At 43.1% G+C, this 72,089-nt stretch overlaps 4 protein-coding genes across 6 annotated transcripts in view; 2 read left to right on the top strand and 2 right to left on the bottom strand.

The window, feature by feature from the left end:
• Nucleotides 1-466, top strand: part of LOC310804503 (claudin-23-like) — a 1,966-nt gene extending 1,500 nt beyond the window's left edge. The window contains exon 2 of the mRNA XM_083669769.1: nucleotides 1-466. This exon is cut by the window's left edge and continues 348 nt beyond it. The gene's annotated coding sequence lies outside the window, so the exon portion shown is untranslated.
• Nucleotides 467-1,231: 765 nt separating this feature from the next.
• LOC310804528 (uncharacterized protein) lies at nucleotides 1,232-4,939 on the bottom strand. Of its 2 annotated transcripts, none has more exons than XM_083669794.1 (4): nucleotides 4,701-4,939; nucleotides 3,348-3,677; nucleotides 2,997-3,075; nucleotides 1,232-2,529 (listed from the first exon to the last, which is right to left on the bottom strand). In XM_083669794.1, exons 2-3 carry the CDS (start codon nucleotides 3,611-3,613, stop codon nucleotides 3,024-3,026), a joined length of 318 nt encoding a protein of 105 aa, XP_083525920.1. In that variant the 5' UTR covers nucleotides 3,614-3,677; nucleotides 4,701-4,939; the 3' UTR covers nucleotides 1,232-2,529; nucleotides 2,997-3,023. The 2 variants fall into 2 exon arrangements, with proteins under 2 accessions (XP_083525920.1, XP_083525921.1); XM_083669795.1 differs by lacking the exon at nucleotides 4,701-4,939 and adding an exon at nucleotides 4,392-4,465.
• A 36,269-nt stretch (nucleotides 4,940-41,208) lies between these two features.
• Nucleotides 41,209-57,072, top strand: smad2 (SMAD family member 2). 2 transcript variants are annotated; one of them, XM_083670644.1, is made up of 11 exons: nucleotides 41,209-41,338; nucleotides 42,612-43,061; nucleotides 50,242-50,331; nucleotides 50,756-50,949; nucleotides 51,252-51,386; nucleotides 51,641-51,703; nucleotides 52,128-52,181; nucleotides 52,644-52,856; nucleotides 53,306-53,443; nucleotides 54,053-54,197; nucleotides 54,729-57,072. In XM_083670644.1, the coding sequence occupies exons 2-11, from the start codon at nucleotides 42,823-42,825 to the stop codon at nucleotides 54,850-54,852; spliced, it is 1,395 nt and encodes a 464-aa protein (XP_083526770.1). In that variant the 5' UTR covers nucleotides 41,209-41,338; nucleotides 42,612-42,822; the 3' UTR covers nucleotides 54,853-57,072. The 2 variants fall into 2 exon arrangements, with proteins under 2 accessions (XP_083526770.1, XP_083526769.1); XM_083670643.1 differs by having other exon boundaries at nucleotides 51,641-51,715.
• A 291-nt stretch (nucleotides 57,073-57,363) lies between these two features.
• LOC310805201 (polyadenylate-binding protein 1A-like) lies at nucleotides 57,364-58,635 on the bottom strand (the record flags this gene model as incomplete). Its single annotated transcript, XM_083670783.1, has 2 exons — nucleotides 57,364-57,660; nucleotides 57,787-58,635. The coding sequence occupies 2 exons, from the start codon at nucleotides 58,633-58,635 to the stop codon at nucleotides 57,364-57,366; spliced, it is 1,146 nt and encodes a 381-aa protein (XP_083526909.1).
• Between the last annotated feature and the right edge of the window lie 13,454 nt (nucleotides 58,636-72,089).

Here is a 72,089-nt window from a genome sequence, read left to right as displayed (position 1 = left end):
ATCTTTCAATTCAGTGGGTTATTTTTTTTTTTTTGAATAATAGCATCATATGTGGTTTCGTCTTTTATCCCTATACACCTCACTGTGAAACAGCATTAGCTTGCATTGTGGTTGCTTCCTGTGTGACTGGCGGGGTTCCAACCCTGGTATTCCTGGTAGAAGAGTGGACAAGAGGACATCCTCAACATCAGAGGGTAGCTCAAGTCTATAGGTGCAACCCTTTTAGTTTTTTCAGCCCAAGGGCTTGCCTGTCACTTGTTTTGGCATAAAGTTAAGAGATGGGGTGGGGAAATGTGACCACATACACAGAGCTCTGGATGCAAGGACTAACCACTAGTCATGAGTGCTGTGTATGTATGCATGCATGTACTGTGTTGTATGTACTGTGTTGTTGTCTTGTGGCATTATGCTTTGATGAAGTCGCTTGCTCCGAAACGTGTCAGCAAATAAAACATAATTGAAGGGATCAAGTTGCCATCCAGGACCTGTTTTCTTCATACATCTATACTCACTCACTCGGCTGAGCACCCCTCCAGCCAGCACATATCAGCATTTCATATTTTAAAGCTAAATTGTTTATTTAGAAATGCATAGTTTGTAAATAAACAATGACCAACCATATACTTCTGTTATAAGGTAAGAAAGTTGTACCCAGTTTATTTAGCCTTCAAGAATTAATGTGTATGTGTCATGAACTAACTGAAATAACCATTGAACAATGGTTGTGCCAGATTGTGCCTTTAAAATCATACCCAAAACTGGTCTCCACAGCCCACTTGTTGGTATAGGCAATCTGAAGGTGGACCTACAATACGATATATGTTAAAGTTAGCATTCACCCCAAAATGTAGGTTTTGGTTTCAGACCTCAAGTAACCTAAAATAGAGATAAATCCACAGCCAAATCTTAAGTCCTTCCTGGATTCCTTGGATCCTCTTTCCTCACCGGCACTTCAACTCATTGGAGGAGAAGGTCCGTGGGAGGAACTTCTGATATTCTCCACCAATGCATTAAGTGGTGGTCTCGGGAGACAGGTCACGGAGAATCAAGGAATTAGTTTTGTAACTGATGGCAGCATCATTGGTTGTACACTTACAGTGCCTTCAGGAAGTATTCAGACCCCTTCACTTTTTCCACATTTTGTTGTGTTATAGACTCAATTTAAAATGGATTAAATTAAAAGAATTTGCAATCCACACACACAATACCCCAGAATGAACGCGAAAACAGGTTTAGAAATGTCAGTAAATGTATTAAAATTGAAATACAGAAATACGTCATGTACATCAGTATTCAGACCCTTTGCTATGACGCTCTTAAAATTAGCTAAAAAGCAAAAATGTCATCAACAAAATCACTCAATAAGTTGAATTGAGTCCATCTTAAAGCAAGGATAATAGTTCATGTAATTTTGGAATTAATATCTTTGTTTTTATAGGGTCTTTGATTTGCATAGGAATCAATTACACACTGGGCATGGATACAAACATCAAAACTGTCAAACTAATTTCAATGAAACATTAAACATCTTGACAACTAAATTACAATACTTGTGGGGCTACAGTTCTAAAACATGGAGCAGATTTTATTTCAGTAAACAAATAATTGCACAATTTAAAAATACATACAAATTCCAGAGGATAAACACAGAAGTATTTTTACAACACTACTTTCCAATGTGATCCTCAATGGAAGAGAAATCTGACTAAAAACAAGGGGGAGGTTGATCATACAAATTAGCGAAAGCAGCATTTCAGTCCATCACACCTGCAGTTTTACAAAAAGAGCCAAAGAGATGAAAATTAAGAAAACCTTCTTGTTCACAGTGTTTCTCTAAGGAATAATGCCATTGGTAATAAATCCCATGAATACCGCCATTAGAGTTTCACTTAAAATGTTTTGCATTGAACACTGAAGGTTTCCGCCACATACTAGCTAAGGAACTTGTCATGGTTTTTTTCTAAAGATGAGAGAAGTCTTGTGACTTTAATGACCAAAGTGACAAGAATCAAGAGAGATTGAGAGAATTTTGAGAAGCTTTGCATTCATATCAAAATCAATCTTTGTTTCACAATTAGTTGGCATCTTGTTTTCATACTTCACAGGAAAAATAAATATCAGTCTACAACAGCCATCGCTACAACTTTGCTTTTTTGATCTGGCATTGAGCTGCTAAACCACACTAGGCCAAAACATGTCATTTAAATACTATGAGGCCAAACCAGTTTTGCTACAGCCTAAATAAGCTAGTGTTTATTTTCAAACCTCATAAACCAGCAGCCAATGGTTTCAATGAGGAAAGAAAAGCACAGTTGAAATTCCTGTCATTTGTTAAGCAACTGAAGCAGAATGGCACAAACAAGTCTCAGAGAAAAACATATTGCTGGAAGATCTTCTTGATCTTCCAGAACGCAAACCGCACACATTCAGTCATGACATCAAAAACGCTGCATGATGTAACAGTTTATCCAATAAAGGGTAAAGGCATCTTCTGAGAATGATGAGATCCACGGACGGACGGATGTTGTTCTGAGGAGTAAAGTGTTTGTTTGTGTGTGTGTGTGGGGGGGGGGGGGGGAGAGAAAGAGACCAAATTACAGACCAGACAAGATACAACAAACCTTTTAAATGACTTCTACAACCTTTCCCAGTTTTGCACATTACAGGTAGACTATGACATTACCACTGGAAGTTGGATGACTTCAGAGATGTTTCAGATTCACCTCTAGCAAGCCTCTTCACTTGCTAGCAATTACATTAGCACATAAGCTTGGGAGTGCAGTGCGATTGCAGTGACAAAAAGTTCGCTGAGGGAAAGGTCTTGGTTTACGCTAGTCATCTCTGCTGGAAGTCACCCCTCTTCGGCATATTGACTGTCTACCTTTAAGGAAAATGTTTTGACTAGAATAACAGTCTAGTTCCTAGTGGCTTGTAAGCATGACATGCACATTTATGCGGTGTATCACATGACAATGTAACTGGATACAATGTCCTACCTGGAGTACGGTGGGGATCCATCTGCCCTAAACACAGGCTCCATCCAGGTTTGCCTCCTTTGCAGAAGCACATGCTTTCCTGTAAACAAATGGCCAAATGAAACATCAAGTCGGGGTCAATATTCTGTGCAGTGCGACTGTGATTTGGACCGACCTGGAAGACAAGATCTTGGGAAGGGTTGATTTTTGGCCCCTAACACATCACAATGACCTCATGTTTATTAAGTGAGGGTTTTTTTAAATGTCATGTGAAGCCAAAGGCAATTTTCCACACGACATGGACAATAAAGTTGTATTCTACAGAATATGAATTAAGAAATTGTCATGAATTCTAGATATTGTTAAGGTTACCTCCTCTGGGCATGTACTCTCTGTCTGATGAATGCGAAGACAAAGGCAGCGATGATGACACCGCAGATGAATCCCAGGACGCCCAGTGTGAGTGGCACGCTGACCGCCTCGTTGACGCTCTCGTGACAGGACTGGCCCCGGTAGCCCAGTATACACTCGCAGACCGTGTCTTTGCCCAACATCACACACAGCCCATGGCCACTACACTGTGTGTCACCGCAGGATGGCTGGTCCAGACTGCCAGGCAGAGTGGTGGTGAGGGCCATTACTTAGAGGATCTTAAGTTTACACCGGAGGGCGGGTGGATGACAGAGGGATGGGGCCCAAACACTGAAATACACATTAAAATGTCATTTTTGCATCAGTGATAACAATAAAGATTGCTCTCTTAGAACTTTATTTTGGCCCCATTTGATTTGCAGCTGGAGAAATGTTACCACAAAATTAAATACAGCGCTAGGGATGCAAGGAGATCAAAATTATAGTTAACCATGTTTTGAAACTATACAGTGTTTGTTTACAATTACATTGTTTACAAACAACGGAGTAAAACAAGCTTATATTTTAGGTTCTGATGGATAAGAAAATGTAACCAAGCTCGAGGCATTAATAAGTTGCATTCTTCAAGAATCAATGGCTATGTACTGTATCATTCATGTCCAAAAATTTATCTACCAATGTCCTTACCAACTGCCCCTTTAACTCTCCAAATTTTACAAAAAAGTTTACCATCTACCCTAACCAATCTAGTGCTCTTCACTGCAAACAGTAACCTTTAAAATCACCAGAGGAAGGATAGAGTGTAAGATCAGATTCAACTTTGTCATTGTGCAGAGTACAAGTACAGAGACAACGAAATGCAGTTAGCGTCTAACCAGAAGTGCAAAAAAGCAGAAAAGTGCAGTGTGAACAATATATACAGGTAGTGCAGTATAAGTAGTGCAGTGTAGCAGTATATGTATTAGCAGTAACATTATAAGCAGAATAAATAGAATGCAGTATGAACAGTATAAGCAGCATATGCCAGGGCTCAAGTATACAGACACTCATGAGGGGTTTCCACACAGAATGGGGTTTGTTTCAACTGCATCAGCTCCGATCAGTGAGCTCATCCAGTTTTCAAATCACTTCTCACCGATTACATTTCATTGCCACCAGTAGATAGTCAAGTCTTACAATTAGACCAGGCGTGATTAAAATAATATTCTGGCACGGCTTGGAGGCAGGCTAGCTATCTGGTCCAGCAGGTTTCACCTCTTTCAACAATTGATTCAGGTCAAAAACATACGCCCAGGTTGGGAAGGTAAACGTGGCTTTACATACCAACATACTCCCAAGCATGTACTTACTCACCAGTTTGTCGAATGTTGAGGCTGTTTTGAAGTGAATTCCGAGATTTTGTGTTTGGGTTACCTGTCCGTAAAATAGAAGCTGTTGAAGGTGTTGTGTGAGAAGGAGAGAAAAAAAGACTTCCCTTAAATCAGGAAACAAAAGATGGGAACAGGAAGGAGAGAAGCCAAGCCCTTTGAGTTTGAATACCTCCAAACAGGAAGAATCAGGTCAACACCCCTCCCTGTTCACCTACTTGAGTCACACACTCTCTCTGAGCAGGACTTTGATAACTGTACCGAGAATGAAACGAGGGGGAACTTTCAAAACAAGCACTACAGCAGCAAGGACAATACAAATAAAACTGTTTCTGTGAAAGAGAAAAAAGGTTAAATTGGGTGTAAATGGACAATTGAGAAAGGGTACCCCTCCCACCCACGTTCAGTGTTAAACTGCTGTGAACTGCTGTGCAATTAGCCACTCAGTCAGACTGGTGGGGGTGCGAATGAGGAAGGGGCTTTGGGGCATGTTGAAAACACAGCAATGCGACAAGACCAGACAAGACTTTTATGGAACAATGTACCTAGATGGTAGGCCCTGATAACCAAAGATCCTAAAGTAGGCCTGTGGCACAAACTGTGTGCATGTAAACAGAAACACACTGTAATACCCACTTCAGTAAAAGTGGAAAATAAGATAAAAACATCAGCTTTCCTCTAGTCTGGAACTTGATATTGCTTTACAATAGGGTATTGACTGACATGAGAACACAAGAGCCATTGGCTAATTCTGTTTGTTGAACACTACAGTATAAGACTGTCTGATGCAAATCTACGCATGATGTTTGTTTGAGAGAATAAACCACACCGGCAGGTTTCAGATAAGTCGTATTTATTTCAATGAAGAAAAGGAGGAGGGCTCTCCAGTAAGTGTTCAGGTCACAGACATTCTGTCAACAGTGGTCAGCAATTCCTAGGAGAGAAATCCGTAGATGGATTAGATTGGAGTAGATTTCTGAATGAATCAGACATTAATTATTACTATATTGGGAAAATCCAAAAGCACAAGATACTGGAGTAATAAACCAATTGTGTATAGACCAAAATGTTTATTTTGTCCCAGCCTGGTGTACACCATATGCTACATCCCATTTCTCCACCCTTTTCCTGAAGGATAAACTTGTGTACTTACAACATGGCTTTAACTGGGAATGGAGCCTGTGCATAGACCAATCCTATGATTTTAAATCCATGTGGGTAGGTGCACACTTTAAGCGGAAGGATGGAGAAATGGGAGTCATATTTAACAAATCAATTGAATTTTCAGAAGCTTGATTAGCTAGGCTGGGACAAAAGTCGCCAGCTCGACAGAACCAGAAATTAACAATCAAAAAAATCACTGAGTTAAACCGATAAGAGAAAAGGCTCCATGTACCTCGTCAGGGTCATACATCTCGTTAGCGAAGGACTCTGCATAGACTGTGCGTCCCTCCATGTTGGTCATCAGGGTCTCCTTTTCTGCATCATGGTCCCGAGCAGCTTTTGCCCTCCTGCAGACACATTTCACAGACAGACGCATCGGTTGACCCCTTTCACATCGGATTGCAGTGGAAATACCAGTTTGAGATATGGCCAATAACTCTACTGTCTTCCTCATGCTGGCCAACTGCCGGCACCGGTATAAAAAGGGTTTTGCGTGTGTGTGTGTGCGCGTGTGTAAGTAAGAGGGGCTAAACCAGTAAGGTCGTCTGGTTTAAGTATGTGTGTGGTTGGTTTCAGGGACACTGGGAAGAACAGTGAATGTGTTACTTTCACACAGATGTACTAAAGTACAGTACTACTTTATCAAAATACAACAATTAAGTGCTCCTCTAGTATATCCCCATGTCACTTGTGTATCAGCCCGCCAATTCCACATACCTCCTCCCGATGATGACTCCAGTGAGGATTACCCCAGCGATGAGGCTAAGGAGACCCAGGGTGAGGGGGGTGTTGTTACGGGCCCCCAGGCCCTCCCCATCCTGACAGAACTCCCCCTGGTATCCCAGCATGCACTGGCAGCGGGTCTCTCCACCCTGCGTCACGCATACTCCGTGGCCGCTACAGCGCTGGACGTCACATGACTGTGAGTCCTTACGCACCTCGGCCACCCCGTCTTGGGGTTTGGGGGAGGGGAGGGCCATCCCAACATTTCCCAAGGAGGGGGGTGCAGGTTTGGGCTCGAGTCCAGATGCTATATCGTTGTACGAACCTGAGGGTGGGACACATGGATGGACACACGTGTCTTTCAATACTCTCCAACTGATCCTTTGGCTAGACTCTAGCTTTCTTGCAGAAACCATAATTTGGTCAATCAAGCAGTATTTTTTCCCTTGGTGGAAAAGCTGCTGTAGCACAAAGTGAGAAACACAAAAACCACCACTTGCTTTGTGTAATCACTGCCTACCCGACCAAAGCTGTAATTTAAGACCAATAAGTTGCCATGCTGTGAGTGTAGTGTTCCCCATTCCTGCAGATACTGTACTAGATAAGAGGGGAAGAGAGAGCTCACCCACGCTCACGCACAAATAGACACAAAGCCTATTGAATGGATGCATTGTTGTAGGCAGCAGTAAGATAAACAGTGTCCAAATGTATCTGCTGAATCAAACCGGTTCATATGTCACCTGCGGAAGGTATATTGGCAACCAGACAGACAAACCAACCATTGCTTTAAAATGTTGAATGAACAACATGCTACCAACAACTCGCTGTCACTTACTTTGAAAATAAGATTGACATTAATGACTTTTACTCAACCTCTTGCTAATACGACTGCCACTTGTCCCAACACACTATATTACCCTCTGCCCGTTTTAACAATCTTTCCCCTCCCACCTGACAATGTTCTAAACCAACCACCTGCCCACTCAATCCCATCAGCCCTTCTCAAAACTCTCTAACGACCCCATTGCTTTCTATACCACCCTAATCAACACCTCCCTAAACACTGGCTCTGTGCTGGCTGCCTTTCGTACAACCAGTCACACCTCTTCTCAAAAAGCAAACACTTGACCCATTTCTTGCTTAAAACTACAGACTGGTATCCCTTCTCTCTTCATCTAAAACCCTATGACCAACTCTCTCTTTCAGACAATCTCCTTGACCCACATCAATCTGGCTTCAAGGCGGCCCACTTTACTGAGACTGCACTCCTTGCTGTCATGGAGGCCCTCTACACTGCCAGAGCTTCCTTACTCTCTTCTGTTCTCGTCCACTGTGTTTGACACAGTGAACCACCAGATCCTTCTCTCCATCCTCTTAAGAGCTGGGCATCTCACGGGGGAACTTACAATCCTGCTCGTCTGATTGGTCCAGGCAGTCAGGCTGGCGGTCACAGAACTTGGCATTGGGGAGGCACCTGCTGCCATCCCTGCAAGCTCTGCTGCCTGCCGGACACTGGGGGGAGGGGGCACAGGCCGTAGCATTGACAGGGTGCTGGTCCTGCCCACACCTGCAGCTACGCCCGCCCGGGTAGGGCAGGCAGAGCTGACTGCAGCCCCCGTTTCTGTCTGAGCAGCCATTGGTCCCTGGATCAGAATGAAGGGCAGAGGATCGGCTTAGAGGAATGTCATGTATGTAGCAATGCAAGACAAAAGAAAAATATTTACATTGTTTTTCAATGATTTAACCCTTCTCTATTCACCGACTGATAATGACTCATGCTATTCTGGATAAGAATGTCATGAGAACAGTCGGAACCGATACGACATGGATGACATGACAGAATTCCTGCACCATGACCTAAATAGCTAAGATGGCTTAACCATAAGATCACACACCCGCAAGATCATACGATAGATTTCATGCATTCATGCAAAGTATATTCACGTGCTTGTAAAACAGGCTATTTCCATTCTGAGCGCTGGAGAATAAAGGGCACTCAGTGTAGCGCCTGGGTGTCTAAGGTAGGGCCCTTCATAGCCTGCCAAGCTCAGTCTTTCACCAGATATCAGATCGCTCCACTCCTATTCACTTCTCTCAGGGGGGTAGGGAGCTTTTCACTGGGCCTATGTGAACACATGCATGCAGGCACACAGACACCCACACCTCACCTTTCTGGCTGGTCTTGCTGTAAGCCCTCAGAGCCACTACATTGGTCTTTACCTCAAACCATAACTGATTGGGTTGCAAACCATCACTGAACCATAGTCTAGTCACATCTGTAAAAGAGAAGACACAGTCTGAGAAGTGAGAAGACTGCAAATCACACATTCCTAATGTGATGGTTTTTAAATGAAAGGAATGCCAAGTTCTCTGAACTCCCCCCCCCCCCAAACCTAATCCAGTCAATACATCTATTTGCAAAAGTCACATGTCAGAAGCCAGAATTGTAGTGTGAACAATAACATGCATGCAATGGATTCGCGCAATTCATAACACAATCGTACATGGGAAGTTGCATAATACTAACCAATTGGTGAATAGCAAGAGAACATCGCATCTAAAACTTAATACTGCCATCATCTGGTGACTACAAGGGTTGCTAACTGGGTAGCAATACGAGCGGCAATTCATTGGGTAGGAGAAAGTGTACCCAAGCTAGTGACCATACCATTGTCAAGGGTGATCCAGAGGAGGATGTTGTCAGTGCGTGTGAAGGAGACTATGAAGCCAGGGCCTGCTTTATACTGTCTGTATCCAGACCCATCTATACCAATGGAGCTGATGACTCGAGCACCTGGAGAGAAGACAAGGAGAACATTTAGCAAAGCTTGGGACAGAAAACCAAAAGCAGACAAAAACAAAACCAGTCACAAAGTAGAGAAAACAAAAGCAAGCTCGGTGTTACAAAATGTACTAGATATATTTCTGTCTTAATACAAATTGCAATTAGTGTAAAACTGATGATTCATCATGATGGAAGCCATTCTCACACATTCATGACACCTAGCTTCGGAATTTCCTCGCCATTTAGCTGACCCACACAACAGAAAAGTGCAATAGCCCGTTACCCCACCAATTGCCAATGAGTTAAGAGTACAATTCTAATGCAAATATTATGTCGGATGCAGAGGCTGACGTGCGGACAGCACATTCATTTGCATTTGGTGCATGAACAGGTTTGGCAACATTAGTATTGCTTTGCACTGGAGGTATTCCGGTGGACAGGGTGGGGGGGACAGTGAAATATGCGAGGAAAATATTGCTTAAAAACAGTCTATTGTAGTGGTATTTCATTCCATAGATATTTAAAAACACTTCTCCCATTATTAAATCACATGTAGTTTTTATTTGCGATGGTGGCTGTTTTCTCTGCTCTCCAAGTGACAGTTTAGCCTATTAAAAGAGCACATTGTAGCACTTTACCCCATAGCTACTTCTACCCAGTTGAGGGGATACGCTTTTAAGTTTGGCTACAAACTTCAATTAGGCTACATGTCTAACTACACATAAAAAGTGCAATTTGTCTGGTGTTACTCCCCTTCTGTATCAACACTTGAAAGAACGAACAGGCAAGCAGTAGGATGACAGGGCTCATTTAAAATATCTGTTCAACAGTATGCCTGAATAGGGCATAATAACAATCGTTAATAGATGGACTCAATGTAGGCTACAAATACAAAGAGGAATTACTGGAAACAGTAGAGAAACATGTGCATGTTACATTCAGTCAAGGACGACCTGCAGCACTTCTATTCATGGAATTATCAATATGTTATTGAAGGTCACATTGCGAGCAAATAACAATATTTCTATGCTTCACCCATTGGTTCAGAATGGACATTAGACACCAAGTTATCCATAGTCAAGGAACTTGTATTGATATGCATGTTTCTTATGGTAATTTTAAAACTAATGGAAAAAAAAGTATGTTTAGTCTAGGGTTAAAGTTTGAGGTAGTGACAGTAATGCAAAGCCTTGGTGATTCACACCTGCCTGCCTGAGTCCATATTAGGTAAAGACAGGTGGGCCTCCCCTGCCTGTCTCCTCCCCACCCACACCCGCTGGCCTCACACGTGTGCTACAGATAGGATAGCTCAGAGCGTCTGCTCTTTTCCATCAGGCTCATTGACATGACCGTTGCCTCTTTCTTCGTGACGAAAGCTTCTGCACAGCACACCTCAGCATGTTGGGTGGTAAAGCCAACAAGGAAATTATTATTTCCACTTGCATGACAATGACTGAAATACACTGAAGAAACTACTAAAAACTATAGCCAACATGTACATCACATTCCATTTTGCTTCACAGGGACAGGTACTTGCTCCAGTTGTGCATGGGCAAAGAGGAACAGCCAAACAGAAGAAGCGTTCGGTTAATTTATAACACTTGTTTTATTCCGTTTTCTGATCTTTTATTTTTGTAACCCACGTATGTAGAATATTAGAACTGGCCTTTTTCTTTCTTATATACCTTATGGTCACCGTTTCATGTTTACAGTGTTCTACAAAGCCACCAGTTTCAAACAAAGCAGCATCATTGAAACAGCGTAGTATAGCAAAAAAGTGGTAAAGCTTAGAAGCTTTTAACCTGTTTTAATGCATGTGAAAAGCCTACATTGTCAGATGGAATTATTGGTGTTCAGTGTTCTTAGACTAAGTGCTTACTCTGTTTCCATTCCAGGCAGATGGATCAGACCTTCTGCCACATCACATCAAGCTCATGATGAGGCAGGTGAAGGACATGCAGAAAAAGGTCGAAGGATGTATGGCTTTAATGCAAGATATTTGTGACAATTGACGCAATGAGTGGCAGATTTCACCTGGACTTAATCATTTTGGAGTCGGGGCCAGAGCTTGACCATGCACTTTTCATACTGAGCAATGGACATCCCAAAGTTTATGGCATGCAACTGTTCATCATGCAAGTCCAATCCATGATGAAAAGATATCCTGGGTGGGCAATGAACACCAACTGGGATGGTTCCTTGAGCAAGGAGGGATTGCCAATCAATGCACGGAGATTCATAAAGGACAAAATCTTCCAGAGATTTCCTCTGCTGAGCAACACCAGACTGGAACAGTGTGATGGACATAATAAATGAGTTACCGTGGAAGATGATTTTCCTGACAATTGTTACATGTTGGTCTGAAAGGAGAATACAGACGAAGAATACCATGTGACCTATTCTCCTCGTGTCTCGTTGCAGTTTGTAAATACCTTGAATAAACACGTCTGCATATGCAAACAAAGCCCGGAGTTCCATTAACGGACTTGTTTTGCACTATAAAACATTCATATTTCAAAGTAACTCATCACTAATTTATATGTAAAACGGTTGTGTTTATAATGAGAACAAGCTTTTATAGGCCTAACAAATCTTGAAATGGTAACATAACCCAAAGCAACCAAATTCCCATATGCCCAGCAAGTCACAGAACATTGTCTTTAGCACTAATATAAGTCATATGATATGACACTCTACATGTAAATGTAATATTTGTAAATGCAGTCAACCTATTTAATACCAACCTCAAACACTGAACTGAAATATTTTTCTCCTCAAGTGGTTAGAGAAATCAGGTGTCATGAAAGAGGAGTGTATTAATATATCCACCAGAAAACCATCAAGCCTAATTGACTTTTAAAAACAGGAATGTAGTCAAGACCACTTCATTCTCCAACCAAAAAAAAAGGAGTTCATATTTACTGCAACCAATATGAAGTCCTAAAGTGCTCACCTATGTCAGCCCAGTAAAGCTGCGTGCCCTTGTTGGAGAACACCAGAGAGGTGGGCATCACAGCCTTCCTCCACAGCAGCGCCCGTCCACGGCCATCCATGAAGGCACAGTCCACCTGGGGCAAGCTCTTGCTCTTCACCCTGCCCACTGCCGTGAAACACAGGCGCCCGGACTGCGGGTGCAGGGCAATGGAGGTAGTCTCCTGGAGGTCTGGTTGGAGCAGGTCGGTGGTGTGCTCACCCCCGGAAGAGGTCACGTGGAGGTTGGGCTGCTTACTGCTGCTCCAGTACACATTGAGGGTCACCCAATCCACGGCCAGTGCCGTAACTGCATCGTCCCGGAGCTTGAGGAGCCTGCTCTTTGGTGTCAGGCCCTTGCTGCCCAGCTTCAGCAGGTCCACTGAGCCCTGGCCAGCATCCACCAGGTACAGCGTGCGGTCCCGGAGGGCCACATCCAGCCCAGAGGCCTCGTTCACCCGAGGCAGGGCCAGCACGCGGTGGTCGGGCCATTGCTTCAGCCCCACGCCTGCACGCATGGTTCGCATGAAGATCTCCACAGGTCCGAAGGGGGGGGGGGATGGGTAAAGGAGAAAGGGAGGTAAATGACAAGAACTGATTAATATAGAGTTGGAGGGAGTCCGTGGATTCAACTGATCAGGACCGTTAACGTAGAATGACTGGTACCTTGTTGCTTCATGCTGCTACATGAACCCAGTGTCTTCCTACCTGTGTGACTGTTGTGGGAGAGAGCAGCAGGAGAAAGGTGGTGTCCACAGGGGTGGAACAAGTAAGGCCATCCCCAGCTAAGAGGAGCCCCACTGGGCAGCGACAAACAGCACTGGGCCCCATGGCCACTCCTGGAGCCCCAGGCACTGTGGTCAAGACCGGGGCCAAGAGACACAGATGGGAACACTTGAGCTTCTCACAGGGGCTGCTCACACTGGCTTGGGTGAGGGGGTGCATTGTCTGTAGAAGACAGACAGTGAGGAATAATATGATTATTATTTTTTATGTTTGATGGTGGAAATGGGGGGGGGGGTAGACAAAAGTGAACAACTTAGGATCTACATGCATTCTGAAGACAACAGGGCTTCCCATCGGAACAATTTCCAGCACTTGAACATGGCAATGCCATAGATGGACTAAGTACCACAGCCATCACATGGTAACATTTGAAGTATATATATATAAAAAAATAAATCTTTACTCGAAGTCCAAAAGGCTGTCCTGGTCTTTTGAGCAGAACCTTGCGATTTTTGCCAGTGTTCTTATGGGCAGCTTGGATGGTCCTTCTCTTGGTGTCAGACCAGTAGACCATGTCATTGAAGAGCGTTATAGAAAAGGGGCTGGGCGTCTCTGTTAACTGTAGAAGCTTTAGAAAACAGACGGGAGAGGGGAAAATGTTTCCATTCACAGATGCAAGCCAGTTTAAATTAATCTAGTTATGCAAATGAACTTGGCTATTTCATTCTTATCACTGTTAAATTGCCCCTCCGGAGATGCATAGTCATATGAAACTACTTAATATTACCATCTGAAGCCCATGATTAGATATGTGTTATTGATGGTTGACCTGTTGAAGATACCAGTGGGATCGAAGCGTTGTCCGTTTAATGCTCCCCAATAAATGATCACAAATGCATAAAAGAGCAGACATTGCTCTTTTCAAAACATACCCTAATATTCTCTCCCTCCAGCGTAGCAGAGCCGATGCACTTGAGTTTCTCATCAGTCCAGTAGATGCGGTCTGCGAGTGTGTCCACGGTGAGACTAACCGGCCAGCTGAGACCACTGCTGACCACAACCTTCCTCTCAGAGCCGTCCATCCCTGCCTGCTCGATTTGGGGTTCACTGCCGATCTCGGACCAGAACATCAACCTGGAGCAGGGGTGAATGTGTGGTTACATCCTAATAGTCTTTCCTCTATTCTTCACACCCTCTCTCCCTGCCTTCTTCTCTAACAGCATTGGAGGAGAATGAGAGACCAGGAACCTTAGAGGTTCTCCTCCAATTTGTTTTGAGAAAGGAGGACAGACTAGTGGGATGCAGCAACTGAGTGAGTTGGTGAGAGAGAAAGACACTGATGATACAGCTGACCTGTCAATCTGACATATACCATGTCCACCCTCACCCTTTCTGAGGTAGCAGCACCAGGGAGCGAGGCTGTTCCAGGTCCTCATCCAGAACCACAGCATAGTTCTGAGTCTTCACTGCTGTAGCGCCACTGATCCGAACCGCCAGAATCTGACCTGCCACCCCATCCACCCAGTATAGGTTCCTCCCGACCCAGTCCACAGCAATGGAATCAGATTTTACACCTGAGAGGGAAAGAGAGCATATTCTGCAAGTACACCACATAGACCTTGGTCGAATACATGTCACATACTTGAGCTGCTGATTTTGTTTGCCTGGTACCATGAAAGCAATAGAATAGTAAAATGTGTCATACGTGTCTGATCTATGAGAATTAGATATTCTTAGCTATAGAAACAACTAATTCAGGCTTCCTGAGCTATCTTTTTCCAAAATCATGCTAAGCAAAATTGGCCTACTTCTCAGGTAACAGGTTACATCCCAATAGTCTTTCTGCTATTCTTTGCATACCCTGTCCCTTTATCAAAAAGCATTGGAGGTGAAACTCTTAGTGGAGGAACCTGTGACATATATTGAGAAGGAAGAGAGTAAGGAGGATGTGAGGAGTGAGAGTCTATTGGGAGGCAGCCAGTGACAAATCCCTACGTTTAATGAATGAAATCCTCAGAGACTTCAAGTAATCTAGTTTGTTTCATTTCCCCAAAGACCAACCCGGACCTTTGACGAGCGTGCCCTGGCTCTTGTTGTTGATGGAGGCCCACTTGATGCTCTCCTCCTCCAGGCTAACCCAGAACACCCTCTGCTCACTCCAGTCATAGTCCAGGGAGAAGACAGGCCTCTTGACCTTGGAAAGGACCCTGAGGCTGGCGCTCCGTAGGCCGAGGACCAGGAGGTCGTACTGCACCGATGCCAGCAGGAGGGGCTCCTCTGTATAAAAAAAAAAAGACAATATACATTTCATTGGGTAAAAAAGCTAGCCAGAAGTTCCAGGAAACTTTCACTGGGACTCACTTATGTATAGTGCCAGCAGCTTTTCCTAACCATTTATCCTGTAGAGAAAAAGCTTGGACCCTCGTTGATCATTGTGTACACCTGTCCCTACAGTGTACTCTGGGTCCCTGCGCTATAACCAGGGCCCAGAGTTCTTCTTCGGGCCATGTTTACAGTACCTTTGGTCTTGCAGCTGCGCCCATCCGCCTCCAGTAGGTAGCCCGGGTGGCAGCGGCACAGGTAGGACCCGCGGGTGTTGAGGCAGGCGTGGCTGCAGACTGCAGGCTTGACCTCGTTACACTCGTCAACATCCACACAGGAGAAGCCGCTGGCCTGCAGCCTGAAACCTGCCTTGCAGCCACACCTCTGGAAGTGGTCATAAAAAAAATTAAAAAAAGTTTAAAACCACACTCTTGTCACTTCACTTTGAAGCAGTTGTTAGATGTAGGACATTTTCCCATCGATCTGAGGCATTACCTAAATGTTACAATGCAATAATAACATTCAGGTAGTTGAGTTGTTTCCATTGCAATAAAATGGTTGTGCCTACATAACACAACTCAGGACTAGGTTTAATCTGGGTCTGGGAAACTTCCACATAATACAGTTTCAATCCATCATCAGTTCAGAATCCACCCACTGGTCCATGAGGGGTGCTGATACAGTGGTGGTCACAGAGAGGGGTCCCGGGGCTGGAGCAGTTCTTGCTGACACAACCTGGCCCCTCATCAGAACCATCAGGACAGTTAGTGATGCCGTTACACAGCAGGGATGGATCCACACACTCTCCACTGCTACACTGGAACAGGTGGGGGGGACACTTCGTCTGACCACCTACACACACGTCAGGAAACAAGAATAACCATAGACTCATGCCTAATCCATAGCCCATACCCCCTATACATTTGTACAGATCTGAAAGGACTGAAAAGTGTAATAGCTTGGTGGTTATCATGTGCAGATAGCATTTTACACAGTTAGAGATTATTATGGTAATCAATAGGCCCGGTGGAATGTTAACCAATTGCTTGAGTATTGGTTACAAGGTGCTGGTAAGTAGTTTGTCTCAGCTCACATCCAGCCTCGTCACTCTCATCCTCACAGTCCCTCTGTCCATCACACCTCCAGGACAGGGGAACACACTGGCTCTTGGAGGCACACGTCCACTGGAACTCCCCACACTTCAGCGGGAAGATTTTACAATTCTGAAATCAAGAACAGATTACTTTGCAGTGCATGCAAATACATTCAATTTGATCAAAAACAGGGTGTTCAAGTACACTAATAGACTGCATCATTTTAACAATCATTTAAACCTCAATGATTATTATAAACAAGCTCATACAACAGGCCTTTGACTGGAAATAGAAGTTAGCAAGATGATGGCTTTTAACCCAGCCCTGAGCACTAGAACACCCCTGTATGAGTGCCTGCCTGTCACCTTCTCATCAGAGCCATCCAGGCAGTCCTCCTCGCCGTCGCAGACCCACTCCTTGAGTAGGCACTCGTGGCTGTGGGGGCAGCGGTGCTGCAGCGGACAGTGTGGGGGCAGGGCACAGCCCGCCTCATCTGAGTGGTCCCGGCAGTCAGCGTGCCCGTCACAGCGCAAGGCCTCTGACACACACTGCCCACTGCCACATTGGAACTCCGCTTTGGCGCAGAGCTCTGCCGCTGGTGGAGGGAAGAGCATGTCAGAATGAAGGGAGAGGGGGTGTGAGAGCAGGGAGAACAGGTAGAGAACATACATGAGAAGGGAGAGAGCAAGAGAAGGTAGAGAAAGAGAGATACACCAGGGTAAGGAAGCAGAAGGGAACAGACCAACCACGTGCGACACCCCACCCATCAAGAAAGGGAAACATTTTTTAGATGTTTTAATCCACTATACGAGATAAATCAAGTACCCAAAACATTCAAATTGATACATTTGGCTAATCTTGTTTAGAGTAGTCTTACCACAGCTCTTTTCATCAGAGCCATCTACACAGTCTTTTTCCCCATCACATATAAAGGTCTCTGGGATGCAGCGGGTGTTATTGTCACAGCGGTGATTGCAACCCTCTGTTGGTTTCCAGCACTCTATTTCATCAGAGCGGTCCTGACACTGGGCTGTGCCATCACACACCTGCTTCATGTCTATGCACTTCTTCCCATGAGCACACTGGAACTGACCTGAGGGATCAGAACCAATAAGAAAATAGACAGCATACATCAATAGTGTGTGCAACTTTGCTGCTCAGAGTAGCAAAATTGAATCAAAATTGGGGCTGTTGAGGTGAACGCCCAGTAGTGAATTATGGTGAACTTAAAGGAATGCTTCACTCAAATCAGTCCACCATAAGTCCGGTCCCAAAATGTAGCAAATGGCAGGGTAGAGTAGCTTGCCTTGAGCAGGGATCAAACTCAATCAGTCGCACTAGCTACTGCCCCAAGAGAGTTAACTCCCTCGGTGGAGATGGAAACAGACCTTATACCAGGCATTTACAATGTCATTGTCTGTGCAAACAAGCCATAGATATCCTAAATGACAAGCTTATATGTACTTTACCCATTAAACCCATGCTCTCACTTTTCCAGGAAGTAAATAAGCTTATCAGGATATCTGAGGCTTGTAGGCACAAAACAATGATATTTCAGGCACATACTGATGTACAATGTACTCATTGGACTTATAAGAAACTCAAATTATTTTAATGAAGTACTCCTTTAATAGAATAGCAGGGAATAGGTGAATGCAGATTTAGCACTGCGCCATATATTTTACAGTACTAGCTCATCGCGGCTTCATTTATCTATACAATATCCTGTCAACACTGACCTGTCTTGCATTGAACAGCACAGTCCTGTTCATCTGATCCATCCTTGCAGTCTTTCTCTGCATCACATACATGGCTGTACAGGACACACTCACTCCCATCCTTACATGGCTTAGAACCTAGTCGACACCTCACAGGTGCTGGTCTGCTCACTCTGGAACTGTCGGCACTGTCAAAGGCTGGTGGGTCGACACACAAAGACTAACCTAACAACTTGTATGGAAGAGAAAATTAGTGATTCTCAACTCTGTAGGCACCCAGAGAACTGCACATTTATGTTCTAGCCCAGCATGAAAACACCTGTTTCAGCCAATCATTGAAGCCTCGAGTCCTTTGGATCTGCAGGGTTAATACTTGACTTGAACAAAATAATGCAGTCCTCTAGGGTGCATTATAATGGAGTTGAGAAGCCCTGACACTCCAATAACAGAGTTGAAGTATACCACTTGAAAGTAAGTAACCTCTTGTCCAAAGATGGGACTGATCGTATATAGGTGCCACTCACCACACCTGAATCAAATTTCTGATGCGCTCGATCTCGCCGGCCAGACGCAATGGAATCAATTAAATCTTAACCGTAAACCCATCCCATAAAATTCATCATCAAGTCAGCTAAACAGGCGACACAGAGCATATGAAAGCATTTTAAATACCATTTTGACCCATGTCTGCTACTCACAGCAACGTTTCTCATCTGATCCATCGCTGCAGTCCCTCTTCCCGTCACAGAACTGGCTGCCCGTCAGACACCTGGTCCCCTCATCACAGCTCATCACACAGGGGGCAATGGACGGACACCGCTTCTCATCCGACCCGTCAGCGCAGTGAGAGCGGCCATCGCAGACCTGGGCTCTCCCGATACACATCCTCCTGTCCATACACAGGAAGTCCCCTGTAACCCACGAGGAAACCAATAACTTCATTTATTCCATCATTTTACTGCAGAATCAATGTATACATAGAAACCTGGATTTAAATTCAGAAATAAACAAGAAATTTTATAGTATTTCTCACTGTCATCCGTTGGCCTACTGTACATTTTTCTAACCAAGAAATTAAATATGAATTTATCAAAATCTCTGTTAGCACCGTCACTAGAATCAACTGGGGAACACATTCCTCTCATAGGGCCTGCTTGTAAAAGAATTCTGTGCATCGCCCTTTCAAAGAGGCACATCCTCCCTTGTGTTAAAGTTGGGAACATCTAGCATAGGTCTCTTTTCTTGGAGATCATGACAAGAGCGTTAAATGTTCTTGTTCTACAACTGTGTGGACTAAACAGTAGTGAAGGTCTAGGCATGCTGGCTATAGTTTTGCACAGCACCATCAGCACATTTTAACTAGACCATGGGCATAATTTTCACCACTCCAAATGGGTCTCAATCGGCACAGCTAAAATGCTAGGCTAATCGCAAGTTTTGGGATAGAACTCAATGAGACACCATTAGGCACTGTGGCAGGTGCCCTCGGCAGACTAAAAAATACTGCCTGTGGTCTTTTCTAAATCAACCTTCTCAATTTGTTTTACCTTAATTCACTAGTTTGTGGAAATCAAGCATGTATTTCATATACACACACAAAACATCCCTGTGAAGGAGACCATCCATTTGGCTGACGTCTTCCCAGCACATAAGAATACCCATCTAGTTTACTAGATGTCCCTCATGCTGTCATAAATGGGAAACATAGCAGGTGCCTTCTTGAAGGCTATAACTCTATGCACCAAAGTAAATAAGAAGACAACACAAAAACCAAAAGTGACAATATGCCGGGTGAGAAAGTAAGTATAGTAACCTGGATTTTTGCATGACACAACACAGGACTCCTCATCAAAGCCATCAGGGCAGTCTCTCTGTCCATCACACAGCTGAGTTTGGGAGATGCACAATGATGAACCTGGACACCTCACTGAGGGACTCGTGCAGGATGGCTGAGCAGGAGGCACGTCCAGAGTGGTTGTAGTTGAAGCTAAAGGAGTAAGACAGTATATAGGGAGGGAGAATCCGATTGAAATCCAATTTAAGTCAAGTTAAGTTAAATCCAAGTCAAGAGAAAAATCATATTTCCAACGATCTTCAATCTTGTAAAGCAGCTATAAAAGGTTTCTCAAATTCTAATCTCTACAGTTCATCTTCCCAGATAATATCCAAATCTCGAATACAAACAAGATGGACGGATTTCAGACAGAACCTTCATCAGCATTGTTTATAAATGCCTTCTAATGCAATATTCTCTGGAAAGTGGCCATTGTGTTTAATTCATCGTTTGCCAAGATAGAAAGAGTCAAGGCATTTATAAACAATGAAGGTTCTATATCAGAAATCCATCTGACTGCTGCTGAAATGCATAATAATAATCTTGAGTTGGCCTTTTCCAATACAAGTCTTATTTATAAACAAACATGCTTTTAAAGATTAGCCCACATTCAAACCTAACATTAGAAGCCATGCTAGGTGTATACTGAAGATCACCTGACTCCTCACAGCCCTGCTCATCAGTTCCGTCCACACAGTCTCTCTCTCCGTCACACAAGAATGTTTCTGGGACACAGCGAGTCTTGTTGTCACAGCGATGGCTGCAGCTCTTTGTAGGCTTGAAGCAGTCCATCTCATCAGAGCGGTCCTGACACTGGGCTGTACCATCACACACCTGCACCATGTCTATGCACTTCTTCCCATGAGCACATTGGAACTGACCTGAGGTGATTCATAATTAGCAGGATTTGCACTGAAACACATAATTTAGTTGTCAATTACAATAAAGGAACTCAAGTGAAATTCTGACCTGCTTCGCAGAACACTTCACAGCCCTGTTCATCTGATCCATCCCCACAGTCCACCTCTCCATCACACACATGACTGTGGAGGACACACTCGCTCCCATCCTTACACAGTCTAGAACCCATACGACATTTCAGGGGGGGCGCTGCCTGTGATGTAGGAGCAGCTACGGTTGGACAGTCACTCTCATCAGAACCATCATGGCAATGAGAGCGTCCGTCACAAACCAGACTCCGCACAATACACCTCCTTCTGTCCTTACACCTGAAGTCATCTGGGAGAGACAAATATTGGGGAGAATTTGACAACCAGAAAAATTGCTTGGAGGACCATGCTGGGATGCAAAAGATTTCCGGATCATTGGACATTTATATAGTTACCTTGGTTTGGACATTCTCTAACACAGGACTGTTCATCATAGCCATCAGGACAGTCTCTCTGTCCATCACAAAGCAGAGTTTGAGAGATGCACAATGATGAACCTGGACACATCACTGAGGGACTCGTACAGGATGGAGGTTGAGTTGGCTGTACAGATGGAGCAGCCTTGTAAGATTGTACATATGGTGCAGGAACCCCTTTGTTTCAATTTGAGGAGAGAGAGACTGAATTAGACTCATTTCAATTACAAATTCATCGTTTTTATGTTGTCCTAATCTTTTGACAAGTTTTCAGTGGTTGAGCAGTCACAGTTGTATGACCTGAAGACATCGACATATTAGAAGCAGAAGATATCAGCATAGCACTGCGGGAGAAGAAGTTTCTAATTCTACAAGTGCACATATTTCTGCCCAATGTCAAAAGCCACCCCAGACAAAGACTGAACACCGTCTTTCTCTTGACAGCCCTCCTCATCAGTTCCATCCACACAGTCTCGCTCTCCGTCACAACGAAAGGTTTCCGGGATACAGCGGGTCTTGTCGTCACAGCGATGGCTGCAGCTCTTTGTGGGCTTGATGCAGTCCATCTCATCAGAGCGGTCCTGACACTGGGCTGTACCATCACACACCTGCTTCATGCCTATGCACTTCTTCCCATGAGCACACTGGAACTGACCTGAGGGGCAACGGTGATTAATAATTGGATGGTTTGCACTGAATGCTAGGATTGGGTGATATCTAGAGCTCCATATCGTCCTATGTAAATTTTGCAATTATCATCAACAACGTAGATCATTACAGATACCTGATAACATTTGTCCAACCCCAATAAATTCCACTATTTAGTTGTAAATAACAATTGGAAAATGGAGAACATTCTAACCTGCTTCGCAGAACACTTCACAGCCCTGTTCATCTGATCCATCCCCACAGTCCACCTCTCCATCACACACATGACTGTGGAGGACACACTCGCTCCCATCCTTACACAGTCTAGAACCCATACGACATTTCAGGGGGGGCGCTGCCTGTGATGTAGGAGCAGCTATGGTTGGACAGCCAACCTCATCTGAGCCATCATGGCAATGAGAGCGTCCATCACAAACTAGACTTCTTTCGATACACCTCCTCCTGTCCTTACACCTGAAGTCATCTGGGAGAGACAAATATTGGGGAGATTGATGCTTGGAGGACTTTTTTCGAACACAAAAGATTTCAGGATCATTGGGTGTTCATATTGTTACCTCGGTTTGGACATTTTCTAATGCAGGACTGCTCATCAAAGCCATCAGGACAGTCTCTCTGTCTGTCACAAAGCTGATTTTGAGAGATGCACAATGATGAACCTGGACACATCACTGAGGGACTCTTACAGGATGGAGGTTGAGTTGGGGACCCTATTGGGTGATATCCAGACATTACCAAAACATCTAGATAGATAAAGGAGAATTGAATGGCAATCATAACAGAAAGATGCCATTTCCTTGTCCATGAAGGCAAATACTGATATTGCAAGACAGTTTCTTCCTTGTTATTTGAACAATTTGTAAAAGATACACCATGCGGCAGAAATAGTTGCTAATGACCTCTTTGCAGTCATTTTCTGAACATTTTTGAAACATTCCAGAGATTTTCAAAAAGAAACCATTATTTATTTCATGCACACCTGGAATAGCAGATTAATTTGGCTAAGATTGCACTAATATAATTTTGACCCATAATATCTGCTAAGATAAATTATTGGCAGGTACAATATTTTTGTATCCATAATTATCGGTGTCACCGATATAAAGACGATACATCATGACACTTCACCTGACACTCTTGGATTACTCCTAGATTGAACAGAATGGTGTATTTATATCAGTAGTGAGACTCACCACCACAGTCCTGTTCATCGGATCCATCTTTGCAGTCCATCTCTCCATCACACACATGGCTGTGAAGGACACACTCACTCCCATCCTCACATGGCTTAGAGCCTAATCGACACTTCAGGGGATCTGGCTGTGATGTAGGAGCAGCTATGGTTGGACAGCCAACCTCATCTGAGCCGTCATGGCAATGAGAGCGTCCGTCACAAACCTGACTCCTCTCAATACATCTCCTTCTGTCCTTACACCTGAAGTCATCTGGGAGAGAGACATTTTGGGGAGGTTATGACAACCTGAACAATCGCTTGAGGGACCTTCGTGGGGTGCCAAAGACTTCAGGATCATGCAGCATTCATAGTTACCACGGGTTGGACATTTTTGAATGCAGGACTGCTCATCGAAGCCATCAGGACAGTCTCTCTGTCCATCACAAAGCTGATTTTGAGAGATGCACAATGATGAACCTGGACACCTCACTGAGGGACTCGTACAGGATGGAGGTTGAGTTGGGGATCCTAATAGGAGACATTTGGATGTTCAACACTCCGACAATTAAAACATCTAGACTGAAAGAATAATTAAAAAGCAATTCATCATAACAGAAAGATACATCAATATTGAAAACCTTTGTTGAATACCGATAATCGGTCAAGACCTCCATGTCCATGAAGGTGTGAGGGAAAATTACCGGTATGCGCTCATGTGCACAGACTTAATGGTTGCGTGAAAAGTGTTCTGTAATTAAATGCATGGGCTTCCTCTTCTCCTTAAGAGAAGGGAAAGCAGAACATGAGCATTGTGTATCATGTAACCTTTCATAAGCTGCATAACCAGCTATAGCATGCTTTTGCACAAACCATTGTATAGCTTCTAAGAAATGTAACCTTTTGTTAAACAACCGTAAGAAGCAGCTCAACCAGAACTGTCTGCAATGTGCCTAACATCTGAAATAGTTTGTTCCACAGTATACAAGGTGGTGAATTTGAAATTTTTCCTGAGTACTTCTGATCTGAGTTTTATTCCCAGTATTTCCACAATAAAGACCAATAGTGATATTGCAAAAGACAGTTTTGTCCTTGTGATATGGAGGGGAAAATTCTCATTGGAAACTACTACTTTGTTATTCTTTAACAATTTCTTAAAGCTACACCATGAGGCAGAAAGTGTTGCCAATAACCCCTTTGGAGGTTTTTGAAAATGTCCCAAAAATGACTGCAGAGATATTTTAACACGGCAGATTATACTCTGATATTATTTTGGCACATAATATTGCCCATGATAAATTATTATAGATGCACCCCCCCAACATTATCGGTGATACCGATATGAAGACAAATATATCATGAAGCTTGACCTGATACTCTTGGATTACTCCCTAGATTGAACAGAATGGTGTATTTATGTGAGACTCACCACCACAGTCCTGTTCATCGGATCCATCTTTGCAGTCCATCTCTCCATCACACACATGGCTGTGAAGGACACACTCACTCCCATCCTCACATGGCTTAGAGCCTAATCGACACTTCAGGGGATCTGGCTGTGATGTAGGAGCAGCTATGGTTGGACAGCCAACCTCATCTGAGCTGTCATGGCAATGAGAGCGTCCGTCACAAACCTGACTCCTCTCAATACATCTCCTTCTGTCCTTACACCTGAAGTCATCTGGGAGAGAGAAATATGGGAGATATTATTTTCTAGGAGGCAGAAGGTTGGTAATTGTCAGAATCAGAAATAGTATTACATTCACCTATGTTCAGACATGTTTTTATGCAGGACTCTTCATCATAGCCATCAGGACAGTCTCTCTGTCCATCACACAGCTGAGTTTGAGAGATGCACAATGATGAACCTGGACACATCACTGAGGGACTCGTACAGGATGGAGGTTGAGGTGGCTTGACAGGTGGAGCAGCCTTGACTGATGGGGGTACATTTGGTACTGGGGCACTGTTAGAATCTAAAAGGAAGGAGGTGAATTAAAATAATCTAAATGACAAAGCCATCTACACTCCTATCCCAAACCCAAGAACTTTCCAGCTTTATTCAAAGTATTCACAAGACAATTGTATTGTTCAAATCATTCAAATCACTCAATTGATAGCCTACAGTAGTTGCCCGCAAAAATGGCAGCGAGTGCAACATCTTCTATATACTGAATACTATGTATAGAAGAGATTTACCACAGCCCTCTTCATCAGTTCCGTCCACACAGTCTCTCTCTCCGTCACAGAGGAAGGTCTTTGGGACACAGCGGGTCTTGTCGTCACAGCGATGGCTGCAGCTCTTTGTGGGCTTGAAGCAGTCCATCTCATCAGAGCGGTCCTGACACTGGGCTGTACCATCACACACCTGCGTCATGTCTATGCACTTCTGCCCATGAGCACATTGGAACTGACCTGAGGGGTGGAAGTGATTCAGTATTGGAGGATTTGCACTTTAGTTGGACGATATCTAGAATTATAGTCATATTGACCGGTGTGTGAAAATAATGTCATACAGACCAAACCCAACTGAATTCCATAATTTATTTGTTCATTACAAAAGTGAAGAAATAGTTGATATTCTGACCTGCTTTGCAGAAAACCTCACAGCCCTGTTCATCTGATCCATCCCCACAGTCCACCTCTCCATCACACACATGGCTGTGGAGGACACACTCGCTCCCATCTTTACACAGTCTAGAACCAATACGACATTTCAGGGGGGCCGCTGCCTGTGATGTAGGAGCAGCTACAGTTGGACAGCCAACCTCATCTGAACCGTCATGGCAATGAGAGCGTCCGTCACAAACAAGACTCCTTTCGATACACCTACTTCTGTCTTTACACCTGAAGTCACCTGGGGAGGGGAATAAATAAGACTGACTTTACTGCTCTTTCAATGCATTTTCAGTGAACGACTAACCCCCCCAAACAGTACTTCAACAACAGATTGGAAACATAAGCCAGTTACCTTCGTTTGCACATGCAGCAACACACAACTCCTCATCTGAGCCATCAGGACAGTCTCTCTTCCCATCACAGAGATGAGTTTTAGAAATGCACAATGATGAATTCTGACATGTCACAGAGGGATTCTTACAGGCTGGTTGAGCAGGAGTCACTGTGGGGAAAACATTGTATATCCTTTACATTGAAAGACCATTCAATTATGCTCCAGGTCAACTGATGTATGATCTTGTGATCCACCATAGAACATAATCTAGTCAATATGAATAATTAAACATTTGTATTCAAAAGTGCTTAGTACCAACCTCCCTTCATATCCTTGAGGGCTACAATCACATCTGTGACTTTACTCCCGACTGGATAATTGGTTACACGTCGACCAGTCTTGCGATCCCAGAGCATGATGACATCACTCGCCACAGACACCATGTAGGGTTCGTGGGCGGCCATGATGGAACCGGGTACTTTCCATTCCCAGTGAGCCAGGTGAGTCTCCTGCTTCAGGAGGCTCATGATCAACAAGCCTGAATGGGAGTCACAGACATGCACGAAACAGCATGAGGTCACAGTAGTAGTCCAAATCACCTCCACTACTCTGGCTCACCTGGTTGAACTAAGAAATGGTTTGAGGATTAGTTGACGATATAAAATCATAAATAAAGTTGGTAGACCTGGGATAGAACATATGCCAGACATTTGGGGATACTCAAGGAGTATCAAACATGACTATTGGATAAGTGACGTTACACTGACCAGACCCTTCGGCATTCCAGATGAGACTATTAGACTTCCAATCAAAGGCGATGCGGCCAACGACTCCACCCCCAATGCTCAGTACTTCCTTAGCATTTCCACCTGGCAGCCTCATGCTGAGGATTCGCCCTGCCTCTAGCCAGTAGAGAATACCCCTCAGCCAATCCAGGAAGATATCCCTGACCTCACTCCCTGCGTGGTACAGTCTACGGGAGAGACGCTGATCAACCATGGTGATGCCAACGTTGACCTTGTCACACGACAACCAGTATAGATTCCCAGTTCTTTGGTCAACCTTGACAGTGCAAGCTAGGAGTGGGAATGGATAGCATGGGGTTAAATATGCATAATTGAAGATGCCAGTATGGAACTACCTGCTCATACACCAGTGCAACATTTTATTTGGACTTGATTGGACATTGAATAGTGTCATGCAGACCTGGTTCAAAAACATTTAATTTTGGTTCATTTAGTTGGGACAGATACAAACACAGAGTTAACAATCATCCAATGTGTCAGAGCAAAATGTATAGGTTTTGAGAATTGGCATAAGCTGTCTCAAGGTGTCATACTTGAGCACATCAAGCATACTCAAGTATTTGACCCAGGTCCAGCGTCATATTGGATGCATTGCATATACCTGGTTTCAGAGTTGGGACATTTTCAGATGCGTCATGGGCGAGGCTTCTGCGGTTAACGTGGCCTGTGCTGTTAGCCCAGTATAGCCAGTCCCTCCACCAGTCAATATCAAATGACTGAATGTCCTCTTCCGCAGAGAAAACTGCAGTCTTGATCAGATCTGTCCCTTTAAACTCCAACAGGTCGATTCTTGTGGCTGTTGCATAAACAAACCTTGGATCTGTGTGAAAAAACAATTTACTTAGCGTCACACAGCCCAATACTTAGCATTACACCAGTGTTTATGCATCAATCACATTTCAAATCAAGGATGCATAGTATATTGGCTTTGATAGTTGTTGTTTTTTTATTTCACTATTGATATTGGTCACCATGGCCAATAAAATATTGGTTTTGTTATCAGCCTAGAATTTCAAAACGGTTCAGCCCTAATGTCAATTCATCCTATGCAGTGCTTTTCCATAACTGACAGACATATAATACGATAAACCTACAGTCACAAGATCCATCGGGCATGATCAGTTTCCCCTCAGGACATGCGCAGGTGAATCCAGCGGGTTTGTCAGAAGCGGGCAAGCAGATGTGACAATGAGACTTCACACAGGCCGACGTACCTATTTTACCAAGTCAGTCAAAGCAGCAATCAGTGATTTCTGCATGCAGGGGCACCAACAAAATGTAAACAATGGAGCAAATGCATTTTAACATGCAAATAGCATTTGATTTCTATGACACATCTGTTGATGAATTACATTCTAAGAGCCGTATTCATTTTTTTAAATAATGATTCCAGGCTAAATAGCACTTGTTTAAAAATTCTCCAATGCCCACAAAATCAAACAATGGAGTAGTCTGTCCTTATAGCTTTGGTTATGACAGGTAATTTGTTGTTCTACTGACATTACAGCATTTAGAAGTCATCATAAGTTATGGGTATACACCATTGTTTGAAAATACCATTGACTAATATGGAAAACAAAACATGCTTGTTGCATGCTACTTACAGGCCTCAACTGTAACTTTAGACCAAAACCATGTTGTGGCTTGAGTAGAAACAATAAGCCTGTAAAGCCGGCCACACATTGGTGGTAAGCCAACCTAAATAAAGGCTTTGTAATTTTTGCACAAAAAGAGTGCCTTGATCTTTGTTGCAGGCTAAATTACTTCAATGTTGTTTCACTCAATCCTCAACATAGTTTTGCTCTGTCTATTTAGACCTTGTTTTCAATGAGCACCTTTTGATAGAGGTTATAGAAGCAAAGCAGCACTCTTTATCCTCTCTTCAGTACCTTTAGGCTGCTGGAGTTCATGGTACCCTGCTATGAGTGGGAGGGACACCTTCTGTACAAAAATGTTCCGTTTGAGTTGGTCATGAGAGGAGCGCCACAGTCCCTTCTCATCTGTCCAATAGAACCACCTCTCAAACGCAACTAGGCTCTGCGCTGGTCTACCACTGAAGAAACTCCCGAATGTGTAACGGCCACTCCCATCCACCTTCACCGTCTCTATGGTCTGACAAAGAATGGGAAGTTAAGCTTTTAACCACACTGCATTAACTGCTGTGCCAAAGACAACTGAAACCATGTAGACAAATACATAATGGGCCAAATACACAGTCTAAAGCATGGATATTATTTGAGATTAACTTGATTTCGCATGGAATTTGCACTTTTTTATTGGTTGCATTGTGCCTGGCAAACTAAATCAAGTGTAGCTCAAGAAATGTAATGTATTTGACTTACACGTTTGAACCAGGTCTGCACCTTATTCCCCACCGTTGCCCTTTTCACCTACCTTTTTTAAGTCACTGATCCAGTACAACCTTCGAGCAGCAACATCCAGAGTCAGACCTCGCGGCGCCTGTGTGGTGAGCACCGCAAGAGTTTCCCGCCTTGACCCATCCATCCCAGCTTTCTCAACTGTAATTCTACCACCCTGCCATTTGTTGATCCAAAACAATGAGCTACGGAGTAAAGGAGAAAAGTCAAATTGCAAAACTTTCACAATATAATCTGTGTTCAAAAGTAAACAATATCCTCAATGCAGTCAATACCTTTCAATGGGCAGAAGGACAATTTCAAACGGGTCAATATCCTTGACCAGGATAGTCACAAAACCACTCCCATCAGGTGAGCCCACATAAATGGATTTTGTCCTTTGATTGGTCCAGTACAGCTGGCCATTAAGCCAATCGCATGCCAAGCTTTTTATCCCAGCTTGTCCTGATTGGAGATAGGGCAGAAACAATTGTTAATCATTATGAGTCGCTGTGAGTCAGATCATAACACAAGTTCTAAATCTCAAAAGTCTTTCCTTGATTCCTTGCTTCCCTGCCTCCTTCTCAAACTCATTAAAGTAAATGGTCTGGGGTTCCACCTCCTCCAATCACATTGGAGGAGGTGGTGAGAGGAATCTAGGACAAAGACATTTGACCAAGGACACTGGACAGGGCCTAAATACCAATTTCTAACACAGCCCACATGTGGACAACATAGTTCAAGTAAAGAAGCAGTAACCACCATCATAGAGAGTCCTGCTGTGCTGCTCCACAGCTTTGTAAATACTCCCTTGGTCATTTGCCCAATAAAACGCCCTCCTGGCGATGTCAAACGTCAGAGCCACTGGGTCATAGCCAACACTTTGGAGAGCCTCGAATTTCAGTGTCTCCAGATTCATCAACCCAATGATTCCCTTCTTTGCAGTCATGAATTTGAAATCATTTCCTGGAAAAAAATAAATGTTGGTGTGATGGTCAACAGGTAGTGCAGAGCAGACTTAGATCAATTTGATTGAAAAGCCATTGCTCCAACAGACCTGTTGCATCAAATGCAGAGTTGGCCTACAAAAGAGTCCATATATCCTTCCTGAAGTCAGTAATCTGATGCAATGTTTCAATGACAAATGGTACCTGTAGCATAACACTCAGTGTTTCCTTGCTGCTTGAAGCCTTCTCTACAGTGGCAGTAGAAGGAGCCTATGGTGTTGACACAGTAGTGCATGCAGGGACTGTAGGGCAGAGAGCATTCATCCACATCTGCAAGGAGAGGAGAGGATTTAGGCCACTTCAAACATTCATACCGCCTACTGATTACTAAAAGTATACACTATACCGTACCAAACACACTATTTAGGCCATAAGTAAGCAACATTTTCAACAAATACATATCATTCATACTGAGAAATCATCTGTAGCTCAACCACCACCACCCTATTACTGGAGAGATACAGGGTATATACTGTGCAGCCTTTTGTTCCAGCCATGTACAACCCCACCTGGTACAGCTTCTGCTTGGTTTTTCTGGGTTTCTTGGATTGGATTGGATCACTGTTCAGTGCTTTGTGACTAAACTTTTGTAAAGTTAAATAAAATTGGATTGAGAATCAAGGTCTTGAAGTGCAGCTTTCTAGTAGATCCAAGTGTATTACAGCTGGGCTGGAACAAAAGGCTGTACACCCAAGCTATAGCTCTCCAGGACGAGAGTTGGCCATCCTCGATGTAAGGGTACGGTATACGTAATCAAATACATTTCAAGGTAAACAGCCTCCAACATCATGGCATATGTTAAGTCTTTGGTTTTGTCCATTTTAAAAACTAAAGGCACCACCCACCTTGACATATGGCTCCATTGGCAGACAACCTCCAGCCTTGTGGACAGGTGCAGAGGGCTCCCATAGGTTGATCCACACATGTGTGACTACACCCACCGTTAGCCTCAGAGCACGTCCGACCTGCAGGGTAAAGGCAATCTACACTAGCCAGTGTCTTCTGAAAGAAGTGACATGAGGCCTACTTCATTTTGGACATAGTAAAAGACAGTTTGTAAGACAAACGCAAGTTTGTTGGTAGTCTCGCAAGCCAGACTCGATATCTTGCAGCGGCTCAGCAAGAGACTATTCATCAGTAACATGATAGCTACTTTGTTTTGGACCTAGTGAAAGAGTTTGTCAGACAAAATAGTTGATTGGTTGGAAATCATTCATCAAATTAATGTAATTCCTACCACATGTGGAGGGTTCATCGCTGCCGTCAGAGCACTGGACTTTCATGTCACAAATCTCATCAGGAGTCAGACATAGACCTCCAGGGCAGCGCATACTCATCTGGTTACACGTGCCTGCAAGAGGAACAGCTCATCACTTATTCTAATCACACTACAGAGCCCAACTGAGCTGAGCTGGTTACACCTCCACCACAGTTGCTGTAATAATGCTGGAAATGACAATGTGAAAAGAAAAGATGCATGGCAGTACGGTTCTGATCAGCACTAATGTTTCAAGTCCCAATGACCGCGTACAGACCTCATCCCTTACTCTGGTCCCATTGTAGCATATTCCCTCTCCAATTACTAGACATTAAGATAACTACGGAAAAGCCCCAATCGAGAGGGGGTCAGATTGCAGTACAAAGGATAATTGAAAATCAGGGATGATTGGTTTAGTAAGAAGATGCACTTGATAAGAGTCAGGCTCAGTCTGACACATACAATGTTCTCAAAACTGTACATGAAATGAATAGTAGGACTACACTGAATCACAGAAAATGTAATTCAAAGAATTAATCATTTTTATTCAGCAAACATTTTAGGGAGGCTCAGCCCCTCCTTGACTCCCCCAGCGGCCGCATCTGTAGCTTACCACAATCTTGTTCATCAGAGTTGTCCACACAGTCATTAGCCCCATTGCAGAAGAGATCCTTTGGGATGCAGAGCTTATTCCTACACATCCAGTCCCCCTCTAGACAGCCTCGGCTCATTGTGCAGTTCAGTTCATCTGAGCCGTCAATACACTGGCGCTGACCATCACACCGTGCAGAGACACTGACACAGCCAAAGGAGTCCAAACAGGTAAACTGGCCTGGCGGACAGACTGGTTGAAGAGAACAGATAATAAAGAGGACAAAACATTCAACATTCAAGAACATACAATTCACTAACAATTGACTTAAAGTTCCCTCTTTAGCCAATGAAAATCCTTGAAGACATTCATACAGTAGCACCTTGCAGCTGCAGTCATAGAACATTCTAAGATTCTAGGCTATAAGGAATAAAGCAAAACAGGTGCCTCTTTATTACCGCCTCTTTGGTGTTTCATTGTTTTATAACAGTTGCATAGTGCCCTGGATGCTCTGGGAATGTCCTGGATTTGAAAATAGGTACATCCGTTCTTACATCAGTAATTGGAAAACCGTTTAAACCAGGCATACCGCAATCCATTTCATCAGAGCCATCCAAACAGTCACCCTGTCCGTCACAACGCCAGTAGAAGGGAAGGCATTGTCCATCATCGCATTGCCACTGGGTGCCTACGCACTTCTGACCTAAACCTACATGACAGCAAATAGATTCCGGGAAAAAAGGTGGGCCTATGAGAAACCCAGGTATACCTGCAGACCAAATGACTAGCAAATATGCTGACTTAGATATTGGATCAGCTAACACATAAAGATAACAAATTGTTTATGCCATAAGGAATCGTGTTACCTGTCGAAAATCTCAAACTGATAAATAAAACCAAACAAACGAACAGCCGTAATTCCATGATCGACCACGCAGCTTGTTTGAGTCAAACAGAACTGGCATGAGGGAGGTCTTTATTGAAACAATTAAGAGCATACTTGATTGAATTGGGTAATTGAGGTAGTCAGTCTACACGGGATCATTTTAGTGGGGTGGGGGTGGGTCCGGTCACTACTAGGCGCTTGATTTAACTTACCTGGCGCGCCACTTGTGCGAACTCAACTTATGTTGTCACACTTTTTATTTAAAAAAAAAAAAAGAAGAAAAAAATGGTAGAAGGCCTATAATTTATTATTAAAATTCATTTGAAGACATGTTTCTTTGCACAATTATTGTATTCATTTTCTTTACGTAAAATGCGTACCATATCACAATTGGTCTACGGCATTCCCAAACACACCCACCAATCCAAATTAATTCCAGATATGAAATTGGCCCAATTTTTAAAATCATAATGTCATACTAATGCAATATGATGAACACGAGGATTATTATTTTAAAAATGAGTAACAATACAATATGAATACCTGAGAAGCATTTTGAATATATTCAGTCTGATAAATGACCAAAGTAACAAAATAAATAATTGGGGTAACACTTTAGTAAAGCGAACATTTGTGTAAGTGTGTATAACCAGGCCATTATTAGGCATCATTAGCCAGGTATTAGGTCTTTATTCAGTGTTTTCTAATTCACTATATACGATTCATTATATAAGTTATTGTTATAGAAGTCCAGTTATTGGTCAGTCCTTAACCTTATAGTTAGCCGTAACCAGCGTATTAAACAAATACTGTATATAAAGTTATTAACGTTCCACAAATATTTGTTTCATTATAGTTTGGTCAGTCAGCTATCATGTAAAATGCTCTCCCTTGCGGTGGAGCTAAAAACGGGAATGAAATACAGTGCTCGCATGCGTGATTGACAGGGGGTAGGGACACCTCTTCGCCTGATTGGCTGAAACAGTAGGAGTAGTAGTTCTCTCAGAACATTTTACATACTGATAGCTGACGGCGTGTAATGACAATTACACCAAACTATAATAATACATATATTTCTGGAAAGTTGCCTACTGCAGCTTTAAGGAGTAAGTTACACAGATTCTTAGTATCACTAATGTTGGACTTATAAGGCTTCTGTTTATTACATCTTTATTCTCTTGGTTGTTTATCAACTTGTTTTGCTTGGTTCAGTGAACATTCTTTTGTTTTTCGTCCAGTAGAAGAGATGCTGTTTGATGTTTGTGTCAGTTCTGGTCATAAGATAGCAGCCCAGACTGCATTGGCGGGTCCTCATGGTCAGCACTCTCTGGGAAGGCTAGTAGGTGGTCCTGGGTGGTGGTCGGAAGGTAAGGCATCTGGGAATGGAGGTTATGTCTGCTGAAACTGCCCCTGTCAGACATCTGGGGGAGGAAGAAACTGACCTGTAATTTCCTGAACTAACCAACCAGACATTCTTTTTTATACTGAGTAGCACATAAACTGCCTCATATAATAATAAAATAAAAATATAATAAAGTTTGTGTGTGCATGTGTGCACGTGTGGAGAGGGTGCTCACAAGACTCTTTCACATTCTTTGGGTCAAGTTTTGTAACTAATGTTGGCAACTTGGAGCAAGACCTCTCCAAGGATTGAATACATTCCCACATGCTCAACTACTAGAGGAAAATAGTTGCCACGTGGTGGTGTGTTACAGTATTGCAATGTTTATAAGCCTTATCTATATGAACCTGTGTAAGAGTTGGATTGAGTAAACAGTGCGTTTAAACAGTCAAAACGGCCAAGTTCAATATCTCTGACACTAGATAGAGATCCTGTAGAGATTCTGTAACATACCACAGGCAGGTATCTGTAGAGCCCTATATTGCTATCGTTGATGGGAGCAGAGCTCTGTGTGTCGGAATCCCTGGCATTCATGATTCTGATGTAGATCTCAGCATTGTCCAGCTGTAGGGGGAAAGAAGGGACAAACACAATGCGAACCTCAATTTACACTGACAGTGCATTACTGTACAGCTTCAAAATCAAAAAGTGACTGTCTGTAGTTTTCATCCATGTAACCTTTACCTTTACTATTTGATTAGACAAATACATTTCACTTAGAACATGTTCTCATTTACAGCAATGACCTGGGGAAGAGTTGCAGGTGAGAGGAGCATTGTGTCTCAACTGGGTAGAGGGATACTTTGGATGACTACCCTTAACCCTTCCCCTATCCATAACCATTTTAAATCTGAACTTTAATGGGGTGACACCAGAGACAGGCCAAGGTCCCAATGATCCCAGTTAGCATGTACGACCTCACCTGTGGAACAGTGTTGATTTCTCCTGTTGTCAGGGAAGGCCTGACTGGAAGAACGCGAACTGGCAACTTCCATCTTCCACTTACTACACGGTTATGCCTGTCAAAGACGTCCACCTTGGCCCACCCCCGGGGCAACAAATGTGTCACTTCCTGTCCATACGTGTTATATCCTCCAGAGGCATGGAGTTGAAGCACCAGGGAGATATTAGAGGCAGGGTGGACTCTAGTGGAGAGGGGCAAGAGAAGCACTGGGCAGTATACAGTTAAAAAAACAGGGGTGCATTGTTTGGCAATGTAATCATCCCTAGCTAAATGTCCTGTTGTAGAACACTTCCAGTATGATAGATGATAGGGTCTTATACATTTATGGATTGAATATTACATGGATTAAATGTCAAATCACTTCCACTTGATTATGACTCTTTGCCACCAAAACACTATGCCACCAAATTCAATTTTGCAACCTTGAATTTCACCCTTTCACTCAATTTGGCAATCCTGAGATAGGGCATAGCATAGTCTGCTGGCACATGTGGATTACAGGGGGCGGGCAAGTGGTGCACTGCAACCCCAAACAGCCAATCAATACAAATGATTCAGATTGATGTCATTATGCACCTTCCCAAGCTAAAAAGTCAGCCAAAGCCAATGTACAATGCTGCTGGTAGGAGTTCCAGCCCACCTCACCTGGGCACAGCTTGCTTGGTGGTTATTGTAGCCAGGTGCCCTCTCGCATGCTGGGGTGCCTGGGCACAGAGGCTGGCTGGCTCACAGTAGGATGGAGGCAGTGGCAAGGGGGTGCACACCGCCTGGTCCCCACTGTACAGCCCCACCATCAGTCGACAGACCTTGTAAAGAGGGCATAGCCCTAATACGAAGTCATAGAACACCACAAAGCCTGCACTGCAGGGACACAAATGGCAACAAGGTATTACAGGACACGGTAATAAACCTCACATATACTGATGTGCTTCCATTCTGGTGAGATTTCCATCAGATCTGGGTAGGAATAGTATTTGTTTTTCGTTTTATGTACCTTGATTTAGCTTGCCTAGAATGCTGGGTGGGTGGGTGCCATTGTAGGACTATTCCACAGGCTTTATTGCTCTCGAAAAGCTAAATCAACTATTTTTACCCAAGTCTGATTTCTATGATCCAGATGATGAAACTAACATTGGATCGTACGGAGCCGGTCCCAAATCATCAAAGGATTCCAGGAAATACTTTTCAAGTGCTGGTGTCTGGGACCTCACCTCGCCCTGTGAAAAGGATCATGGTGATTATCAAAATAGATAGTGATTTTATGAAAATGTATGGATACATGGATGAACACAATAATAATTTGTAACTTTTGCCTGAGACCTTAATGCCTAGATATAACAGATGAGTAACCTTGGCTAAGACCTGAAGACATGCGTTAGCTCCCCAAGCTAATTCTTAGTCTTAAACTTACCAAGTTTGCGCATGTCTTTCACACCCAAGACCAGGGTTCAAATCCTGTTTCAATCACATAGTCCTTACTTCGGCAGGCTAATACAGACTGCTGATATAATCCAACCTAGTCTTTCACCTTTAACAACTTTGACAAAGAATAGCCATGATGTACCAGTGGGGGGAAAAGAAGTGGGGATTTGGGCGTCTTAGTCGTTCTCATCTGCTTCCTCAAATGGCTGATCTCAAGCTCATGTTTCAGCAGGTCAATATCAATCTTCATGGCTTTGATGTGCTGGTCAAGGGGTTGATCTGTGACAAAGAAAACAAATTATTTTACAATCTATTTTAGTCCACCTATATGATAGTTTTAAACATAGGTAAAATTGCCTCACAGAGACCAAAGTGTTATCCGAAAGTATATGAAGTGCTCAGTATATTGTTAAGATCTTAACACAAGGTAAACTTGAATACTGAAGTCTGTTGCTCTGATGAGAGTGGTCCCCCTTCTTCTCCTTAGTTGACCCCTTATGATCTCATCCTCAAGACGCTGGTTCTCCATCTGAATAACAGTCAGGTCGTGGTTGACATGGTGCCGTCCTGCGCATCAAAACTAGACAAGGTTAGTAACATGCAGGCCCTGTCCAGAAACTACCGCCTTATATGCCCCTACCCCCTTTTGGAGCAAGATGACAAAAAGTTCACCTCGCCATCGGGGCAAGCCCAACCTTGCTTAAATCCAGTCCTTTCAGATCTATAAGTGTCTATGGATTGTGGGCAAGAGGGCCGAAGTCTGTATGAAAGTGGATCTTACGTTTGCTCCGGTCTCTGTGATGGGGCTGAGTCTGAGGCCACTTCTTCTGGTGCTGCCTCTCCACCTGCAAGGCTTCGTGCAGTAAATCCTGCAACTGGGCCAGAATGAGTGGTTCGGAGCCTCCATTTTGGAGATAGGACAGACGAAGGGCACTTGGGAGAAAACATCAACATCAAATCAGAAAACATAGCCAACACTTGGTTTACTGTTGACTAAGGCTTGCAATTACAGGAGCTTATCTTTAGCTTTACCATCTGGCATGTTGTTTGTTGCACCTGTGTATGCTCCACAGGGAGCAAAGAGGTCTTATTTTAAAAATGTGGCTGTGCGTTTATACTGTACCTGATTTCGGAAGACAACAACCCGCCTCCATAGACTGGAATGTAGGTCTGGGTTGTCCTCTCCTTGTTCTTTGAGTTGTAGAGATGAGAGTCACTGTGTCTGCTAGGGACTCTGTCTCTCCTAATGTAACAGACATAACAAAGTCTCATTATCATCACCAAACAATCACAAGCTTAGTGACTATAACCATAGTTCCCAGCCATTCAACACTAAGTACATATGGACAGCTTACAGAGAGTGAATTCTTGACACAGACAGGGAGACAAAAACAGAAAGGTTGGTAACACTTTAGCTCTATACCTATAAGTAGCCTACATACTCTCATGTTATACAATGACTTAGGGGAATGGGAATGGTCCCTATTTGACTTACATAACAACCCATAGCAAATCGTAACAAAAATCACTCAACCTCATTACTATGTAATAAACTAAAGCCATTAATACATAACTCTGTTCTTACTAGAGTAATTACAGTGTTATTACACAAGTATAAGAGCAACTATATGTCAAATGTGGGATACTGACTCAGAGCCCATGTGTAAGTGCTGCATCTGCTCCATGAGAGACTCTAGCAGTCGTGTGTTCCTCTGCTCCTGGTCTCTCAGCTCCGACAACATCTTCTCCACCTGGGAGACACTCCTGGTCTGAGCAGCCAGCTCTTGCAGCTTTAGGCCGATGTCTGCTACCATGAAAAGGACTGAGCATTTGAAAACACCAACATACGCCCAGACCTTGGACAAACAGGTTTTTGTTTGCCTGGAATAGTTTGATGGAATAGTGCACACTCAAAGTTTAAAAGAGCACAAATATTTTAACATATTCAAATTTCGTCCAGGTCTGCGTGTAGTCATGAATATGACATGTAAAAACACATGTCTCATCACCTCTTCTTTGCTTCTCCAATTTCTTGTTTTCGTTAACCAGGCCGGCTATCTGTCTGCCATGATCTTCAGCAAGGTTTTTGACTTGAGTGCCATTATTCTGCAACCAATGAGCTTTGTTGGATGTGCTGCCTGGCTACAAGATAATGATTAAAGAAAATGAGAGTTTATATCTAGCTATTACCATCAATATTAGCTTGAATAAGAGGATCAATGGACACAGTTACAATTAATTACATTTCAAGACTTAATAACACCTTCATAGAGCAACACAGTATCGCTTTATAATGTGTATGTGCTTCGCAAATCATCTATAAGGAATGTTTACTTCATTATGGGTGTTATAACAGGTCCATACATCTGTCTCCTTATCAAATATGACCTTACATTACCACCCTTTATATAGCATGACTTTTGCTCAGTGTAGGCCTAGTCTAGCGTGAGAGTGTACTCTATCCGAAGTGCTCCAACCACTACATGGATAGCCCAGGCTATAAGGTGCAGCGAACTGAGCACCCATTGCTTATGTTATTCATGATGTATGATGAACTTAGTGAAAATCTATAGGCATTACTAAGCGCTTATGAAAGCTTCATAAAACCTCAAAAGGGGATGCCTTATTGAGTAAAACATTACGGCTACTATACAAATGCAATTATGCTCACCGGTTCACTGTTAGTTTCCCTGAGTGGAACAGGTCTCCGAATTTGAATATTATTCCCATCATGTGGGGTTTGCCACTCTAGGCCCAATTTATCCTTCTCCTGTCTCTGGGGCTGAGGCATCCTCCGATCCCGACGTCTTCTTTGAAGCTCTCTCACTCTTTCGAGCTAAGAGGAGAGACACAGATCCAGACACTCACTGACCCTCGATCACCTGTACAGCATTTTGGGGTATTTGAGTGATTGCTACGTTCCCCAAATGTAAATGTCTTTTCAGATAAAGTGGAAGTATTACAGAAATCCTGTCAGGAATTACAAATATTAACTTGTCACACTGCCCATCAAAGTTAAAGCGATAGTGAACGTTATGTATTTATTTATCATTAAATAATCAAGACCCTATACAACTACAAATTCAGAGGTACAGTACCATGTCCAGCGGAGTCTCTGTCTCCTTGGTTTTCTCAAACTCTCCCCCTATACAAAACTTTTCCGTATGCTTTTCAAGCAGTAACGAGGACTTGAAAGTCATTTTACACCGGGAGCAACTAAAATCCATAACCATATTGTATATTCAGAATCCTAGTCTCATATCGTCCTCAGCAATCGTTAACCCATATCCCTGCCTTTGTATGTGTTCTGTACACGGTGTACGGTGTTCTAGGCAACGACTAATCAACACAGATAAGTTAAGGCACAAATTGACTTACGGGGGCGCCAACACACCAATTGTGAGTGTAAAGTTAAAACATAAAGTAGCATTTATAGTAGGCCTTGTTGTAGGTATGTAACCTACATCTTCTCAGTACTTCTGATTCACATTTTAGATTTGTATGTCTGTGAGAAATAGACCTAGACTGGTGGACAGCTTCAGTTTCGCTTGCTTGGACACTAATTTACGTTTTACTTATTATGCAGGAATATAGGCCTATGACATAGAATATGACATAATGCAGGCTATATTAGACTGTTAATGCCTAAACATATTTGTATTTGATTCAATACATTGATAAGGCACAGTGTAAATAGGCTAGGTCTACTGCTATCTTTTAATGTTGGAATCACAATCAATCATCTAATCTAGTTTGATAAATTGTGCATGGATTGGTTCTGTTGCCACTATACACTGATTGTAGCTATGAGAACTACATTTGGCAATAACATTTGGTTGGCAGATGCGGGTGTAGCCCAGGGCTATTCAACAACAATTGTGGATGTAATTACATTACTGGCTACACTCATAAGCTTACAATCGAGAGGTTATAGTAATTTTAATGAATGGTGGAGTAAGCATGTCAAATTGTGTTTTGAGAAATAAACTATTTTACCCGCCCCTTTGGACTGGGTCCTTTATGAAGTCAATAGATAGACAAGCGCACTGACAAACCAAGATCCCACAGAAGGCATATCAATTCTATTGACATGTAGACAATCAAGCCATCCAATACACAGCGCCGACATACAGTTTACGCACAAGAAGCCATGATCGCCACAATTTCTAACCAATTCATGAGAGGTATTTGTATGAGGTTATCCGATTGAACATAGTCCTTAGCCAATAGGAAACTAGAAGGAGGGACAGGAAAGTGTCGCGTTGTGTGTGATTAAGTTTGGTTGAGCTCTCTATGAGGGGCCATCATCTGCTAGTGTATTCGGCGGCTTGAGAAGAAAATAGTATTAAAAGTCTAATTAGATATCACCAGATGGAAAATACACTGGCTTTGAGAGGTGCCTAATTTGTTACATAATACACCGCTATTTCCACTCTGGGTAAGTACTCTAACAGATAAATGAGCCTGCTGGCTGCAAACATGTACCAAACCTGTTTATTTGTCTGTTATACAAAGTAGCAAGCTTGCTCGCATTTTTGGGGAGAACTGTCAGTCAATGCAGACAAAAGAAAACTGAACCATTCACTTTAATAGGCCCTTAATGACTAATAGGTATATAATTTATTGTCTTCTCGGGATTATTGCTGTTGCTATTGACATTTTCCTGATTTTACAACAGCTTTTCTGAATCGGGGGTGGCAGTAATGGGTCCACTTGATTAAAGTCACTTGGCGCGCCGAGCAGGTGGAGTTTTCTCACTTTGTACTATTCCACTGTCCCTAATGTTAAACTCCGCCTATTCGGTGAGTCTCGTGAACCAAATCAAACCCATGTTCGTGTCCCGGTTTGTGTCATTGTAGCCAGCCTGTCTCAGAAGTAACTGCGGGAGTAGAACAATCGAATACTAAGTAACATTTGCCGTAGACACTTTGGTCAAAACTACCACGCTTCCGCGTTTACGCATTTGGAGGTGATTTCTAGAAATTGCCTCTGCTTTGTTTTGCATGTTATAGCCGCCTTTTGTCGAACTGGCGAATGCTCTTCAGGAACTGCTTGTTTCGGACTGTTGATAGTCAGTCCAAGGTTTAAGCTATAGCTCAAGAATTGAATTCTTAGAAGGCGCTTGCGCTTTTACAGACATATAGCCTACTGACACATTTGCATGGTGCTTTGTTTCAATGGTGGTCCTTACACTGAGCAGTTTTTAGTTGTAATAATAGCCTATTTGATTCCCTGTTTCAGTAGGACATAGTTATTTTTTCATTCTGATTGACCCACAAACGAGTTGCTTTATAACGTCCCCAAATCTATGGTGTAGCCTAATATGGATTATTGTCATTGCTGTGATGACGGATTAATCAGTAGCTGCAACCTCAGTTAGCCTCTCTGAACTCGCCAAAAACTGCTGAATACAGTACCCTTTCCCTGTGGATAATTTCATATCAGCCCTGTCTATTCAGTGCAACTCTTTTGCTTTGTACCAGGACTATGCTTATCCTCAATGCTCCCTGTGTTTGGAGTGAGTCCAAGCTATCATAATGGTATTGATGGTGGCCAACGTTAGATTTAGTATAAAACCGTATGATATTTGTAAGGGAATGACCTTAAAGCCTATGTGATATTGACCTCTATAGTAGCAGTAGGCAATTATTGTAGGCTTAGCCAATGTGTCCTGCTGTCAGTTTTTAGCATTGTTTTTTCTTTTTCCATAGGTTGCTCCTCGCCCCCACCTCCAGCTCACATCAATTTCTCCCTTCCTTACAACCCAGAGATATCCTACATCAACTCAACCCTTGCAACCCTTCTCTGGGGCCGAGTCAGGGAGGCGTGTCATTGCTCCACACACCTCACACTCCCTCTGTGTCTTTGCACTGACTGGTCCCAGGAGGTGGCAGAACCTCGCTCTCCCCGGTGTACCCCACCATGTCCTCCATCTTACCCTTCACCCCTCCGGTGGTGAAACGGCTGCTGGGCTGGAAGAAGTCTGCCAGCGGCTCGGGTGGAGCGGGCGGAGGCGGGGAGCAGAACAGCCAGGAGGAGAAGTGGTGTGAGAAGGCCGTGAAGAGCCTGGTGAAGAAGCTGAAGAAGACTGGCCAGCTGGACGAGCTGGAGAAGGCCATCACCACCCAGAACTGCAACACCAAGTGTGTCACCATTCCCAGGTATGCACCCAAAGAACCCCCAGATACGTTCATTGGCGTACACATATACACACACACTCCACACATGAACAATCTCTCAATTTCTTTACAGGATACCGGCTTTGTCAGAAGTTCAGAAGGAAGCAGTCAATACTGACTTAGTGGAGACATTTGTAAAAGTCAATATAGTTTCCTCTTTTGACTGGTCGATAGTCAGACATGCAGAAAGCCATACTCAATCAAACAATATAACTCGGTGTCTGGTAAAACAATTGTTAATTTTGAGCTGCAACAATGCACGGTTCGCCTCATTATGTTCCGATATGTTGTTTGAAACAAAAAGACACTCATCTTGCTGCTCAAGAGCAATGTTTTAGACTTCAACCTGGAACCTGGTAGCTTAGTAATCTTGAGTGAAGGCCAACGGAGACCTAACTAAAGTGGATGATGAGCAGTTAATGGATTGTTGTTGTGCAGTAGTTATCCACTTCCACTTGCCATAGAATAGCAGCGGAAATGAAACCCATATTGAGGAAGCATAACTCGTATGATGGCTTAGGGAAGACAAGAGAAGACCAGTGAAACAGAAGTGGCTTCGCAAAATGCCCTCCTCGCTAGCTTTTGAGTTATTTGTGTATTTGTCAGGGATCATGTATGATATATAATTTGATGGTGATCTATGTGTATATCACTCCATGAGGGAATAGCGCATTGGAAGATTTTGAAGACTTAAATTACCCTTATTATGTGAACCCATTGGCATAATAGAATGTTTGTCTGAATTAGCCAACGTAAACACCCTAAACTTTTCTGATTGTTTTCATGTCTATGGTAGTTAGAATAAGCCTATCTAACAGCCCGAATGTCTGTCTTGAGGTATTTGTATCTGATTTTATCTAGAAGCCAGACAATGCTTCGAAATGTTTTGTCACAAGTCAGTTTCTTCTTGCACAGATCCTTCCTCTGTCACGTGAAGAGTTGGAGGATCAACAACTTGAGTCAGCACTTTCAGGCTCAACTATTTTGTAAAGCTGTCAATCTCGGCCACATTCCCCAGCAATCAGTCTAAGTGAAGGTGATAAGGACCATCATCCTATTATGAAAGGTCACTTCCGCAAAGCATTCATGCCAACTGTACTGTAAATATGCCCTCAGCTCCTCTATTTAGTGAAAACCCCATTACCAGGATGCTCTCTGGTGTAAGAGTCTGGGTTTGCCAAATACTGATGTTGTAGGACCTGTCTCATTACATGTGTTTTCAGCTCCTTATCACTCGGTTAACCTTGGAGGACTGTGGAATGGCCAAGTCTGGGAGGGCTCCAGTCAAATCCCATGGGAATGGCTGGATGTCAGATGGTCTTGGTGATAATGTGTCCCTGTGAAAACACTTTAGAATATTTGCTTGTTGCGTGCCACCCATAGTCTCTGTTGCATCACTCCTATGTTGAGAGTGAGATACTAAAGTCAAGGCTACCTCATGCTGTTTCTGTGGAAGACTGATTTTACGTGACCCTAGAGAGTTTCAGATGTGACAGAAAGGTATATCCCTGATGCCTGTCTAATGTAAGCCTAGCTAATTATAATCATAAAGGTGCCTTTTTCAACATGTGTCTCCTGTGGCCACAAGGCAAATTGCAGCTGGATTCAAACAGCTTCCTAGGCAGAGAGTAACAACATCACAAACTTTGTCATCTCCAGGCTACTAACAGGTTAGCCTGCTCCTTTCATAATGTAACACACATTTTAAGCCTGTTTGTTCCATTTAGAAATCATATATCTTTATCTCATTAAGAAAGGAAAAAGCCGTCTAATTAAGCAGCCGCAAGCCTCCATCTTGGATTGCAAACAGTTGTCATCCCGCCTTTTCGCGTCATTGGTTAATACGCCCAGTGACAGGGTGCCTGAGTGCTTACCAATGACATACACTCACCGGCCACTTTATTAGGTACACCTGTTCAACTGCTTGTTAGCGCAAATATCTAATCAGCCAATCACATGGAAGCAATTCAGTGCATTTAGGCATGTAGACATGGTCAAGGCGACCTGCTGAAGTTCAAACCGAGCATCAGAATGGGGAAGAAAGGTGATTTAAGTGACTTTGATCTACTGGGATTTTCATGCACAACCATCTCTAGGGTTTACAGAGAATGGTCCAGTGAGCGGCAGTTCTGGATCCATCCTGCCTTGTATCAACGGTTCAGGCTGGTGGTGGTGGTGTAATGGTGTGGGGGATATTTTCTTGGCACACTTTGGGCCCCTTAGTACCAATTGAGCATCGTTTAAATGCCACAGCCTACCTGAGTATTGTTGCTGACCATGTCCATCCCTTTATGACCACAGTGTACCCATCCTCTGATGGCTACTTCCAGCAGGAAAGCTCACATCATCTCAAACTGGTTTCTTGAACATGACAATGAGTTCACTGTACTCCAATGGCCTCCACAGTCACCAGATCTAAATCCAATAGAGCACCTTTGGGATATGGTGGAACGGGAGATTTGCATCATGGATGTGCAGCCGACAAATCTGCAGCAACTGCGTGATGCTATCATGTCAATATGGACCAAAATCTCTGAGGAATGTTTCCAGCACCTTGTTGAATCTATGCCACAAAGAATTAAGGCAGTTCTGAAGGCCAGGGGGTCCAAACCGGTAAAGGTGTACCTAATAAAGTGGCCGGTGAGTGTATATATGTAGTACATCTCGCTCCCAGACACTTGGCCCAATATGCTTGGATGTTCTGGTGGACCAATGTGTCAAACTTTCCCAGTCACTTGTGATTTGCTAAAATCAAATAATGACAAAACTAATAATGACAACATTACTCAGTAAGTTCATTACCAAGGCCATGTTTGAGTTGTTGTTATTCCAAGCTTATGTGCTGTGCGCAATAGCCTGGGGAAGAGGTTAATATGTAGTTGACAGAATGTGATTTTATAGGCTGAATAGAAGATATCAGGTGATTTTGTCATGGACTTTCATTCTATAATAGTTACATATTGATTATAGGCATTTTGTGCTATGTAAGAGATTTGCAAAATGCTCCTTTAAGTGATTATGATATTTAATAATGATATTATGTAATAGTCTAATAATGCTAATGTCCTGGAAAAGCTTCATTATATGGGAGATTGACATCTCTCTGGTCACGCTGAGATTGAATGCAGCTTTCTGGAGAAGTCAAACAAACTAATCTCTGGAGATGGGACTTCCTCCATCCCCCTCCAGTCCAGCCCACTCTATCAGTACAGGGCCTTAGGTCAGAAGTGCTGATTGTCAATATGTGGCCTGCCTTCAGTCAGTGAACAGATTAGGAAGTGGTTAGGTCTTTCATCTGTTGGCTAACCTGGCTAGTTATAGCATGAATAATAGTTTAACTGGCCATACCCTAATAGAAACAAGATTGAGACTAAAATGTTTTTGTTTTTTTAATCTCAGAAACAAATCTAACCATTAACTGTAGTCTCACAAACAACACACAACTTCAGGTAATTGATATCCAACCCCATCTCCTTGTTTTAAGGAGAGGGGTTGAGAAAGTTCTAGATAACAGATCCTTTAGAACCAGGCTGATAACACATTACAGAAAAAAAAACAGAAAAAAGTTGACAGCAATTTAGACTTCTTCTTGTTTCTATTCAGGGAAGTTTTCAATTTATCTTACAAAACATCTTGATTGTAACAAGGAAGCATCTGAGTTGGATATATTTGAGTTTGTCCTTAGGTTGCCTGAAGGATACCAGAATACTTTAGAGTATTTGTGTACACACATGAAATGTACCATGTGCATAGCTGTATTAAAGCAGAGGAAGGAGAGTGAGGATATTGACTGGAGTGAGGTCTGAAGCCTCTGTTGTATGGTTCTCATGCTAGAAAAGTTGCACTGCACTGCAGCGCTGTCAAAACAATTGTTACAGAGCGGAACTTGCGGTGTTACTGCACTGTCAGGGGGTATACTGTATTTCAGAATTGTATTTCATCGCACAGGTTTTTGATAGAAGACTGCTAATACATTTTCTGCTTCACGGTGCTCTAGTGTCATCGAACGAGTTTGACCCCTCGTCAGTCCGAACTGTTTACAGCAATGGATGTTTACTTTTTGTCTTTCTTTTGCCGACAGATAATGTGAAAGCACTTCAGTCTTGTTGATGTAGATCTTTGCCAAGTCGTCCCCTCAGCTTTGCTCATTCCTGGAAGGGTTGACAAGCTTGCTGGACAGTCACAGACAGCGATGCTTGTTTTTAGCTCTTCATCAAACCAATTATTGATTTTGCTCTTGCTGGGACCCCCCCCCCCCCCCCCCCTCTTCCCCATGGTTTAATCTGTAATAAAACAGCAGAGCTCTGACTGAATTGGGCATGTTAATCAGCAGGAGGCTGGGGGGTGGACAAGCGTAGCAGCACAGCATGGGGGGTTAAGACGGCCTTTATTATGGAGACTAGGAAGTAAGATGTATGGAGACCCGTTGAAGCTGTCATGTGATGCTTGTCAAGAGGTGGTGTGATTGATAAACTGTCGGTGATGCAGCCTGGTTGTTTGGTGTGTGTGACTTTTAGACATGTCTATTGTGTAGCGTAGCCAGGAAGTTGTCTGTCTGTTCAGTGTAACCTGAAGAAAGTGGTCTGTCTGCTGATTGTAGCAAGAAGAAGATGTTCTGATTATCTGCTCAGCATAGTCCATTCAGTGTAGCCAGTAGAAGATTGTCTTCATCTAAAGATTGCAGCAGCTAACAGATGGTATAGAGGCTATTAAGAAATAATAGGATGCACACATACTGTATGCGCGCGTGCACACACACACACACACACACAACCCCCCCCCCACACACACACACACACACACACACTCACTCATTTACTCACTCACTCAAAACACAACAGGGAACAAGGCTTAATTCCTCAAAAGTGGGTCACCAGTCTGTAACGGGGACCACGGACCTTCCCTCTGTAATGCAATCAGCCTCCAGAGGACCAGCCAATCAACCCCCTTAGTTGGACATCAGGCACAAGGAGCAGCCAATCAGCCTCCAGAGCTAGTCGTTGGGCATTAGGACCAGCCAATTATCCACCACCAGTGTTGGGTAGTACTGTAGGGGCATTTCAAAACCAGACAAAATTATTCAATTTAAATCTTATTCTTTACTATTATTATTAATTTCAAACCTCAGTTTAGATTTGCATGTGAAATTCAACCCCAGTGGGAGAAACATTCTCGCCTGTGTGTTTGTACATTCGTCGTGCTCTGTGTTAGTCTGTCATATACAGTAGTAATCTCGCTGGATCTGTACCAAGGATGGAGCAGTGGATCATTAAATGTTAATTTCCAGGAGGAGACACATGACCGAGGCACCAATAACCTAATCTGTCATTACCTAACTGCAGACAGTGGTCGGGGTCAGTTCACGCTGACTCATCTTGTCTTGTCTTGTCTGAGCTCTGACCTAAGGGTATATGGTTCATGATGCAAGCCATAGCAAGGCGCATTGCAGTTGGGTAATCCATCAGCACATTTTGGCCTGGGCTGTACCTCAGAAATTAAAGGAGTACTTGACTCAAAAATGTTTTTCAAATATATTTCTCATTAGTCCATTAATGTGGTCCCAAAATCGATTTACTTTTTGCATACAAGCCACATGGATGTACTAATGACATGCTTGTGGTTACTTCCTGGAAAAGTCAGATGATGATGATGTGTTGGTAGTGGAGAGGTATCGTCACATGGTGTATACCTTTGTTTGGTTGATATCTACATCGTGTTTTCAGTTTAGACACAAATTCTGTTCCGCTTTGCTGAGAAAATGAGTCTGACACGCAAGTCAAGGTATTAGTTTTACTCGTATAAGACAAGGTAGTTTTCTGTTTCTAAAGAATGATAAAGTATGATCCAGGGAGTTGGCCAGTGTTTTTTGTAAGGTCAAGTTCAGCCCTGTTTCAGAGATTCTGCCAAGGTTTCTGGAGAAGCCAAAGGGGCAAGACTTCATTAATCACTTATCAAGTCACTTGTCATGTTCCGCCTGTCTGTTACCTCCAGTCATATAGCATGCAATTTGTCAGAGCAGTGGCATTTGTTCTGTTTCTCATCCAATAATCACTGTCTGCTGTTAAATGTTGCCTTGTTGTCGTTTTTTTATATTCATTTTTAGATTTACAATAAGGATATGTCAACATTTCAATCATATTAATTTACATATGACCATATTTGAATCTTAGCCTAATCTCTGTTTGTCTTGAATGCAATTCCTGACTTCCCCTCCACCAAAACGTTTTTTTTTCCCTGCAAGGTTAAAATGTGTTTAAAGGTGCTCTATGCAACAATTTCTGGATTTGAATTGTTTTAAGTTCAGTGCCTTGCAAACGTGTTTACCCATCTGTACATTGTGTTGCCTCAGAGCCTGAAATGGTAATACATTTGAATTAGGAATTTGTTTCTCACTGATCACATCTTACTGGACACTTTCAAAGTGAAAGCAAAGTAATGTCAGGGACCTGTTTGCAAAAGTATTCACCCCCTTTACTCTGGCACTCAGATAATTAGCTCAAATGCAAAAATGTATTCAAAAAAGCTGAATTAGTGCAATAGTGTCTTTGGAGGGTCCTTCATTTGTGTTGATCAGGCCATTGTGTTGTGTTCAGACGATCACGATCACTACAATCGGAAGTTAAGTAGTGTTACACTTAAGACCTATATTGTTTGTTTTCCACGTGTGAGAATGAGAACCAATCGTGCAACAGGAATGCGCTGCTAGTCCTATACAACAAGGCTGACTTACTCACTTAGAGCAAATGAGCAACTTTCTAGGCTCAAACAGCGCTTGAACGCTCACTTCTCGCCTGGAATTTGATTCAGATACGTCATCGATATTAAAGGATATCTGCACACAATTGTTATGTAGAGCATTTTTAACTTGACGGAAATGCAACATGATACCACACAGTCAGATTTTAGTTTGTCATCTCACATTGCGTCCCCCATGTTCTTCTCATTCAAACAGTCTCTCCTATTAGTCGACAGGCGTGTCCCGAAGTACGCTAGCTAACCTCTTGAGGACACGGCCATCTCCAATAAGAGACCCTGCTGTTTGACTACCCTCATGTTTAACTCATCTTGGTATTTTTGAATGAATCATGCCCCATGTTTATCATTTTTTTTGTTGTTTTTGTTTTGTGTTTGTGTTTTTGTTTGTTTTATTTTCTGTGCACAGCAATTGCTCTGAAATATGGGGACTGAGTTCACCACATACGATAGAACAGTGGGATACCTCTGGCCTTTACAGCTACCCTGACCAAACCAGGTGACTATCTCCTCCTCTGTCATGTGCTTCTGCTTTACTCACTCAGCCTGTGGGCTGCAGGTGATGATGATGATGTTTGCTCCAGGGGGGTTAGTACGTTTAGGTATAACCTGGAACTATTAGCTTATTTGTTCTGTTCTCTGATATGTTTCATACAGTAGTTTCTTATGAACTTAAGAGAGTGTCTAGATTTTAAGTTCATTACATCATACATTCAGTCATTTCAAGTAAAAGAATAGTTGAGGAAAGTTCGGGAGTAGTTTTTAAGGCATTCTCTGGTCATAACAATTTGTAGGGCATTTCTTAAGGTTAGAAATCAAAACATTCTCCTCCTCCAACTCATCTACCTTCTCTGTTTCCATATGTTGTCTACTCCTGTTCTCCCTATCTCTTCCCTCCTCCCTCCTCTCTCTTCCCTCCCTAGGTCCCTGGACGGTCGTTTGCAGGTGTCCCATAGGAAGGGCCTCCCCCATGTCATCTACTCCCGCCTGTGGAGATGGCCCGACCTGCACAGCCACCACGAGCTGCGCGCTATGGAGACCTGCGAGTATGCCTTCAACCTCAAAAAGGACGAGGTCTGCGTCAACCCCTACCACTACCAGAGAGTTGAGACACCAGGTACGCAGTGTTGAATCCTCCCCAAAATATCTAAATATATTCTTTATATTTATAGTATTTCCCAGGAAATCAGAGGGTAGAAAAAGGCTACTCATACCTAATTAAACATAATTCAACCCAATTGGGAACTTACTACCTGTTACTATAGTGTGCTTAGTTATTAGTCAGTAACTGATGTGTTATTCCTATTTTACTATGTAATCACAAAGTAAATACCTGGTCATTTCTGTACTGTAGAATAAAGCGAAGAAAATCATAGTGATAAGATCGGTAGCTTTTTGATCGATTTGATTTTGGTCCAGTTCTTCCGCCTGTCCTGGTACCCCGGCACACGGAGATCGTTACGGAGCTCCCTCCACTGGATGACTACACCCATTCCATACCGGAAAACACCAACTTTCCCGCCGGGATCGAGCCCCCCAACAACTACATACCAGGTCAGCAGCAGTCCTAAGCTTCTGTGTCACTACACACTTCCTCAGCCCTAAAAAAACAATTATACTGCTATAAGACCTCTGTACTACTACTCCACACTGGATGTGGCTTAATCTTTGCCTGGGCAATAGGCCCACAATCTAGATGACTACACTTTACTGTACTGTATTTAAGTTCGCACACATTTTTTCTTAGACATAGCTATGCATAACGTGTGTGTGTGTGTGTGTGTGTGTGTGTTAATACTGTGTTGCAGAGACTCCTCCGCCAGGCTACATCAGTGAGGATGGGGAGACAAGTGACCAACAGATGAATCAAAGTATGGACACAGGTAGCCACATTCTCTGGGTGGGCGACAGTCACTGCTGGCCTGGGGAATGACTCTAGACTGTGTTTATCTGGGTCTGGATGACAGGGTAGCACTGGGTGCTCCTTGACTGTAGACCTGGTGTGTGATAGCTAGTAGAAGTGTGTGTGTGTGTGTGTGTGTGTGTGTGTGTGTGTGTGTGTGTGTGTGTGTGTGTGTGTGTGTGTGTGTGGGCGCTGTATTGCTGACTCGATGTAGAAAATACATGTCAAATGACTGTTTTAAAGAAATAAAAACTATTGTTCTTCCCTTGAAAATAGTGCATTTACATTTGTCTGAACACGCTTGTCAGTTTTCTTTTTGTTTTTTTTAGATAGTAGACTTCTTTTTATAGCACTCTAGAGTGCAGAAATAACCAACTGTCTTTGTTTTCCAGGTTCTCCAGTGGAACTGTCACCAGGCACGCTTTCACCCGTCAATCATGCCATGGGTAAGAGCATGCCCTCTTGTCTACTCTTCTTCCCTTCTTTGCTTAGTTTAGCAGAAATGATGTGTTGCTACTGAAGTAGTAGAGTTTGTCTTTTTCTTCCGGCGTCAGTAGTACGTTCATGGATTAGGTGAGAACAAGCATTGTCATCTCAAGCTGTAGGTTCATTCGAGGTCTACATGACTTGGCTGTTGATAGGCTGTTCTACTTGACTGATATGGTAAACTAGGTAACCTATTACCCGTTGTACTGTCTCTTTCCAGAGGTATGTGTTTGGACAAATGAGGATGTCTCTGTTCAATTCTTTGGTGTAATGGAACCGTTGTTCTGTCTCTCGGTGTGTTAGAAAGACCTCCGATATTTTTAAACAGACAGCGGATATGGTGTTAGTTATTGTTGTGCATCGAGGCCAGCCAACTAAACTGTCTGTCTCTCTCTCTCTCTCTCTGTGTTTGTGTGTTCCAGACCTCCAGCCAGTGACGTACTCGGAGCCAGCGTTCTGGTGCTCCATAGCTTACTACGAGCTCAATCAGCGGGTGGGCGAGACCTTCCACGCCTCGCAGCCCTCGCTCACTGTCGACGGCTTCACGGACCCCTCCAACTCAGAACGCTTCTGTCTGGGGCTGCTCTCCAACGTCAACCGCAACGCCACAGTCGAGATGACCCGCAGACACATAGGTACAGTTAATCTCACTCCCTCCCATGTCTATCATAGGTACAGTAGACTACTCCCTCCCATGTCTATCATAGGTACAGTAGACTACTCCCTCCCATGTCTATCATAGGTACAGTTAATCTCACTCCCTCCCATGTCTATCATAGGTACAGTAGACTACTCCCTCCCATGTCTATCATAGGTACAGTAGACTACTCCCTTCCAATCTCTACTCCCTTCCATCTCAGTTGGCTACTCCATCCCATTTCTATCACCTTAACAGTAGGCTACAAGGAGGGTAGCTTGAACATGGAGAGAAACCTCTGAGAACGTTGTTGTTGACTAACTAACAAACCTCACATCAAGTCAACTCTGAACCTAAACTTTCAAGTGAATAAACACAAGGATACCTATTAGTTGTGACACACACACACACACACCCTAATGAACCTGTTTCTGCCTTCCTGAACAGGCAGAGGCGTGCGGCTCTACTATATTGGTGGCGAGGTGTTTGCCGAGTGTCTTAGTGACAGTGCCATCTTTGTTCAGAGCCCGAACTGTAACCAGCGGTACGGGTGGCACCCAGCAACAGTCTGCAAAATCCCGCCAGGTAAGAACCACTTGTCATCAGACATCCAATGGGGAGCTGAGGCTCACAGTGCTGTTTCTGTTCTCAAGCATGCACAGATGTTTTTTTTTTTTTTTTTTTTTTTTTTTATTAAATGTGCTTCATTCCAAAATGCTACAGTTATATCCACTTGCTAAAGTTCTTGTCACGTGACAATTATCTTCAAGAACATGATTATTAAGTACACAAATAACATAACAAGGCTACTGTCGTTTCAAATATATCATGAATGATTTTATTTCATGACATTTAATTTTATTGGAAAGAAAATAAAAAATATTATTTTAAATTGTGGATATCGTTTTGGAATAAAACTCTTCAAATACTGTCTAAATCAATAAAAACTCCCTGCACACTGTGCTTGCAAAGAACCACTGTTTTATTGTCAACGTTTCGGTCCGAAGACCTTTTGTTAGAAGATAAGAAAAGTGCTGATAATACCAATGGGAGTAGCATGTCCGCTCTGTCATGGCACTGGAACTCCAGAGGCAGAGACAGAAACTGTGAGATGACACATGACTATTGTGGTGATAAAGTTGAGGAGTGTGATCATAATTTAGAGAATTTTTATTTTTTACCCGTATCCCTCAGGATGTAACCTGAAGATCTTCAACAACCAGGAGTTTGCTGCCCTCCTTGCCCAGTCGGTGAACCAGGGCTTTGAGGCGGTCTACCAGCTCACCAGAATGTGCACCATCCGCATGAGCTTTGTCAAAGGCTGGGGGGCAGAGTACAGGTGAGACGGAGGAGGAGGAGGAAGGAGAAGGGGTTAAAGGGGTTGTGCTGAGATGGCGCTCAAAAAGGTCTCCCAAGGTTTGCAGGTCTGAGAAGGTTTGGTAGAGACCAGGTGAGGGATGTTCTTCTCATATGGGAAGCTTCTTTGATGGGTGGACGCCTAGTCGTGGTAGAGAAGCTTGAGTGTCTCAATGACCTAGAGAGTTTACCCCGTGGGGGATTAGGGTCCTGGTAGGTTCAACAATGCCAGACAGGTCAAAGGATAAAGAGGTTGGGTGTGAGATGCCATCTCAGAAAAAAAACTCAAGTTACAGAAACATTGATTAATGGAAACTGAAGGTGAGGGATGAGAGAGGTGGACACATGTAGGAGAAGGTGGAGCAGGTAGGGGAGTTTGGGTAGAGTGAATGTGAGGGAAGGGTTGGATTGAGAGTCCAGGTGAGATGGGGCCAGATTGTTAAAGATAATATTGTATTGTTCAAAAAGTTAACAGCTGACTGTCAAACAATGTTGTTGTAACGTTGTGTTCCAGACGCCAGACTGTGACGAGCACCCCATGCTGGATAGAGCTCCATCTGAACGGGCCCCTGCAGTGGCTGGACAAGGTCCTGACCCAGATGGGTTCTCCCTCAGTTCGCTGCTCCAGCATGTCATAATACCAACGCTGGGGGGGACCATGACAACGAGCCCAGCAGTTTCCCAATCCTCGGATGCGCTTTACACCAACTCCTACGACTTGTATGTGTATGGCAAGACAAATGATAGTCACAGGAGTCGGTTTAAAAAGCCACCAGGCTCGACGACAACCACCACCAACCAACTACCCAAACCCCTTCAGAGTCTACGATCACTAGAACAGTGATGACCACAAAAACAACTACAGACTTATCTATAGTCTCTCTCTCTCTCTCTCTCTTCCCCCCCCCCCCCCTCCTTCCTTTCTTCCTTAGAGATGTTTCACTGTTCACAGCGGAACATGGCACTTGCTGTTCCCTTCAGCTTCTTTCACCTTTACGTTGTTTCTCCCACAAACCCTCTGTATTCAATGTGGTAGCAGTAGAAATGAAATGTATGTTTATCTAGATGACCACGGGAGGGCGCCAGAGATTGAAATATGAACTTCCTTCTGGTCATTTCCAGGTTTCAAGAAGTGAACCCCTCCGAACAAATTTGAAAGCTAAACTAATACTTTTGCCTCTCAGTCTGTCGACTTGGCAACATGTGACCTTTCATGGTAAAAAAAGGTTCACCTTGATGTTTGATCAGGGGATGGTAAATAGACAAGAATTGTGTTATTGTCTTTCCCCCCAGTGCTCTTCTGTAAGGACAGCCAAGTAATACATATTGTTATTGACATTTCAGAATTACTGCCCCCCCCCCCCCCCCCGCACACACACACCCTCTCTAAAAGAATGTTGCCTTTAATGTATAGTTGTTTGCGTTTGTAAGAATGCTTTTTTAATTCAATATGAACTGATAGGAATGTTAAACAACAAAAATGAATTAAGTAAATATGAAACAAAATACCCATAGGTTAAAATCGAAATCACATGATTATCTACCTAGGCAGACACAGAACGAGACCAACTCTGTTAATATTCTAGTTTAGCACAGAGTGGAAAGTCCTTATGGAATGGTTTTGGAATCTGGTTTTCATAACGAAAATGGGTTATTTCACCAAAATGTCCAGTTGTCACTAAATTGGCCTCTCATAGTCCAAATCTTTCAAGACATCAAGTATTTAAGCTTTAAGTATTGATGAACTACTACTAGGTTATCCTATACAATTACAGGATTATTTTTCCTTAATCTTTCTTTTCGCTATTTTTTGTATTTTCATGTATTTTTATATATAAATATATTTAAAATCTTTAAAGCTCTCTTCCTTTTTATTAGAATTGAATATTTTTTTAGATCATGCCCTCTTTTTAAAGTTGCAAGGCTTAATGACAAGATGTCTTATCATACAAGAAGTATGTAGCAAAAGTCTTTCACAGATACCTGTGTTTTACCACTGAAAGCTTTTTCAGCACTAGCAATTTTCCCAATGTACATGTTGCCCCCTGAAAAATGAATACAAGAGGACAATGCCTCAGACTTCAGCTGTCCTATCCAGAGATCTTTTCTCATCAAGTATTTTCACCTCAAAAGTATTCAGCGCCACTCGTAACTTGAGGGCTTTTCCAAAGACTGAGGCTGTTCAATGGCGTTAACAGCTATAATAAAAACCTCATATTTAATATTTCGGACACTTGACAGGGTTCTTTTAGCTGGCCAATGAAGACAAGACCACCTGACTGCTTTTCCAGGGAGAATTGTGCATTTATTTTAGCGTGTGCTTGTTCTATACAACTTACTAACGACTGTGATCTAGCCGTCTGTCATTCTTTACTTGTGGCAGTGGCGAGACTCTTGAAAAGATTCATTCCCTCCCTTTCCCACCCTGTCCATCCTCTTAGGTGGTGATGATGATGATCTAATAACACCTGTGATTTTACCAGGTCAGTGCAGCAGTGAGGAGTTGAGACTTGGCAAAGAGATCATGGCCACTAACGTTGCTAGTGAATCTGTGGCCATATAGACCGGTAGGTTCCTCCTGCTTGCCATGTACTGTAAGACTGGGTGTGGAGAGGAAACCAAATAGACCATCAAGTGGACCAGACACATATATGCATATAAATGTGTATATACAATTTTATTTGACTTTTCTCTTTGTTTTTCTTTTTTTGGCAAAGCATTTAACAGTGGATGAGCTTGTGTTACCATTAGAGAGATGTACTGGTAGGACGTGAATTTCAGACTATAAGCTTTTCTGGCGTGTTGCATATGCAGACTTCATAATAAAGTACACTAATAAAAGTTTTAATTCTCTTGACTGTTGCTTGTCTGACTATCCTTGTGTTGTGTGTGTGTATGCAAATTGATACTTTCTAAAAATGTACAGCTATTAAGTATTGATCTTCTGATCACTGACAGAGTAAATGTATGTAGTTAGTCTATTTTTAAATACGCTGAGCCAGCTGGTCCAGCTTACCCTTTTCTCTACATAGCTGAGTCAGTCATGTGAATTTCTAAATAAAATCATGCATTCCTTTTGCAATATTTTTAGTTTGACATTTTTTCATTGTGCAAATATTTGTGTTTATTTTTCACTGGTGAAGCAGGTTTCAAAATCTTCTGGGTCTCAGCTGAGCCAGCGAGCTGGTGAAGCGTGCCTGGCGCTCCTCCTTACGCATGGCCAGGGCCACGAACAGCGGCTTGGAGGCCACGATACGGCCGTTCATCTCAGTCACAGCCTTGGTGGCCGCCTCAGGGGAGGCGAAGCACACAAAGCCAAAGCCCTTGCTGCGTCCACCCGCCATCATGACCTTTGCACTGGTGATTAGTCCATAAGAGGAGAACTCTCTGTGCAGACCGTCATCATCCAAGCCTTCATGCAGGTTCTTCACATACAGATTGATACCCTGGTAGAGAGAAACCCTGTTTAGTGAGATGCTTTTTTTAATTCCTCAAATACTGTACATATACTGAACAACAACAATAATAAGTACTATCAACTTGTGTCATCAGCAAACCGGAAGTCCACAAACCTGGAATCTGGTATTGCGGCCCTGCTTCATGGGCTCAAACCGGGGCTTCAGCTCAGTGGGGCGCAGCCCTTTGTCCTGGGCGTGGCCTACATAGACCTTCCGCCCATTTAGCTTCTTGCCATTCATGTCATCAATGGCCTTCTGGGCGTCCTCGTGTCTCTTGAAGCTGACAAAGCCGAAACCCCTGGACTTACCACGGCCATCAGTTATGACCCGGACACTCAGGACTGGTCCATATTTTTCAAACTTCTCCTTCAGGTTTTCTTCATCCATGTCCTCTCCGAAGTTTTTGATGTACACGTTAGTGAACTCTTGGGCCCATGCTACAAGTTCAGCCTCTCGTTCTCTGCGAGATTTAAAGTGTCCAACAAACACTTTTCTATCATTGAACAGCATGCCGTTCAGTCTATCAATGGCTCTTTCAGCAGCCTCCTGGGTCTCAAAGTGCACATAGCCGTAGCCTTTTGAGCCATTCTCATCACAAACCACCTTGCAAGAGAGCACATTTCCAAAGGCAGAGAATGTGTCACAGAGGATCTTACTGTCAATCGACTTCTCTAAGTTACTGATGAAGATGTTGCCGACCCCACTCTTCCTCAGAGAAGGGTCACGCTGAGACCACATGATGCGCACGGGTCTTCCATTGATAACATCAAAGTTCATCGTGTCTAGGGCACGTTCAGCATCAGCTTGCTGTTGAAACATGACATGGCCATACCCAAGGGATCGGCGCGTGATGCTGTCCCTGCACACTTCAATGGAAAGAATTTGACCAGCAGGACTGAATTTCTCATACAATATTGCCTCGGTGATATCCTGGTGGAGATCTCCAACATACAAGGAGGCCATAATAATATTAATTTAGTCAAACAAATTAGAAAAATAACAAGCTTTAGATAAGCTTTAGATATGTGTGCCAAGACTAGCTCTGTGCAGAGGAATGGCAGAGAAATGAATGTCATGTGGATTCTAGAACCCCAGCTGTGTGGTCCTCGTTTGTTACATCATTGTCAATTGTTACATGTTTTCATAGAAATCCTCAATGTTCTATCTCAGTTGCTTTCTGTGAATGTATAGAAGAATTCTACTTTAGTCAATGTTACCTCAAGGGCTGTTGCCAAGATCAATTTATTTATAATATCTCGGCTAAAAACTACAAAAAACTACATTGGTGCATTCTAAACTACATATGGAGTGAATTGATCTTATTTAAGCTTTCAAAAGCACTGTTTTCATCAACCACTAGAGGGAGGTATAGGTACACTAATCAATTGTCCAACACTCCTCTTAAAAATATGGGTAGTTCCTATATATGACATATCTCAATAGCCAGTTGTAGGCTGATCAATATATTTGTAAGCCTATATCTATCTTTTGAGGACAGAGTTGCCAGTCAAGCAACCATCCTTGCTTGGATTCTCGAGAAAGAGACGATGACGGTGTCTAGCTTCAGACCCCTCTACAGTACCTGTATTATTGGGTACTGACAACCAACATGCCACCCGCCAATGAAATGCAAAAGTTAGCGATTGGTCACAGTGACTAGGACAAAAAAAATGCGATAGCAATCTGTCCTTGTCCATAGAAGTGAGTCATTTTCTAATTTGGGTGAACTTCCCCTTTAAGTACCTCTGAGGCCAGCAAAGCTGATTTGTGCTCCATGTGTTTGTTATTTCACAACCATCATCTTAAAAGCATGGTGGTATTGTTTCCCTGCATAGCCAAGCACAGGGAGTGTGGTGCCGTTAAACATCCCTTGCACATTAAAAGCCTTTTTGAGGTTGAATTAGAGTAAGTGGTTTCTGTGAGTTACATTGTTACTGTTCATAATGTATGCAGCATTTATAGGCTTGATGTTCCTTATGGTTTGGCAGTGTTTCACATCTGTCCCCCTGTGACCCATTAACTCATACCAGTAAGCATTTCCCATACAAATTAATATAGCCTGCATACAGTTTCTGGAAGTGTAATACACATGAGTTAACAGCCTTAGAGATATTTTACTTTACAAAAGTATACATGAATAATCGTACATATTCATTTGTGTGGAGATATTTTAGTAATTAATATTAACTTGATGTTCTATTCAGGCCTATGGCTTTATCTACAAAGATACACCCATAATACCCTGAACAGAAGATAGTCCAATGTTAATGTTTACATAAGAAGTTAGCTTATCTCATAACAAGCTCGCTAATATATCATTGATAGAACCTTTGTCTGCTGTTTTTTTCTGATGCTCTGGGGATAAGGTTTCTTTAGGAGTTCCTTACATTTGAAGAAACCTAGAAAGGCCCTTTGTGTGTTTTCTGGACATAGGGTGGCTTAATCATGTATAAGTTATAGCTCCTAATTAAGACGGCGTCATAACCTATACTTGACCCTGGTCCCATCACAATAGCCCCTCCTGGAGCCTTTGTGTCTTGCCCTCTTGACTTGTCCAGTGTGGCGTGTTGGATGTCCTCCCGAGGCTTTCTCCGGCTTTCTCCTACTGCTCTGGCATGGGGCAAAGCAGGTAACTGGAGTACTGGGTCCCCAGTCAAATTAATTAGGGGCCCAAATGAGTTTTCCGCTCATAGTAAGCAGCAACAATGATGACCAGGTTACTGGGGCCACCAAAGGTCACGCAGGCAGGCAGGCAGGCGGGCAGGCAGGCAGGCAGGCAGTCAGGTGGGCAGGCAGGCAGGCATGCAGGCAGGCAGGCAGGCAGGCAGGCAGGCAGGGAGTCTGGGCCATGAAGTGACCCCTGGAGAAACATCACACAGCCAGGCACTTCTATGGTTGCTCTCTGGCCCACTCTCTGGTGTCTTCTTCTGACTTGAGAAAGAGGAGGGTTGCCTACTATCATGCAGACCCTGGTTAAACACATACTGTATTGAAAATATTTACAAATTATTTGAGGTGTGCTTGATTTAACTTAGAGTCTGTACTCTTGGGACCATTCCATTGGTTCTATGGTACCTGGCCAACTAAATCAAGCAGGTCAAGTATTTATATTTGTTCATGATCCGGGTCTGCTACCTATAATATCACGATCACAGACAGCGAGCTGATCAGCCTTCTGTGATAAGATATTACATTTGTTCATTAAATTTTTTTCGATTTATGAATAAAGTGGACTGTGAATTCTCTATCTGACCAACGACATTGATTGATGTCATGCCTTAGGATAAGTATTTTGTAATTGATAATTTCAATAAGTAATTGAAAGAGTGTTGTATCTTAACTTCACATACCTGTATATACAGTAGCTGAGTGTTTTGCTATTGCAACAGAACAACAGATATGGCAAAGGAAAACCTGCCTTCATGTTGCGCCTTACTTGATGGTTATGTTGCGCCGTACTTGATGGTGGCTGCCCAGGGTTAAACCTCCTGCATTCCCTGTTATAACCACAAGGTGGCAGCAGCTGAGGAGGATGGCAAACGCTCTTGCAGGCATGCACCAGCTGTTCCGAGAGCTGTGATTGTGTGCGTCTCTCTCCCTTCACATGGTAATTAAAGCAATTAAACAGATTATTACTGTTTTCCTAATGAGTGCTGCTCCTTGCGAGTCAGAGGCTGTGTCGTGTTGACATCATTTAATTGTGTTTCAACTGGCGACCATATGGAGCTAATTGACCTAGGACTCACTTACACTCCTGGCATGGACAGTCTTGTCTGAGGGGGAAGAGATTACATGGAAGGTTTTGAGTTCAACAAAAAAAGAACTGACCAACAACATTCCATTCATTGACATGAATGGGATGGGATTTGAGTTTTTTGTGACCTCATTCTGATCAATGGTTTAGCAGCAGTTTTGGTACCTCTGCACCGGGGTCAAGGGTCGCTTTAGCAGCTCGGTCAAGCGATATGCTCTGACCCAACAGAGCCAAATAATTGGCATTTTTTTCATACTCAATGGAACACTGTTTATCAGTTTTCTACGCCACATACAGGCATACAGCTAAGAGGCTTATTATAATTTGCTACATTATGTTGATGTACATCATCAAAATATGACTGTGGGGTCTGTAGAGTGATCTCACTCTCCCCTTTCAGGAAGACTGTTGGCTAGTTTTTCATAGGGCCTAATACACTGCTTTTCCCTGGAGTTGGATCAATGATGTCATAGCCCAGAGTACATGATGTCTACGGGTTGGATAGGTAACCGAGGCAATGAGAGTAAAACACCCTGCATTAGTAGCTAATGTAGCATACAAGCAATCCAACTAGGGCTGGGCTTTACAGCAGGCAGTAACAGAGAGCATGATGGCATCACACTGTCTATTTGAAAAGTCATCAGTCCAGGTAAGGTGTGTGTGTGTGTGTGTGTGTGTGTGTGTGTGTGTGTGTGTGTGTGTGTGTGTGTGTGTGTGTGTGTGTGTGTGTGTGTGTGTGTGTGTGTGTGTGTGTGTGTGTGTGTGTGTGTGTGTGTGTGTGCGCGCGTATGTCTGTGTGTGTGTGTTTTATGTGCACGTGCGTGAACCCATCAGTCCTCCTGGGAAGGGTGTGTGTGTATGTGTTTGTGTGTGTGTTTGGCTTGAGATCGGGATGCGATCACATCGGGGTGCGTGGATAAGCTTTCTAAAGCCTCACCTGCCGCTTTTATTACCCTGTGTTTAAAGGCACCACCCCAGTAATTCACCACACCCCTTTCCCACCTACAGCATTACATGATGGCGTGTGTGTGGGGGGGGGGGTTATAAAAACAGTTAGGCTTAATAATTGATGTGCTGCATTTCAATCAATTTTACCACAGTGCCAGGCTAATTAAGGGTTGCCTCGCCCTCCCAGGGGTAATTTACAGACAGAGCGCAAGAAAAGAGTTGATTCCATTTCTCCCACAATTCATGGGAATTCTCTATTTCAGGAAGCAGAGATGGCCGCATGTTCCTCCTCTACCCTCCCCCTATCTCCCGAGGCGGGGGACTAAATGCAATTAATACAGCTGCTTTACCGGCTGCTAATTATTAAATGACAAAAAAAGAGAGATTATTTTACACCAGACTAATTTAAAGTTCATTGACGATGGTTTTAATTAATTAAATAAGAAAAAAGAAAGTACACTTTAAGCGGGACTGACGGCATTTGCATACGAAGGTAATAATTATCCACTGCACTGGGCTCTTACCTACACCGGAGCTGTAAGGAGGAGCTGGGCGCTAATGAGAGAGCCTTTTAAAGCATTTTTCTGAGTATTTAACACTAAAATGAATAACTAAGCAGCTCATTAAGAACAGGAGGATGGGGGAGTTGGAGGTGAGGGGGCGGGGGGGGGGGGGGGGGTCTCCCTCCTCCCCCCTCCCTCCTCCCAAAACATGACACGACTCAGCTTCACTTTGCTCTATTGCATTTTATGAGTCATGTTTCATACAATTTTATGATATCACAAGGCCTGATCCATTTCAGTTGACACTGTTGTTGCTGTGTGATATGAACGGTAGTAGTTGGCCACGATTACCAACAATATATGTACATGCATGCAGTGTGAATTTGTGGAACTGTATGACCTCATACTGTGCCCTCCGTAATTATTGGGACAGTGAAGCATTTTTTTCTTCTTTTGGCTCTATACTCCAAATGTTTGGATTTGAAATCAAACAAATACTATGAGGTTCAATAATAGATTGTCAGCTTTTATTTGAGGATATCTATGTACATATTGGTTTCACCATTTAGAAACACCAACAGTTTTTATACATAGTCCCCCTATTTCATGGCACCAAAAGTATTGACACAATTGGCTTAAGAGGTCTTTTTTCTTAGTCAAGTGTGTTTCGTCACATCATGTGTGCAGGCATAAAAGAGCTGTCAATGTCTAGTATTGATTCTAGGCTTTGTGTTTGCCTTTAGAGTCTGCTATTGGTGTCTGTCAACATGAGGATCAAAGAGGTCTCGGAAGCCATTATGAGGCTGAAACATTTGAAGAAAATTAATCAGAAACATAGCCAAAACCACAGGCTTACCAAAACCAACAATTTGGAACATCGCAAACAGCCTGGTAGGCCAAGGACAGATCAGGAACACTCTCCAGGAGATAGACGTGAATGTGTCAATGACTATCATCCACAGAAGACTGGTGCAGAAGACAGAAGACAAGGTGCAAACCACTAGTTAGCCTAAAAAACAAGTAAAGACGAATATGATCATGTACCAGAGTTAATGCAGGAGGAAAGCTTCGAGAAAAAAGGGGTTGTTATTGTTTGTCTTAATTGATCATGTAATTGCCGATAGCAGCAGCAGAATGAATTCCGAAGTGCACAGAAATCTTGTCTGCTTGAGTACAAGCAAATGCCTCCAAACTCATTGGATGGTGCTTCAACTTACAGTGACAATGACCCCAAACATACTGCCATGCTGATTTGAACTCGCATTTCATTTCTTGAAGATAAGATTTTTGGCAAAAAGACCTAAACAAACAACAACTGAAGATGGCTGCGGTACAGGCATGGCAGAGCATCACCAGAGAAGATACCCAGCATCTTGCCATTAAACATAAGTTTCTTTCTCTCTCTCTCTCTCTCTCTCTCTCTCTCTCTCTCTCATATTATTCATCTGATCAATCCATTATTCATCTGTACTCCTTTGCTTTATACAAGGCTGAGGCCTTGCTCTTTCACAGTGAGGAATCAAATTAAGTTGAGTATGGGGAGGGAAGACTCCAGTGAGAGGTGGAGGGGATATGAAGTTGGGGCTGCGGGAGAGCACTGGAGAGCAGGCCATGGCTGAAGTGTTGATCTTCTCCAGACTCTCTGCCTTTGATGACAAGAAAAGGGGACCCATGTGCAGCTCTATTAAGTATAGCTCTAGGACTCATTGTGTTTGCTTGTTTAATTCTCTTGCAGAGGGGGCAAAGGAAGGACACACACAAAAGAGATGCGTCTTTAGGATTGTGTGGGAGGGCTAACCAAGAGATGAAAGGGTGAACAAGGAGAAGAGAGGGATGTGCCTTAGGTGGCGGAGCTGGAGGAGGAGGGTGGGGGAGTGTGTGTGGGGAGGGGGGGGGGGTGTTAGGAAAGTGGTGTATCTGTGTAGCGGTGGTCTCAGGTGTTGTATCACCGTCCTATTACAAAGGGAATGTGTCCCAAACAAGTCTTCTGTTAAGACCACCAGACTCCTCCACCATTTCTCTCTCCCCCTCTCTACCTCTTTCTCTACCTCCTTTGTCTGGCTTTACTCACTAGACCTGGGCATTGTGCTCAGACACGCACTCAACCACTCTAGAGCCCATGTAATTTCTCTTATGAACATAATTCTTCCTTCTTCAGACTAATTATGGTAATAAGTGTTTGTGAGAAAGAAATTGTAATTAACAGAACCATTGTGTGGAAAACATAGTTAGGAATTATAGGCAGGATAAGAAACTGAAAAATAAATGTCCAAATGTTTTCAAAAATCTAGGAGATCCAATGTTGCAGTTCATATAGACAGTCTTCAATGGTAATGTATGTTTTTACACAACATAATTTGCATGAAAATAATGTTGATTGATAGCTTGAATTGAACATGTTTATGCAAGTTATTTCTGAGTAAATGACTTTCTTATTTACTTATAAATTCATGAGCTAATCACAACTACTCGTTAAACTATAACCCGGCTTACATGGGTGTTAATTGTCTGTAATTGCATGTTCTTTGCATTGACATGGACATTTGCTTCACAGAATGTCTGCTCTCCACTGGTAAATCTAATGTAAAATGATGCCTTTTGATTACCAAGAACCTTGAGAATTTGCAGGTTCAGAATATACATTTTGCGCACATCATATTTTTAAATGCAACTCAAAATATCAAAACTTTATTGTTCAATCTTCAATCTCTCTCCGAATCTCCTTCACTGATTGCCACTGATTTGTCATGGGCATTTAGACCATTTAAAAATCTACACTCTTACATTCTAGAGACCATTGTGGCACAAAAATCAGGGGATTAAAAGTAGTCCCCTAGTTTAGAGTTTTGTTTTATATGTTTTATTTATTGTTTTATTGGTAGTTTATGAGAACTTATAGAGAGTATGAGATAGGCCCTTGCTCGGACACAGTGTTTGACAGGGATACACTTCTGTCAGGATCAGGAAAGCCTACACTCCATTTTGTATGGGTGCCAGAGGTCATTACAATCAATTAATAGCTGTAAACATTCACTTGCCAGCAGATATCACTTATCATAGCAGGGAGAAGCAATTAGCCTACCTCTGTTAGATAGACAGGGCATTAGGCTGGAGAGCCCTTAGCATAGTGGTAGCCTGTTAGCATGTTGAATAGGGTATTGGGCTGGTGAGCTCTTAGCATATAGGCCTAGTGGTAGCATGTAAGCATTCAATAGACAGGGTATTAGCCTTTTTAAAAATATTTGTATTTATCTTTTATTTATTCAGGCAAGTCCCCTTGTGGAGACATCTCAAGTTATTCTGGCCAAGAGGTTGCAGCCCAAACAACCATGCAGAATAAAAACAATAAAGCTCAATACAGTGCTAGCTGCAACACTACAACCATCTTTAAACAGAGCACCCTTAGCATAGTTAGCATATTGAATACGGATTAGACAGGCATTAGACTGGGGGACTCTTTGCATAGTGCTAGCACGCTACGTGGTAGGGTGGGGTGAACAGGCAGGGGCAGGATGGGGTGAGGTTACTGGGTAGGGTGGGAGGTAACGGGGACTGGGCTGAGGTGATGTGGACAAGGTGGGGATGCAGGGTGGGGGTCATAGGGTGGTGGTGAGGGATGTACATGCTATAATGGTACAGGACCTGAGTAGGGGGGCTGAGGGTCCGTCGGAGGAGGGGGTTGCTGGGGCCCCAGGGCAGAGGGCTGTGTGGCGCTCTGTGGTGTCCTCCTCTCGGCTTCTCTCCTGTCCTCTCGGCTGGCCGCGGCTGGCGTTATTGATGCTCCTGCCTGAGGGGCCGACGGGGGGAAATGGATGTGGGAGGCGGGCCGTGTTCTGTCATCAAACAAGGGCCGGTGAAAGATGGCCAGCGCTGATATGATCAGTCATCTGTTGATCAAGATGTAATACAGCTCCATCCCTCCCTCTCTCTCTCTCTCTCTCTCTCTCTCTCTCTCTTTCCCCTCACTGTAATACAGTCTCTCCACTGGCCGCCTCTTCTCTCTCTCTCTCTATCTATCTATCCGTCTATCTATCTCTATATGTGTCCTTTTTAGATCTTTGCTTTGACTCTTTGTTTTTGTGGTGATACTGACAGGTGTGTACAGTAGGACTTTTTCATAGACACTAAAACTCCATACTGATGGCTCTTGATAACACTCCTCCTTATCCTATACTTTGCTCTCCCTCCCTTTTCCTCTGTTGCTCCCCCTGCCTCTCCTCCCTACCATGTCTCTGTCTTTTTCTCTCTATCTCCCTCTTTTCCCCTCTGTTGCCCCCACTGTCTCTCCTCCTTACCCTGTCTGTCTGTCTGTCTGTCTGTCTGTCTGTCTTCTCTCTCTCTCTCTCTCTCTCTCTCTCTCTCTCTCTCTCTCTCTCTCTCTCCCTCTTGCTCACCCTGTACCTCTCCACTTCTCCTGTCCATGGTGTCGGATGACTGTGACCTCATGTGCACACACCGATGTGCACTGCGGTGAAGAGGTAATGTATTTTGAAAGTGTGGTTTAGAGCAGCCCTACGCAGTGCGGTCAGTAGGTAATGTGTTTCGAACATGTGGTTTAAAGCAGCCCTATGTAGAGCGGTTAATAGGTAATGTGTTTTGAAAAGTGTGGTTTAAAGCAGTCCCGTGGCTAGACCACAGTGGGTCAGTGTAGTGCCCTCCAAATACATAATGCAGGAACTGTTACCACAGCGTTGTGTTATTGCTTGCTTTAAGTGTGTTTAGAAGTGCTTTAGTTTGGAGGAGGGTGTAAAGTGTCTGTGTCTGTGTGTCTGTGTGTGTGTGTGTGTGTGTGTGTGTGTGTGTGTGTGTGTGTGTGTGTGTGTGTGTGTGTGTGTGTGTGTGTGTGTGTGTGTGTGTGTACTTTAGGAAATGCATCCGATAGACTCTCTGGACTTGAAGGAAGATACTCTAGAGGGGTGGATGATAATGGAGAGATACAGTTAATAGGAAAGCTAGATAGACACCCCTTAAATATACCCTGGCATTGACACCATGAGGAAACTTTGTGGTGCTTCCTCTAGAACACATCTTCAGCCAATTGTTGGACTATATCTCACTTTCGTAGGGACTCTCCATTGTAGATGCTTTTTACTCTCAGAGTGTGGGCTTAATCTAGGTCTGGGAAAGTGGCCCGTAGGGTTAGCTGTTAGCATCATCATAGCTGCCATCTCAGTTACGAGGTGTGTGGTATTCTTGACAAGCTGATTATCATCAGTAAATAGCCAGCAGCAGTCAAGCATGAAGAACATGGCGTTGTTCCTTCAACTGTCCTCATCAGAGCTGGCTGGCAGCTAGCTAGGTCCTCTGGGATCAGCTTTCAGATCAGCTTCAGTGGCACAGCAAACCACACAAGGCCTATGACATGATGTCAACCTATATAATTATTGTTATTATTTGATATAGGCTGTGTATTATTTTCTATTACAACGTATATATATAGACCTATATCAACCAAGTCAACTGTCATATGAGGAGAATTGATCATAAAAACCATTAAATCAACCAGCTCTTGATTTGTCAGAATTGTGGTTGAAAACCAAGCTCCTAGTCCTATCTTTGGATTTTCACATCAGGTCATCATTGCATTCATTGTGTTTACCTGTATGAATGAAAGTTGAATACACTGAAAATGAAAACATAAGTTTTTGTGTGTAGTCTTGTGAAATCCCTCTAAATGTGTCACTGTGGCTAGAAGACCAGAGCGACTACTCTACTGAGATCTATTAGTCGTATATCTGTCACCACAACCTGGACAATATTTTGTCTTTTTTTCTGTCGGGTAACGTTATCCCCCTCTCCGGGCAGGCACTCGTGCCACTCCCCTGACCCTTCTGTCTGACCCTGCAGTAAACACCATGTCATGTTTAGCCCTCTTAAATAGCCCTGCTCCTCATGAATGTTTGATACTGGGGTAAATATCATATGCTCTTCACTTATTTACATCCGCCCAGGGGCACTGAAACCTTGTCTACATGAAATATTCATCATCATTTTAGCAAATGCATGCCTCTGTCGATACAGCCCGCACTGGCTGGCTAGCCCTGCCCGGGATCACAGCTTTATTGGCGGTGGGAACTCGGGAGGTTAAGATGAATTACATTAGAGCCGCATCCTCCCCGTCTCGCTGCCTAAACTCGATCCCAATTTTATGGAGCAAAAATGTTGGCTTCTATTTTATTTTTGTCAGGGATCAATGGGAAGAAAAGGCAAAATGACACACAAGTTTGATTTCTGGCTATTACTACTCTTTACAAGTCCACAATCCAGGGAAGAATAGCACACAAAGAGTATTATGTAATGAATTAAGAAATTGTTAAACTGTATTTTCTGTTTGTATTGAAAAAACAACATTCTATATCTATAATAGTAATTGTATTTATTAAAAAAAAAAAAAAAAAAAACGTTGAGTGAGAGTAAGAGAGAGAGAGAGAGAATATGAGAATATGAGAGTATCATAATAACAATAAGTTAATGAGAATGAGAGAACAAGAGAGGACCATAGTTAAATGAAGAGACGTACCAAGTCTGACTTGTATACCCAAGGACACATATAATGGCCTGTAAGCGTCTAAAAGCTCATGGCTTGGAAACTCTAAACTGGTGAGATCCGGGACAAATCCTGTCAGACTGTCTCAGTTCCTTAGAAGCTCTTAGCCCTTCCCAGGAGAGTGTGTGCTGCACTGCATGACTCATGGAGACAGAGGGACTAACTGTAGGACAGCTGACAGCTAAGGGAGGGGTCAGCCCCTGACTGACCAATTGGATTGAGCTGAGTGCCTGGCCAATGCTCCCTATTCCACTTGTGTACTGACGGACATGGCTAAAGTCCATTACTGGGCAATTACTACATTACAATGTACAACTATGTGTTGATATAATGTTGGAATGATGTCTAGAGTAAATAGAGCATTACAACACAGGCATATAAATCTGTCATTGACTTCCAAAGATGATTGATGCAGACCTCAGGAAGGTTGAATGCACTGTTGGAGCAACATCTGTCCAGGGTGCATCCTAAGGCCCGCATGGCCGAAATCAAAATGTTTTGGGCTTGTCTTGAATAAAATAATTGTGCTTATCGTTCTCCATATCTAGCCAACTTAGCAGAAAGTAGCCTATGAAAGTAGCCTTTTCCAAATCAGTGTAGGCTATTCAAACACATGCTTACAATTCTTGCTTTGCTGGCTACAGTGTCTGTCTTGAAATGAAAAATTCAAAGAAAGACGTTGTAAAGCCTTGATGATACCCCATACACTGTATACAAAGCTGTCAGACACCGTAATTCCTGATCTTGCTAGCTAGCTACTGTAGCTCCCTAACTACCGCTAGCTCTCAAACTGACTAACTTGTGTGGCATGGGGGAGGGACTCAGATTTGGGGGTGGGGGAGTTGAGGGGGGTGGAAGAGCGCTGGGATCGCTAATCACATGGCGTGATTTTTGGGGGCTCGATAGCTGATTTCCCACACAACTAGCACAGACAGTGTATCATCAGATACTTGGGGGGTACTGTAGGTAGAGACTACTGACAGAGGGCAGAGCTACAGACAGAGTTACAGACAGAGGGACACGGCAGAGTTGGCCTTGACTTTGTCTCAGAGTTTCTCCAAGGTAACAGGGAGACACCGGCACTGCGTTTGCTGCCCAGGGTGAAATTATGATAATAAGAGAAAGGAAAGCTATTACTGTCGCAGGGCTCTCATTATGCAAATGATATTAAAACAGGCCGCATGGATGTCCTCTGGCTACGGGCTAATCTCCGTGCAGTGATTACAACGTGTCAAACTTCGTCATTTTGATTATGACATGTTAATTACATGCCATGTTTGCACCTGCACAGATGACACGTGTGTGCTTTCAAACAAAAAGAAGAGGAAGTACAAATAATACTTTTGGAGATAAAAAAGACAATTGTGTAATTTGGCCTGATATCTGGCGTCTTGATAACAGATGTTAGAACATGTTTTCCTTGGGGCGAATGTTACCTGGACCACGGCGAATAAAGACAAACAGCAATCTTTAGAAAAGGAAATTCTACATTAATGCTAAATATTAATAACTTACTCTGTGATAATATATCTACAATAGCACCGCTAATATTTCATGAAACTAAGTTAAAATAACAATAATCAGTACATACTGTTACATTTAATTTCACATAAATTGCTTCACAACTAATACATCAGAGTTTATTTAATAACAATAATTACAATGAATTTATGAATTTCTTTTGTAATTATCATCAGGAAGAGTGCACAGATACTTCATAAAAAATCATTGCAAATACTTTGCTGTGCTTGATTGAGTTTGCCTGGAACACTGGAGCCAATGGAACAGTTTTGCAAAAAAACTGTGCAAACCCTGCCTATCTAGCACACCAGGCAGGCCCAAGCAAATGCTCACAATATAAAGAAAATATTGAACCAAGGTCTGTTTAGAATGTGCTTGATAAAGCACTTCTGTCTTGTGTCGGTATCTGACTGACTGTAGTGTACAGTCAGGCCTGGCTACTTTCCCTAAGCCTCGACTTCACTTCATAACACCTCTCCTCTGCCACTTTTCCTCTGTTTCCATCTCTCTCTCCTTTTCTCTTTTCTCTATCTCTCCATCTCTCCCTCTGTCTCTCCCCCTTTTTTTCTCTCTCTCTGTCATCTCTCTCTCTCTCACTCCTTCTCGCTGCCTCTCATCCTCTCCTTCTCTCTCTCTCTCCCATCTCTCTCACCCCCCTCTCACTTTTTTTTCTCTTCCTCCACTTCTACCCCCTCTTCCCTCTCTATTACTCTCTCTCCCTCTTTCCATTTGACTGAAGTGCTATGAGATAGCTCTGTGGTGGTGGTCCAGGCAGCGTTGTGGGTGTGGTGGTCCATCCACCCCACTGATTGTTTATATGCTTTATACACCACGAATCCTCCGGGATTCATAAATATTGATCTCACTGCAAAATGGATGGAAGCTTGATAGTGGCGCTGGCCAGGGGAATACATCCCATTTTTCTAACTAGCCGAGGAGCCGTCCACTGTGGGATTTGCTCTTCAAAGTGTGTATCTTGTCCTCTCTCCCTCTCCCTCCTGTTCTTTTGTTATTTTCAACCCCCTGCCATTTGTAAAGATTGTAGCCTACATTGAAACTAAATGGGAAACTGAATGCAATAAAAAAATGAATTTATTTGTATTTTTGCAACGAGACCCATCGCAAACACAATGTGTGAGTGCAC

The sequence above is a fragment of the Argentina silus genome, assembly GCF_951799395.1.
Source record: "Argentina silus genome assembly, chromosome: 5".
NCBI lineage: Eukaryota > Metazoa > Chordata > Actinopteri > Argentiniformes > Argentinidae > Argentina > Argentina silus.
Note: the sequence above shows the minus strand (reverse complement) of the source record. Positions and strands in the feature narration are given on the sequence as shown.

Excerpts from the sequence above, each read along its gene's own strand:
- LOC310804528 (XM_083669794.1), bottom strand. The coding sequence starts at position 3,613 with ATGGCCCTCACCACCACTCTGCCTGGCAGTCTGGACCAGCCATCCTGC. Across the intron at positions 3,076-3,347 it reads AGAGTACATGCCCAGAGGAG|GAAAGCATGTGCTTCTGCAA; the intron begins GTAACCTTAACA and ends ATTTGTTTACAG.
- smad2 (XM_083670643.1), top strand. The coding sequence starts at position 42,823 with ATGTCCTCCATCTTACCCTTCACCCCTCCGGTGGTGAAACGGCTGCTG. Across the intron at positions 50,332-50,755 it reads AGCTACCCTGACCAAACCAG|GTCCCTGGACGGTCGTTTGC; the intron begins GTGACTATCTCC and ends TTCCCTCCCTAG. Across the intron at positions 52,182-52,643 it reads ACCCGTCAATCATGCCATGG|ACCTCCAGCCAGTGACGTAC; the intron begins GTAAGAGCATGC and ends TGTGTGTTCCAG.